Here is a 72,089-nt window from a genome sequence, read left to right on the forward strand (position 1 = left end):
GCACACCACTAACTACGGTATGCGATGGGCGCCGTGCTAGGAAACAAGTACCAAAAATAGCCTTTTATAATTAAAAAAAACTGGTATTTAATGCTAGTGGCTTGCCAAGTGCCAATGCTTAACTCAATACTTGTATGTATCAATGTTTATAGGTGTATTCAATGCCGCAGCGAGGGGGGTTTGTATGGCGAGGGTGGCTTGTTTTCAGTGAGTAAAAGCCATCCTCACCATCCAACACCGTTGCAGTATTCAACGTTTTGCCAGAATCCTGGCCTTCAGTATCCCCTTAAATGACGAGGTGCAGTGACCCCGCTGCATTTTTTAGCGTGCCCCGCTGTTTTGATGAGCACAATCGCCGTTTCCACCTAGCTTAAAAATGGTATTAACCCTTTCAGGTCCAATGCCTAGTCAAGCTCAACAGCCCTAGCGCTAGTAGCAGATCCAATGGTGAGCCACTTAAGGAACATTAACATTGTTCAACATTCAATGTAGACCATTTTTTTAATAAAAAAATTACAATTAATTTAAACATTTAAAACAAACTGAATTGCAAAAAAAAAATTGGACTGCAAAGGTTTAATGTTAGAAAGCATTAAAACTCTGCTGGTTCATCGTATTGAGATACGTCATTAGGTCTACACCAGGCATGTCCAAACTGTGGCCCTCCAGCTGTTGTGAAACTACACATCCCAGCATGCCTTGCCATAGCCGTAGTCTGGCCGTCTTCCTTTGCAAGCATTCCCTAATGAGACCCAACAGCTTTTGGACCTTGTCAGCTGGCAGGCGACAGCAGCCGGCGGCTGTGTCAATTTCTATGCCTAGGTATGAGACTCCCCTCGCGGGGCCCTCTGTCTTGTCAGCGGCAACCAGTACACCCAGGACCCCAAATATCCGGCTGGCGGAGGATAGTAAGAGGGAGCAGGTGTTGCTGTCTCCTGGCGCCACAAAGAGGACGTCATCCAGGTAGTGCGCTACACCACGGCACCCCGTGTCACCCTGGACGCACCAATGCATAAAGGTGCTAAACTTCTCAAAGTAGGAGCAGGAGACAGAGCAGCCCATTGGCAAACATTTATCCAAGAAAACACCCCCTTCTAACTGAAAACCCATAAAACAGAATGAGTCGGGTGTAACGGGAGGAGGTGCAAAGCGGACTCAATGTCCAGCTTAGCCATGAGCGCGCCCTTCCCAAAACTACGGACTAAACAGAGTACCTCATCAAATAGCTGATAATGCACGCTGCAAACATCGTCAGGAATGGCGTCAATGGAAGCCCCGTGGGGACAGGTGCTGGATTAACCGGTATTTACCCGGAGCCTTCTTAGGCACTACTCCCAAAGGAGTAAAATACATATTGGGCAAAGGCTCGGAAGGGAAAGGGCCAGCCATCCTGCACAATGCCACCTCGGCATGCACCTTCTGCCTTACCACCTCGGGGAAATCCACAGCTGACTTTAAATTCCTGCGGGGAACCACCCTAACAGACTCAGTAATGGGCAAACTAAAACCGCAACTAAAACCCTGCAACAAGAAAATGGCTTCCTCCCTGTTAGGGTAACAGCGTAAACAGCGCTCTAACTCGGATACCACAATGGGTGAGGGGGCCTTACTTAGTGCCAGTGCTGGCTTCGCCGGTGGCAGAAGACTTGCATGTTTTGGAAGGGTGACCGGCTCCACAAATCCGACATTCGTGTCGAAAACAACACTTAGCGCCCCTGTCGCACCTAGAGTCGTTGAATGCAAAACACTTGCCTTTTGCAGCAGGCTTTTCACCCTTCTTACCCGCCGGAAATGACTTTTTGGGGTGGGCAAAATAGTACAAATAGTACTTCTCATTAAACTATTATTGTTAAATGTGCCCAAAACAAGGCCAGTATAACATGTGCAGAGAGAGGTATATTTGGTGGGTTATATCTACTATGTCGGGTTATGCAGCCTGTGGTGGTGTTGCTGAAATCTTATCATTACTGTCTGAGACATTTTAAATGAGCCACAGGCGGCTCCAGTTTTGGAGGAGGGGGGCTGTCGCAATGAGGGTCCCCCCCCCCCCCCCTCCGCTGCCACAGCCACCGCCGCGTTCCCTGGCCACCGGTCCCCTGCACAGGGCCAATGCATGCGCAGTAACTTCATACAAACTGTGCATGAGCTGACCCAATCCTCCATGGGCTGCCTTTGCAGCAGCCCCCGAAGGCTTAATCAGGTTCCCGGGTCCGGCGCATGCGCAGTATGGTCCATGGTACTGTGCATGCACAGAACCCGTTTTGAGGGCTGCCACGCATTTGTGCACAGAGAGGCATCCCGGAGGGAGGAAACACCGCCCAATGGGACTGCCTTGAGTGACTGGCAGGTCGGACTTCATTAGGAAGTCACTGCCAGTCACATTGAAGCCAGAGGAGTCCCACGGACTGCATCTGGCCTTACTTTAGGCAGAGACAGTGGCAGATTTTACATGGGGGGCTGTAGCCCTGCAGCCCATAGGTACAAACCGCCAATGACGGTGGAGCTAATTATTTCACTTGATTCTGTGAGGAGACCTGCAAAACGCATACCTCCCAACTGTCCCGCTATTCGCAGGAACGTCCCTTTTTTTGTAATGTTCCCACATCCCTCTCGTGGCCAGCAGTGTCCCACGGCCGGCAGTGTCCCGCGGCCGGCAGTGTCCCGCGGCCGGCAGTGTCCCGTGGCGGGGCGGTAGGGCAGTTGGGAGTCCCTCCTGTCACCCCCTGTCAGTATCTCCCCAGCCCCACAGGCTGCAGAATAGACGCTGTGCGCATGCGCACAGTGTCTATTCTGCAGCCTGTGGGGCTGGGGGGCATAGTCAGCAGCTCAGAGTGGCGAAAATGGGGGAGTAGCCTCGTGGAAATAGGCCATGCCCCATATCACTAGGCCATGCCCCCAAAAAATCGAGCGTGCGAGGGGTCCCGCTGCCCGCACAATCAAAGTTGGGAGGTATGAAAACATGCACTTTGTGGACCAACTTTGAGAACCTGTGTTCTAGGCCATTCATTTCCTGTGGAGTCTGTATTGATCTGACAAAAGCAACTTCTACAGCATACCTCCCAACTTTGAGGACGCTGGACCCGGGACATTGCTGATGCGCGCCGTATGCGCGCCGAAATTTTCGGGGCGTGGCCTAATTTCGGGGGCGTGGATTATACTCGCAGCTCCCCGCGAGGCCAGGACCCCATTTTGCCGCTATGGGGGCATGACCCAGAGGCTCTGTGAGCCTCTAGCCATGCCCCCAGCCCCCTGGCTGCGGGAATAGACGATGTGCGCATGCGCACAGCTTCTATTCCCCGCTGCTTAGCAGCCGACAGGGGGGACTCCCAACAGCCCCTCACCGCGGGACACTGCCGCCCGCGGGTGGGACAGCGGGACAGGCCCTAATAATCTGGACTGTCCCGCTAAAATAGGGACTGTTGGGAGGTATGCTACAGTGTGTGTGTGTGTGTGTGTGTGTGTGTGTGTGTGTGTGTGTATAAATAGTAAATACACATAAAACCTAAAACAGAGGCATGCTGTAAATGCAAGAACAGCTGTTACGCCAAGTACAAATGTTAGTAAATAACATACAGTTGTTTCATTTCATCAGATTAATATTGGTCACTATTAAAAGCGGTCAATTTGATCACAATTAATACTGCTGGCCATCACACTAGTGGGGTTATTCATATTCGTTCGGTCCTCTGATGTTGTGCGTCTGTCTAGGCGCGTTTCTGCACATGTGCAGACTTAGGGTGCATGCACCCACGGCAAACTTTCTGTTCGCCGGGTGCACGCACCCATGTTGCCGTGCGGGGGGCGGAGAAGGGCAGGGGACGCCGCGCTGCCCCATTATCATACGGGAACGCCCAGCGTTCCATGGGTGTTCCCATACGAACGCTGGCCGTTCTCATGGTAATGAGGCGGTGACGCTGGTGTGGAGGGCGGGCAGCTGACATCACCGGATGTCAGCTGCCCGCCCATACCCGTGCCACCATGCCAGCATGCATGCATATGTAAGTGACTTAAAAGTCACTTTTATATGCGTGCACGCACCACATCTTTCGATGGTCGCCGACTATCGAAAAATGTGGACAGTTACCCGCGGCATACGAATGGATGTTTATGCAAAACATCCATTCGCAGCCTGTGCGGGCGAACTCGCACTTCAAGGGGGGGGGGCGGGTGGGCGTTCATTCGCCGGGCGGGGTTTGGTGGACTTGCAAGGCTGCGAATTCACAGCCTTGCGAATCAACCAGAATAACCCCCTATATGCAGTACAGTACATTACCAGGTACACAGCTACCCCATGTAACCACTGTAGTATGCAAACAGTAAAAGAGCAAAAGCATTTACCAGGCCTAAAAAGAGAAAAGCGCCATTGAAAAAAAAAAAAAAAAGGTTAAAGTCCAGCGGGTGTGGATCAAGAGGACCCTCGTTAAACAGCATACATTCACTACTTAGGGCCTTATTCGAGTTCACTCTTTCTGACAAAATCCTTCTTAGATGGACAAAACCATGTGCACTGCAGGGGGGCAGATGTAACATGTGCAGATAGAAATAGATTTGGTGATTTTTTTGGAGATTCTTTGCAGGGTAAATACTGGCTGCTTTATTTTAACACTGCAATATAGATCTCACTTTGATGTAAAACCCCACCCAAATCTAATTAGATCTGCACAAGTTACATCTGCCCCCCTGCAGTGCACATGGTTTTGTCCATCTAAGAAGGATTTTGTCTGAAAGAGTGAACTCGAATAAGGCCCTTAGTGAGCTGGTAAAAGCCGCCGAGTGAATGCCCGCCCTCTGTGCGAATGTCCCTGGTGGCATGCAAGTGAATGTGTACGCTTACACATCTATTCGCATACGGGGGAAAAATGGAATGCGTTTTTCTCCGTTCGCAAATAAGTCAGTCTTGATTGACTTTATTTACGAAGGACCTGCCCAAAGACTGGGCAGGTGCTGACGTCATGTGACATCAGCCACCTGCCCCGAGCAGGGAACACCGTGCCTGAATTCCCCTGATGCCAACCCCCCTACCCATGTGAACACTTCAGCGAGTGTAATACTCACCGAAGGTGTTCGCAAAGGGGGTCTGCTAATACACACATATGTGCATGTGCAGACCCCACACCATCGGAACGGGGCCGAATTCAGCCACCTTCCGAGTAAACAAGAATCAGGCCCTTTATGTAGTATTCTGACAACATGACCCCTTACTTGCTTTCTTTTCCACCACGTGCTCATTCAGGACCCTGTACTTTCCCTGTGTTAGTTATTGTAACATCCTTCAGAATTATTTTCTGTACTCTCCAGTCTATTTTAAACGCAGCTCAGTAAAACAAATTCCCTCATTTCAATTTCTCAATCATTTCTTGGCAAATCTTGTATAAAAAATAAACTCTACTTCTTTCCTTGTTCATCATTCTGTGAGAGGGTTGTTGTGGCGGTGCGGTGTGGTGCCTGCTGCAGTACAGGTGTAACCCGACCACTTACCTGGCGCCGCACCCTCTCACCTTCAGGCCGTGCCAAACCACGGTCCTGGAAAACTTCGGCACCCGAACACGATGGACTTCAGGTATTCTTCGCCTGTACTATCAGGAACGAAATGGGGGTTAGAAGGCTCCACAGTTCAACGCACAGAGGGTTGAGTGTGGGGGATTATGGGTGGCCGCGACCTTTACCGGCTGGGTGTATAGTCATCATCGGCCGGAGCCTCAGCCACCCAGCTTCACCTATTGGCACTCACGCGCCTAGGTGTTTGTTAAGGGACTCACACATCCGTGTGCAGTCCCCAAGCCAGCACTCAAGGGAAGGGAATACAGACAAACGTAAAGACTACTCACTCCCAAGCTCTTGTCATATTGACGGGCGCTCTCCCATACCTCTAGGGGAAACACAACCTCCCTATCCTATAACTTTCCCTAACACAAGACTAACTGACCTACGCTCACTTAACAACGTTACATTGAAGCTTCAGGTATCTAATCCCTCAAACAATTGACTAATATGCAAAACAACAGTAACATGTCAAAAACACACAAACAGTAACATTAGGGAAGAGATTACACTCAGTGGAAGTTTACTTATACCCCTTTTACACCGCCGAAAAATCCGGGTCAGCGGCGGGTCAGACCCGGATCCTCGGCGGTGTAAATGGGGGGTATCCGTGTCCATTTACACGGGTCCTCTACCCAGGTCCTGACCTGGGTAGAACCCGGATGGGACCCGTGTAAATGGCGGTGTAAATGGTCCCGCTGCGGGTCCACAGCGTGCAGCGCTGGGGAAGCTGTCCCCAGGTGCTGCGGGAGGAGGGGGGTCCCTGCGGCTACTGAGGGGAGATGGGGTACCTGTCAGCGGCCAGCCTGACACGGTGCTGCCGCTGCTGTCTCTCCCCCCGGCGGCCGGTCCTTGCGGCGGATGGACAGTCAGTGTCGGCGGTCCCTCTGGCGCAGGGGAAATAGTACTATTTCCCCTGCGCCAGAGGGACCGCCGACACTGACTGTCCATCCGCCGCAAGGACCGGCCGCCGGGGGGAGAGATAGCAGCGGCAGCGACTATTTCCCCTGCGCCAGAGGGACCGCCGACACTGACTGTCCATCCGCCGCAAGGACCGGCCGCCGGGGGGAGATACAGCAGCGGCAGCGCCGGCAATCATAGTGTCAGGCTGAGAGGTACCCCCTCTCCCCTCAGCAGCCGCAGGGACCCCCCACCTCCTCACAGCACCCGGGGACAGCTTCTACCCTCACAGCACCCGGGGACAGCTTCCCCCCTCTATCCCCACAGCACCCGGGGACAGCTTCCCCCCTCTACCCTCACAGCACCCGGGGACAGCTTCCCCCCTCTACCCCCTCCAAGCTATATAGATAGATCTATATAGATCTATATAGATCTATAGATATATAGATATATATAGATATCTATATAGATATATCTATATAGATATATATAGATAGATAGATATATATATATATATAGAGATATATATATATATATCTATATATATATCTATATATATAGATATATATATCTATATATATAGATAGATAGATATATATATATCTATATATATATATCTATAGATATAAATATGGATAGATATATATAGATATCTATAGAGATATATATATATATATATATATCAACAAGGAAAGGCAGGGCTGACCCAGGTTCAGTGTAAATGGTGCCGACCCAGGTCGAAGTGCTGTGTAAATGCAGTATAAAGCAGGGTCAGACCCTGGAAACTCCAGCGTTCAAAGACCAGGGTCGGACCAGGGTTTTTGGTGTAAAAGGGGTATTACCAACCTTCCCCTTACCTAACTCCGGCCCTGCCCATGAACAGCCGTTTGCGGTGATGTGAGGGAACAGCCGTTCCCTTTTTCCTACAGAATCCTGGTCACGGAAAGAGCTGCCGCAAAGCCCACTGTTTCTGGCAGCAGGACCTTCAGGAGGGAGTGAAAATCACCCATTACACAGGCCTACGTGGGCCTAACAGTTGCAGGTCCGAAACACTTAATAGACCTAATGCCTGGTCTACACCCTCAGGCCTACAGTGCCTGCCTATAAATTGCACCAGTGACTTTGGCCTAATACCAGTCATTTACAATACAACCAATCCTAACTGTGGCTCAGGCCTAGTGCCTGTCAGTGGCCACAGGCCTAGTGCCTGTCAGTGGCCACAGGCCTAGTGCCTGACTGGGCACAGGCCTAGAGGCCTGAATGGGGGCACAGGCCTGGGGGGCCTGACTCGATTAGCCCACAGGCCTAGCGCCTGGCTATATGGGCCTCGGGTCTTGCGCCCAGTTATGGGGGCCACGGGCCTAATGCCCGACCTATATGGGGACTCAGGGAGGAAGGGGCCTAGGGCCCAACTAAACACCACAGGCCAGAATGGCCCCACAATTATGTGCCCACGGGATAAGATGGCCCGAATATAGTGACCACAGGCCAAGGGGGCCTGAATATGCCTACAGGCCTTATGCCCGAACGCCTGGTGGTCTAGGGTAGGGGATAGGTGGCCTGGGGCCACCTACCTGCTGTTGGGAGAGGGGAGCTTTGTCAGCTATAATGCTTCCCACCCCCCACTGGCCTCTTCGTGGATGGCCGCCATCTTCTTTTTTCTGCAACTTTTTTCCTGCAGAAGGCAGCGGAGATCTTCTTTGTTGATCCCGGCGTCTTCTGGCCTCTTCAGCGGCCACCGGACCTGTTCTCTTCTCCACCGACACCTTCTTCCTCCAGCGGCGTCTTCTTCCGTTTCCTGCGATCCGCCGACGGACTGTCTTCTTCCGTCTCCTGGAAGCATCTGACATCAGACCCCGGGGGCAGGGCCGAGCACCGCGGTGAGTGCGGATTGGCTCGCCACAGCTGTCTCCCATTGACCACCGATTTGGGAGCCGTTATTGACTCCCGAATGGCGGGAGATATGAACCGCCACGAGTGGCACTTTGGATCGGCGGGTGCATTGGCGCCAATTTCAAAGCCCCGCACCATCCGCACTGCTGCCCGACGCCACTTTGCCACCTGCACCATAGGTGCGGGGATCGGACAGCTGATCACCGCGCTGTGGGGAGCTGTGTCCTGTGGCGGGCACAGCTCACTCTCGCAATGCTGCTGCTCCAGGGCTGGGAGCAGAGAAGCTATCCCAACACCGGGGCACATTGTTACAATTCCCTTAATACTTTGCATTATTCCCATAATCCTTCTGTCCCACATTTTATGCTGGGTACACGCGATGCAACGTAACATCTGGATGTCGGGATTATGCACATGTGTATCTATGCGTATACACAAGTGTGTGTGTGTAAACATGTATTTGTGAGTGTGGCTGTGTGTACAAATGTTGGTGGATGTGCATATGTGGCTGTGTGTATACATGTGTTCTATTTGTACGTGGCTGTGTCCTGGTATACGTGTGTGTGTTTCTGTGGTTCCATGAGACCACGCCCCCTTTTCGGCACGTGGCGCCGCCGCACAAGGTTCCCGCCTGCTTTAGGTGGGCCTGTGTGATCAATATGCTAGGGCCGATTTTTGGTCCCAGTCCGGCCCTGCATGCAATATATCATATGCAGTCATTTTGCATGCGATACAGTATATTGCATGGGATCCCAGCAAGGGCTGTGGGTCTGACAAATCCTTAGTGCAAGTCTTGGGATCTAGGTGCTCCGATATGTGCATGGGACTACACTCCGATTGTAGGTAAAACACGTGATTTGCCACTTATCATACCATTTATTGGCCTGCTGTATCAAAATCAGATGAAATCAGGCAAAAATCACATAATTGAATGGCAAATTTAAAAAGTAGATCAGGCTGTATGTAGACTTTGTGCTGGCGCCCTCTGGTGGTGTGCAGTATATTAACAGTTTTACAGCAGAAATTTCCTATAATTCCTTATTTTCTGTGGTCCATTGCCAATTTATTGTTTTCTCATTTAAATGTATCTATAGGATCTGACAAATCACTCTCCATTATGGGGGGAATTTACTAAAAAGACCAATTTTGACCATCCTGTGTAAAACTGGCATTGACCGTAATCGCCCAAAAATACAAATAGAGAATACGACTAATTTACAAAGCTGCCATGTCCTCTGGATTCATATTTTCCGATGGTGAAAGGATTCGTGTTTGGTTGTCTTTGGTTTCCCGGCAGCTAAATACGAACAAGCATGAAGCATGCTTCTCTGTGTAAAAAATAAAAATAAAAAATAATAATAAAAAAAATGCAATGAGACATAACCAGCACGGGCTCATTGAGCTGGTCATGGTTCCAGAAATACAGGGATAAAAATGAAATGGGAACCCCCTGTCCTGTATTTCTAAAACCAGCACCAGGCTCTTGGCCTTCTCCTGGTTCCCAAAATACGGCAGACAAAAGGAGTAGAGGTCCCCTGTATTTTGGAAACTAATACAGGGCTCAAACAGCCAGCATTGTTTAGGTTCCTTGGCCAAAGCATGAGCACCGTAGCTGGTCTGCCTGGGCCGGGTCCCTCGGGATGGCAGCACCCCTTTACAGTACGGGACGGCAGTACTCCTGTACAGCATGGGACAGCAGCACCCCTGTTTAGCACAGGATGGCAGTGCTCCTGTTTAGCACGGGATGGCAGCACCCCTGTTAGCATGGGATGGCAGTGCCACTGTTTAGCACAGGATGGCAGCAACCTTGTTTAGCACGGAGCGGGCCCGGTGCCTCGCTACGCTTGGCACACTAATTTATTCTCCCTCCAGGGGTGTCGTGGACACCCACGGAGGGAGAATGTGTCGGCATTTCGGCGGTCGGGATTCCGGCGTCGGGATTCTGAACGCCGGGATTGTAACTGCATCCCTATTAATATGATAGACTTGCCTGAAGAGGTGAGTTTTCAGGGAACACTTGAAAATTTGTAGGCTAGCGGAGAGCACTTCTTTGTGCCTTCCTGAACTCTAGTAGACATTGCGGAGCCTGACACAGCAGGTGGGCAACAGGATATTGACAGCTGTAGATTAAAGGAGGGATATACCTGATGCTTGAACCCACCAATCAGGAAGCTGGGCAAACCCCACGGATGGTGCAAGCACCGTGGGAATTTGGAAGGTATTAAAATCACTTGCACAGCCCAGCTCCTCATGTTGGTCACTGTCCTGGGCTAAGAGGTAATACTCTGCCTAGGTATCTTGTGGAAGGCATCATCTGCCCTGGGTGGGCCCAATTATACTCCTGTGTGGAGTGTCCAGTGCTGTGTGGACTTTGTACAGGTTTCCTGCACTATCACGGCTGTGTGGTATATGTGATTGGGTTGCGGTGGGGATCCCTGTGGAATTCGGAGGACTAATCTGCTATCGCTGCTGTGTGGATAAGCAATAGTGTGCTCTGTGGAATTGGTTTGGAACTGTGACGTTACAAGGACTGCCTGTTTGGACTGATACCTGGATATCGTTTCTATGCTACATTTGCCTCTTGTTCCTGTTTTTATCTATTTGTGTATGCTGTGGAAAATAAACCGTTATTTTGGTTTCATCTGCTCAGTGTCTGAGTGATTGGGGAACCCCGGTATCCTCACATTTGGCATTATGTATATAATCAGCACTACTGAGGACATTATGTTGCACTGATCTTTCCTGTTGCTTTTGAAACCTGCAGCAAACCTGGACGCACCACACAGCACTGTTCCTGGCTGTTATGACAGCTAGACCTTTGATAAAGCTGTAACTTTAGACAGCAAAAAATGTCAGTGGTTATTAAACCAGATCTCCATCTATACCACCATCGACTGCAACCAACCCAAACCAGCCAGCCTTTCTCTCATCACCCAGCTTTCCATTGCTATTCATCATCCAGCCCCCACCGCAGAATGTACAAAAGCGTTGGTCAACACATGAGTTGAGTTAACACTGTGCCACTGTAGGCTGTGTCTGGACCTGCTTCACTATAATATTAGGCGTAGCAGGTCCAGACAGTTACAGATCGTTACCCGCATGTTTGAACACGTCCCTTCCCCCTCTAATTGGTTTAGCTCATCTACTATTTAAGGCAGTGAGGTTTCTGGATATTTTTACAAAATACAGTGAATAAGGGGGAATATATGTCAAACAGATTCTATATGTCTTTTATCTGATAGAGAACTGTATAACACTGCTCATCCTATGTCAGCACTGTTATTCCATGCTAAGAAATGCCCCAGGGCACCTCAATCTGCCCTGGGTCTACCCTGGCTGCTCATATCCCCTCTCTATGCACCATCCCTTGGCCCTACTCCCTCTTCGCTTCCATACATACTGTGCTACCATCAACCCCTGAGGTCCTCACTCTGTCCCATGTTCCTAGCAGTGGGAGCTGTTGGGGAACATACCCCGGGGCTCTCACTGTGCATGCATGTAGGAGACGGTAAAAATAGCAACCAGAGAGTGCACTGTATTGATCTAATTTACTAATTTTATTTAATGTTATAAAGATGATAATCTAAATCACATATATAGTAAAAATAAATGATAATAAAACAATATTTACATTCACCTTAAAAAAGGATAAATAAATGCTATATTCATTGATTCATAAAAAGCATCATCCACCATAATTGAACAATTATATTAATATTTAGGACATTATTAATGTAATTGTTCAATTAAGGTGGATGTTGATGATTGTGATTTAGATTATCATCCTTATAATATTAAATAAAATTAGTAAATTAGACCAATACAGTGCGCTCTCTGGTTGCTATTTTTATTTTCTAAGGTTCAGATTTTTTCAGTTTTTTGGGAGCAGCATAAAAGCTGTGGTCAATACTTAATAAATTAAATTGAATCATACAAAATAGGTGCGCCTGATTATACCTTTAATAGGTATATACTATTTGATGTAGGAGACGGGACAGATCTTACAGCAGGTTATTATAAAGATCAGTGCTGCTCATCTTAGGTTAGTAATACAGAGACACCTGGTTTTATTATTTTGATTTATTAGTAGTTGCTTATATATTGCATAAATAATCTGCAGCACTGTAAAATTTGCATTACAGAACCGAATAAGAAAATAAGAAAAACAATTGTTTCCAAATGATTCTATTACAGAGTAATAAACGTTTCCCATAAGAGTCGTACCCAAAACCTGCCATGAGATACTGGGCTGGTCACCCTATAACAGGGAAACCTGTAGTTTGGAGTCTCCCTGTCATTATGTGACGCAGACACAATATGTAACATAACATAAGAAAATGCTAAAATTAAAAACACAGAAATCTTTTAATTCCACCAAATCCTTGTTCACAACATGACTAAATGAATTCCAACGGATTTTATTTCTCCAGTAACATCCACTGGGTAGAGTAGGTCAAATGCTCCTCAGTGACCCCTAATTTTCCTGAACCGACTGAGGCACCAGCAAGGTACTGGGTTAGATGATCAAGTACAAGGAGGGTACTTGTTTCCTAGCACGGCCACAATCGCGGGTCATTTTTAATGGTATGCGATGCGACCGACGCGATGCCCGCGATTTCCCATTGAAAAGCATTGAAAATTTAAAAATCGCGTCGGTCGTATCGCATGCGGCCAAAAAAAGCATGCGATGCTACCGACGCGATGACCGCGATTTTACATAGGGAACAATGTAAAATGCCTCAATTGACCCAATTAAACATAGGGAACAAGGTTAAATGGGCCACAGACCCCAAAAAAAAACCCTGAAGTGTGAAATGGCCCCCCAAAAATTGATAACGCCACCCCACGATCAACGTGAACCCGAAGCGTGGCGAGCGCAGCGGTACGCGTCCTCCGACCTTTTCATACCCCTACTATCCACGTCGGCGTGGAGTTGAGAATAGAAAGTGTGGTGAGCGCAGCGAGCCACCGAGCCCGAAGCGTGGTGAGCATAGCGAGCCCCGCGGATACCTTCACAGGTATCCGCGTCCCCTCGCGGGCTTCACAGGTATCCGCTGCGCTCACCACGCTTCGGGTTCGGTGGCTCGCTGCGCTCGCCACACTTTCTATTCTCGACTCCACGCCGACGTGGATAGTAGGGGTATGAAAAGGTCGGAGGACGCGTACCGCCGCCGCTCGCCACGCTTCGGGTTCACGTTGATCATGGGGTGGCGATATCAATTTTTTGGGGGGGCCATTTCACACTTCAGGGGGGGTTTTTGGGGTCTGTGGGCCATTTAACATTGTTCCCTATGTTTATTTGGGTAAATTGAGGCATTTTACATTGTCCCCTATGTAAAATCGCGGGCATCGCATGCGATTTTTTGCACGCATGCGATGTGACCGACGCAATTTTTTTACCTGCGATGCCCGAGATCCTAATCGTTGTGGCCGTGCTAGGAAACAAGTACCACAAGGAGTAGCCATTATTTGAAAAAGGGAACCCGCCCCCATTCCTGGACTCTATGATTTTTCTATAGTGCTGTGCGTTTTGCCTGGTGATCGAACGGATCACTGGTCAAAAAAATCTCTATGGGGGGTACATAATTGAAAGAAGGGACTCCCCTCTTCAAACAAGGGTGCTCCCTTCTCTCTAGGTGCCAGGTTTGGGGGGAGATAAAGCATAAAATAATAGATTCATTTCTGGAAATACTTTTAATGTTTAAAAAGTGAAGTAAGCACGTATTAACGTCACAACTCCGGGAGCGGCCCCAATAATCATCCAGATTCCTCACTAGGGATTTATTGTTAGTGACGAAATAGGTATTTCAGAATTTTAGAATTTTTTTTTTAAATTGCGTATTTTTATTGAGTTTTCCAAAACATGTAAACACCTTACAAAATTCCAGTATAGACATAAAACAATTGTCAAAGGGTTATAACTTATATATCACAAACATATGTTAGGAAATATGAGTGAAGACAGGATACACATTTATTGCCAAGGATATAGCGGAGTAGCCCGAAGGCGCCATACGAGCACACTCGCCCATAACGGAGACTATGTCATAAACACAAATTTATCTCATAACTGTTATTATAACCCTACAGGTAAAAAAAACACAGCGGAGTAAAAGTCTATTACCGGAAATCTAAACCCACTAACACTAACAAAATAAATCCCTCATAAGCCCAAATCAAACCACCTATAAAGCCCCCCACCCTGTACAACCCATCCCCAACTAAGGCGTACTTGGATCCCATAATTACCCTACTAGCTCCCCAACCTATACTAAACTACCCAACTCCCGTACCCCCCCCCCCCCCACAAAGATATACTAGGGATGTACTAAGGATGTACCCGGGGGCACTAAATTATGGAAACATACAAGTATAATACAGCTCGGCCAGTGTACGGAGTCCAGGATAATAAATCAATGCACCCTTCAGCCATTCCAAGGCCCTTGGCATGACCAGTAGTGCTATTAGAACAGCTATGTATCAAAGAAAATAATAAAATAATAAGAAAAGAAAAAAAGAAAAAAAAACCACATAATATAGTTTGAGGGCATTTACCCTCCCCACATTACCAGGATATGAAGCATAAAACCAGCAGGGTTATGACATATATAATTTGCACTGGACATATTGCATCAAAACTATAGTAAATTAAGGACACAGAGCACAGAGAATAGTCGGCATTGCAGTGACGATCGGAAAGACAATCCGGACATAACAATACACATAGCTTTAGTTTGGCTAGTCCCAGCAGTAATTTTGAAGGAGTTCAGAAACTCTAATCCGGCCAGGCCTCGACATCCAAAAAAGATGGGAATGAGAAGGTGGTCACAGCCCATAGCAAGCGTATATGAAAGGAGAAGCCGGGACGGTTATGCCAGTAGTGTATATAGCACATGAAGTGCATCTGGAGTGTAGCAGAGGTATATGTAGAAGTCACGGCAGAGATGAGAGAATCCGGTACATAAGGATAAAGGTCCGCCAGTTTAATCAGGACCATAGGAAAGTTCAGGACGTCGGCAGAAAGGGGCGCTGTAGATGTCTCATAGCCAACAAATGCATTCCCAGCTCCTGCAGACTCAGTATCACGTTGCATAGGTGTATCCACAAGGAATTGGACATTCCCCATGAGGGGAGTAGTGGTCAGCAGTGGAGTCACTGCAATGGGTATCGGTGCTACCGACCCAAAGTGCGGGGCCTCAGTAGGTGGGATATTAAAGGCAGCCAGGAGTCTCTGCGTAGATGCCGTGATGGCATTGAGGATGAGATGCAGGGGGTCAGACATCGTAGGAATATTGAGGTACAAGCACGCTCCAGCAACGTAGTAGAGGCAGGGTGGCAGTGGCTAGCATACCCCACTCCGCCCCAATAGCAGGAGATAATGAGAGCCAGTGAATGGAGCAGTTTATCTTATTGCAGGGCCACCAATACAACCTGCCCTCAAGAGTTCCAAGTATATTAGAGGCACCAGTGGGTCCCAGCGTGTGCAGAACAATGTGGCGCAGGTACTCCAGACCAGGGTCCAGCCGAAGAAGGCCGCGCCGGCACCCCCGGCCGACTAAGCAGCGCGCCGCAGCAAGGGCGTCTCCCACTCACCGTCGACAGTACACCGGGGGAGTCTCCAGGCACGTCCGCCCCGCCGGCACACCTGACAGGCGACTGCACCGCCGATATGTGGCCTCGCTCAACAGAGACGCCGGAGCCCCGTCCAGGCCGCCGGAGGATCCAAGATGGCGCCCGCACAAACAGGAGAGCCGAGAACGCAGCGGGTCCAGGCAGCCGTCCTGCACACCGATCACCGCCCAGGAGAGACGCGAAGGTGCAGGGAGCACAGGAGCAGACCCGGAGCCAAGGTGGGTAAGTATGCGGCGGCTAAAGGGCCTGGGGCAGGATTTTAATGCAGGATTTAGTCGGAGCTCTCACTCCGTGCAGCCGCTCGCGCCGCCAGCCAAGCCACGCCCCAGAATTTTAGAATTTTGATGATCGATAAGAACTACTTAGCCCATCTAGACCTCCCTAAACACACTAGGATATTTTTTCTGTTGGGAACCAATTAACCAGTATATTTTTGGAATTTGTGAGGAAACCGTTGTTCCCAGAGGAAAGCCAAGCAAGCATGGGGAGAATATACAAACTCCACACAGTAAGAACTGTGGTGGGTTCTGAACAGAAGACCACAGTGCTATTATGCTAACCATTATACCATCCGTACTGTCTAAAGTAAGTAAGTAACCTGGGCTCCTTGCTGCAGCTGAACAGTGGGACTCATCATCAGTTGCAGAAGGAAAATGCAGATAACCAGTCTCACTCTACAGTGACCGGGTTACACAGTATACTGTAGGCAAAGGGAGCAGATTATTTTCTTACAGAAAGTATGCTTAAAACAATAGTTTGATACTCTTACTAAGATGGGAGTTCTATTGAAGATGTTGCCTATAGCAACCAAACAGATTCTACTTTTTATTTATTAGCACCTTCTAGAGATAATAGATATAGGGCAATCTGCCACCGCTATTTCCGACGGGGGAAATAGCGGCGGCTCCCTATTCAATGCTGTCTTTAGCGACAGCACTAAAGCGGGATCACGGCAGAACAGGCCTGACTTTAGAAACTGTCAGGATCGTTCTGCGGATAACGGCCGTGAATTGTCGCGATCCCGGCCGCAGATCACCAATCCACACCCGTTTTCACGGTCATGCCCCCTTTGCGCCGAGCGGCAGGTGGGACATTGAAACGGGCCAGGATCACGGCTGTCGGCGAGGATCGACAGCCGTGATCCCGGATTGCATCCCCCATAATCTGGTTGCTATGGACAACATCCCATCTTCAATAGAACTCCCATTGTAGTAAATCTACCCCTGTGAGTACAAACAATTAGATTTTCCTGGGATATTCCAGTCCTCAGGGCCGCTGAGTGCTTGGACGTTTAGAATTCAGTCTTCTTAATTCTTTTTCTTTCTGTAACTACAGAACATAAGATATCAATACCAGGACAAGATCAAGTGAACAATTTTCAAATCAACCTTACCAATAAATCATATTTGGGTACTTGTTTCCTATCTGGGCGCCCGCTACGCTAATTGCGCACCATGCTATTCTCCGTATAAAAATCGGATCGCATCGGATACCACAAATGCACATACACGATATTGAACGATGCGATGCGATGCGATCCGATTTCGTTCCCGCTTTTATGGTTGGCCCATAGGATATATAGGAAACCCCCCCTGATGGTTTAAAATGCGCCTCCATTGTTAACGCCACCCCAGTATTGACGTCAACCCGAAGCGTGTCAAGCGCAGCGAGGCCCGCGAGGGGCGGCGGTACGCGTCCTCCGACTTTTTCATACCCCCACTATCCACGTCGGCGTGGAGTTGAGAATAGAATAGTGTGGCGAGCGCAGCGAGCCACCGAGCCCGAAGCGTGGCGAGCGCAGCGAGCCCCGCGGATACTTCACAGGTATCCGTGTCCCCTCGCGGGCTTCACAGGTATCCACGTCCGCTCGCCACGCTTCGGGCTCGGTGGCTCGCTGCGCTCGCCACACTATTCTATTCTCAACTCCACGCCGACGTGGATAGTGGGGGTATGAAAAAGTCGGAGGACGCGTACCGCCGCCGCTCGCCACGCTCCGGGTTGACGTCAATACTGGGGTGGTGTTAACAATGGAGGCGCATTTTAAACCATCAGGGGGGGGTTTCCTATACAAATCGTGGGTTTGCGGGGTTATTACATTGAAATCAATGTAAAATCGGGTCTCAGGGACCATTTAACATTGATTCCAATGTAAAAATCGGGGTTGATCGCGTCACCGCATGCGATGCGATCCGATTTAAAATGAAATCGGATCGGATCGGATAGCATCGTATGCCATCGTACATCATCGAGTACCGAATCCGATGCGATGCGATCCGATTTCATTACGGTGCCGTACGTAGAAAACCTGGGCGCCCAGATAGGAAACAAGTACCCATATTTGTATGTAGGTGGAATAGAGTTTTAGACAAACTAGTGTTCATTCTAGCACCCTGTACCTGTCACAACCTGTGCAGCTTCTCTTTCCTGCCTTCTCTGGTGCTTCAAGCACAGGTGTAGCCAACTCCAGTCCTTGAGAGCTACCAACAGTTAACATTTTCACAGAATCACAAATTAAGTAATTATCTCCACCTGTGGATCTTTTGTAATTTGTCAGTGAGTAAAGAGTGCACCTGTGCACCTGCTAGGTGGTCTGGAAAACATGAACTGTTGGTAGCTCTCGAGGACTGGAGTTGGCTACCACTGCTCTAGCATATTCTAGTCTGTATCTCACTGCTGTAAATGACAGGAGCTGAAAGGCCTGTACTTTATCTCTATCTCAGTACATAGACCCCTGATTTCCGAGATGGAGTACCCAGAATCCATTGTTCCCTGAGGTGCAAGGAAGGAAGACTGAACTGGGAGCTGTGCGGCAGTGAGAGGTGGACCCCAGGCAAAGCCTTCACCAGTGGAGGCGCGTCTGCCGAGTATACATGGCCGTGAGCTCTTATTGAAATGGTTGGTGCATTTGAAATGGCCGAGGGCCACAAGAGGCGTGGTAGCTAAAGCACAGGGGGGGGGGGGACCTCTGAAGAGTGTCACACTGGTGCAGGCCACACCTAGCTAGTCTGTGCCTCAGGAATGTCCAGTTGGCAGACGTGTCGGCGGAGGACGTAAAGGCATTACGGGGTGTGGCATAATGTATAAGAGGCATGACAGTGTGTGCAATTATGTGTAAGGAGCATGACTAGGGATGCCAATCCTGGGTTCGGGATTGGCGGGATCCCCGGATTTAGGGTAATTTTGGCCGGGATTTGAATCCCGGAATTGGAGGCTCGAATCCCGGGATTGCGTGATCGAAATGCGCATGCGGATTTGATTTCCTTCTCATGTGTGGCGCTGAGCGGGCCGGGGAGGAGGCGGTTAACTTGAAGTCCGGGCAGACCCCTGCAACAGCGCGGCAGAGGACTTCCGGTTCCTGCAGCATGGAGTAGGCTGCAGGGAGAGCGAACTCCGTTACCCCCCCCCCTCCAGAAAACAGAATAGACAATACCAGATGAAGCCTACCGTTCGTGGAGATTACTAAAATGGATGGACTGACCCCGGGAGTGCTGGAGAGTGAAGCGGAGAGGAGACGCTGACCAGAGAGGACGGCTGGGAACTAGAAGAGTTGGAGAGTTTGTCCTACCCGGGCAAGATTCCCTGCACAACCCGGAAGTGACGACGCGTGGCTCAGAGACGCGTCACGGAGAGAGGACGCGCGATACACCCGGAGAGCTCCCTGAGGCGGACCGCAGCGCTGGCCGGGCTATATACAACAGCCACGGCTAGCTGAGTGACGGGGCGCGACCCAAGGGGAGAGCCAGAGTCAGAGCCGGAGGTGATAAACACGGCGGTGGAAACGGGCCAGCCTATATGCCCTGTCCTCCCCGACGAGACACCCAGGCTAAGGGCATCGGTATTGGAAGCCCCAGAAGCGGCAGAGGGACATCAGTGAGTGAAAACTGGTCCCCCCCCCCCCGGCAGCAGAGCAGTGACGGCACTGATACAAAAATCCAGCCTGTGAAGATCGAAGGTAGCCTTTTGATAAAGGTAATAAAGGGGGTCTCCAGACAAACACGTATCCAGAGACCTACAGCTGACTGGGAGAAAATAAGAAGGAGGGTAAAACCAGATACCCTAAAGAAATATTCCAGTTCAGATTAAAAATGTGTCTCCAACCTAGCCTGCACCCATATAGCAAGGATACCTTTCTCTGAGGCAACAAAGACAGATTCCGGGACAGAAATCCTGTACTGTATTGGGATCAGAGGCTTGTTGTGACCAGGACAATACTGGACCAGGGGAATCCAGACACGCTGAAAAGAGACTCCAGCTCAGATTACCCAGCTAAATACCCATCGCTACATCTCCACATTTGGCTCCCGGGTGATATAAAACCCCTGCAAATGGAGGCAGAGGGTTAAGGGCGGAAGGCATTCCTACAAAAACGCCAGCCGATACCCCCGCTACCCGACATAGAATCGCGGTAAGACAAAAGAATATAACTATTTAAAGACTGGGGGCACTAAAGATAAGGGCTTAAAAACTATTAAGGAGATTGAGGCTCGAGAAGTAGAGATCAAGGGGAAGGGGTAAGACTTAGTAATACAAAGAGAGACTGAACCTATTTGAACTAAAAGTCTATACTCATACCCCAGAGCTAATAAAGGCGTAAAAGTGTTCCTCCCCAGAGAACGTGAGGCGGGGAAGAAAAGACTACTCACTTACCACACCGCTAAACGGTTAAAATACCCTCTACAGACTGCATAGAGAGAAAGAAAAATCCATTTACATAGAAGCAACAGAAGGGGTAGGCGATCTACTTGCTGATATATGGAGAAATTTCTCTCTCCAACCATGCCTACAAAAGCTCAAAAAGAAAAAGCAGACCGTGAACGTATACGCCAAACAGCAAATACCACCATTAATTCAAATAAATCAACTAGGAAATCCAGTGGCATAAGCAACACCAGTAGCCTTGAAGAAACCCCAACCCCAAACCAAGAAAAAAAGGGGGAAGACTACCAAATGATGATACAAGCCATCAAACAAACCCTGGAACCCCTGTTACAGGTTCAGGCGGAAGTTATGAAACAGGCGGTAGAAGAAATAAAGACCCAAGTAAAACAAATATCCGACCGGGTACAAGAGGTGGAAGAAAAGGTGGGAGACCTGTTCCAAGATACAGCACTGTTAAAAACACAGATGGCAGAAATGCAAAAAGTATACCACCAGATAAGCGCAAAACTAGAGGAATCTGAAAACAGAGCAAGAAGGAAAAACCTTCGAGTGATAGGCCTCCCGGAGTCCCTGAAAGGCCCCCCACTGTTCCACTTCTTGAAGAACACTCTTCCGGAACTGCTAAATATACAAGCAAGTTGCTCAGACCTTGTAATTGAACGGGCACATAGATTAGGTAAACCCAGAGAAGAAGAACCAGGGAAAAACCGCCCAAGACCAGTAATATTTAAATGCTTGAACTATCTTCACAAAGAGTCCATCTGGAAAGCATCAAGGAAAAAGCATGATATAAAATGGGAGGAAAATCAGATCCTCATATTTCAGGACTATTCTACCGATGTTTCAAAAGCAAGAAGGGAATTTACCCCAATTTGTACAGAGCTGATCAGAACCGGGAAAAAATTTATATTGATGTATCCAGCACGCCTACGTATCCTAGATGGCGAAAGCCATAAAGACTTTTCAAACCCGACAGAAGCAAAAGCTTACTTAAGCCAACCTCGAGGACCTGAATAATATTCTAAGACTCCATCTTCATATATAACAATGAGGGGAGGAAATAAAAAAAAAAAAAAAAAAAAAAAGGGGGGAGGCGGACTTCATCGTCGAGGAATACCATCAGGAAAAGAAGAGGGGAGGGTTAGGAGCTCTAACTCCTGGAGGAAAACGGAGAGGTAGCAAGGAAAATAGTAAAATCAAGAGTGCTGATAGCACACCTTGCGCCCTCTCCCTAACCTCAAAGGAAGTCTATTTTGAAAATTGTTTGAAATGAGAAAGGGTACCCTTAGACGTGAGAACGCCGAAAGGGATAACACTATCTCATTGAGGTTTGAATGCTTGTTTGTATGTTGTCAAGGTAGCCCCATGTTTGTTAGGTCTAATCTCCCTGAGATGTCCCCCCCTCCCCTCCCCAAGTCAGATAGGAGACAAGAAAAGAGAGTACAAGCTGTATACATAAGTTTGTTCAAAGATGACGGGTCTTAAATTTGCTACCTGGAATGTCGGGGGAATAAATTCCCCAGACAAGAGGAAAAAAGTTTTAACTTACTTGAATAAATTGCATATAGAAATTGCCTGCTTACAGGAAACGCATTTAACAGAAAAAGAAATTGGGAAATTAAATATGATGAAGAGGAAAGTGGTGGCAGCCGCCCCCTTTAACTCTAAAGCCAGAGGAGTAGCTATATTGATTGCATCTCACTTACAATATGAAATCAATACAGTGATTATGGATAAAGCAGGAAGATATGTTGTAGTTGATATATGCATAGAAAATATGAGATATATACTGTGTTCCTTATATGCGCCGAATGTATATGATAAGAAGTTTCTTCTTAAGGTAATAGCGATTCTGAGACCATATACGACATGTAATTTAATAATCAGTGGGGACTTTAACTTAGTTACATCTAACTTTATGGATAGAAACCTTCAAAGGGCAAAAAGATCTCCACTACCTAAATATGGAGTAAGATGGTTTTGTGAACAATTAAAATTAATGGACGTGTGGAGAGCAGCACACCCAGTGGAGAAAGAGTTCACGTGCCATTCAAAAGTATATGACTCCTTGTCAAGAATAGACTACGTATTATGCTCAGAATCGCTGTTCCCTAAAATGTTGGAAACAAAAATTGAACAAATAGTAGTGTCAGATCATGCACTTGTATGGGTAAAGATAATGACAACACAAGACAAGGGACCCTATAGACAGTGGAGATTTCCAGTATATTTAAGTAAGTCAACTAAATTTAGGGAAAGAATAAAAGCATGCTGGAGGGAATATAAAGGAAATAACAAAATACAGGAGGAGGAAGATATTCAGAATTTTTGGCAGGCATCTAAAGCAGTACTTAGAGGAACATTAATAGCCCATGAGGCACAAGCGAAAAAACGCTTTAGAGCAGCATATAAAATAGTACAGCAAACCCTGACAGACTCCTTTCAAAATTTTAAGTTAAATCCGAATCCATATACAAAACAGGAGCTAGCGTTAGCCAAACAACAATTTGAGAATAATCTACAGTCAATAGGAGACAAATATACATTTCAAAAAGAGGCAAGATTCCATAAATTAGGAAATAGGACAGGAAGAATATTATCAAACCTCCTCAGAACTCCACATACAACAAAAATAGTATCAGGACTAAGAGGGCGAGAAGGAATAAAAACAGAAAATAGTCAAATAGTGGAGATATTTCGAGAGTTCTATGAAGAGATATATAGAGAGGAGCCTCCCGACAATATGGCGAAAGACTTATTCTGGAGTAAAATAAATGTACCACAAGCACCCCAAGACCTCCATGAAAAACTAAGCCTTCCTATAACAAATATAGAAGTACAGACAGCTATAAAAACACTCAAATTAAATAAAGCGCCTGGCCCAGATGGGCTTACGGGAGAATTCTATAAAATTCTAGTAGATGAGATCTTAGAAGATCTGACAAACTTTCTCAATTCAATATTAAAATTACAGAAAGTCCCAAAATTTTTCAACACGGCATTGATAAGGCTACTCCCAAAAAAAGACAGGGATCCAACTTTACCGGGCTCATACCGCCCCATTTCTTTATTAAATGTGGATTATAAAATCTTCACAAAAATCCTCTCAGATAGAATAAAGATATATATGCCAAGTTTGATAAATAAAGACCAGACAGGATTCATTTGGGGGAGGCACTCAACATGCAATATAAGGAAAATAGTGGCGGCGGCTCAATGGCTAGAGCAAGGGCAGAATGACCGGGCAAACATGTTAATGGCGATAGACGCCGAGAAAGCGTTTGATATGCTTTCCTGGGACCATCTAATGGAAACTCTAAAAAGATTTGGGTTCCCAGAAAGTTTCAGTAAAATATTAAAGGAGACATATAGAGGGTCACAATCTCAAATTCTATGTAACGGATACTTGTCAGATCCAATTAACATCAAGAGAGGGACAAGGCAAGGATGCCCGTTGTCTCCTTTGCTATTTGCTCTAGCCATTGAGCCACTAGCCATAGCACTAAGAACTAATGGAGAGTTCAAGGGAATAACAATGGATAACCAAGAGATTAAAGTATCGCTATTTGCCGACGACTTATTGCTCTTCATCTCGGACCCAGATGTTTCATTGCCTAAAATCTATGAGACAATAGAACAATTTGAAGCCTTTGCAGGCTACAAGGTTAACCAGAGTAAATCTGAGATATTAAGCCTAGGAGGAAGGGCTATAGCCGCAGAGTTCCAGCAGGCCCACGCACAATTTAATTATGTTTCTAAGGCAATGAAATACCTGGGGGTGAAGATCACTCCAAGACTGGCAGATTTATATAAAAATAATTTCACACCAGTAATTAAACAAATAATAAAACAGCTAGTAGACTGGAATAATCTCCCGCTCTCCCTCTTGGGTCGGGCAGCAGTAATCAAAGCAGTGATATTCCCAAAGCTAGCATATTTGATCCAAATGCTACCGATGAGTATTTCAAAAGGAGACATACAAAGCTGCAACAAAGCCTTCTCGAAATTCCTGTGGTCAGGAAAAAAATCAAGAATAGCTTTAAAAAAACTCCAGCTAAAACGAGAAGAAGGGGGACTGGCAATCCCAAACATAGAATTGTTCTCTTTGGCTGTTTCCTTTAGATACACATCCGATTGGATCCAACGAAAATCAATATATACAAATCTTGAACTAGAAGAGACACTAGTAAAACCATTCACATTAAACGCATTGTTACATACACCAAGGAACAAAATACCGTTGATTGTAAAATCTAATATCTTGTTTACTAACGCCCATTTAGCATGGATAAAAACACACAAATACCTACAAAGCCCATTTACCAAATCCAAACACATATCATTGCAAGGAAACCCCCTCTTTACTCCTGCAATAGAGAACGCATTGTTTAATGAATGGGCAAAGAAGGGGATCATGGAAATCAAAGATGTATACGATCCAGGGGGCATTATGTACACCTATCAGGCACTAACGGAGAGATTTAACTTGGAAAAGCCACAATTCTACATGTATTTACAACTAAGACACTATGTCCAGAGTATAATGGGCTCACAATTAACAAATACAAACGATGGTGGAAAAATAGAGACTTTACTAAAAATTAACACTCCCTATAAAACTAAATTCCTATATTGGGATTTGTTCACGGGGAAGACACAAAAAATATGGGCAACACTAAATAAAGCTTGGCAAAAAGATTTTCCAGAAGAATCTAGACTGGAAGACATGTTTACACACATAGGGAAAACACTAAAAATAATGCCCTCTGCTATGTTGCAAGAGGTCCACTTTCGCACGGTACATAGAGCCTACATTGCACAAGGCCAACGTAAGCACATGACACTAGAAGAAAAAGGCACATGCCCAAAATGCAATACACCTAATGCACTTTTTAAACACAATTTTTGGGATTGTATAAAAATTAAACGATATTGGTACAAAGTGATAAATTTTATCAACCACACATTTCAAATACATGTAGAATTGGATTATAAGGCACTACTGTGGGCAGATCTCTCCGAGTGGAATATAAGCCAGGATAGGAGGAAAGTAAAACCAATACTAATAATAATTATAACAATAGCAAAAAAAATAATATTAAAGAATTGGACGATCAAAGCACCCCCCAGATTAGACGCCATGAGAAACACCTTAATGAAAACCCTATATATGGAAAAATATAATGCAGCGTTGGAAACGGAAGAGGGGGGTAGAAGATTTTATGAGACTTGGGGGATCTTTATAGAAACGCTAGATAGAGAAACCCAGAAACAAATCTTAGACCCCTTCAAGGAAACTCAATGGTATAGGAATACATTCGAATTAAGGGACGAATGATACACCTGGAATGGACAACAACAAAAGTAAGCAGAACCCAATCCAAAGAATAAACAATACCAAAAAAAAAAAAAAAAAAAAAACTCTCAAATAAGAAACAAGGATATTAATCCTATCACATCCCCTCCCCATTGTCTCTGTTATGTTTTGTGAGGTTATATGTTAGATGTTTAGGGTGAGACACTCGATATTAACAGCTAAAAGAGAGGAGGCTGCAAGTAAAGGAAGACACACGGAGTTTAGGGCAAAGGAACAGGGGAGGAATCTGCAGGGAACGTGGGAGAACAAGCCTTCCTTCCTCTGTCTAAGAACATGTTTTTTAATACCCTTGTTTTGTACGATGTATGTATGGAATTTAAATATGTGAAATACGCAATAAAAATAATTAATGAAGTCCGGGCAGACGCGGCGGTGTTTGAACACTGTGTGGTTGCGCAGCGTGACCTCTAACATCACACTGCACTGCCTGGCAACAAGGTTGTGTGGCTGCGCAGCGTGATGTTAGAGATCACATCACACTGCGCAGCCACACACTGATTCCCACACCACTGCGTCTGCCCGGACACAGTTTTACCCGCCTCCTCCCCGGCCCGCCGAGTCACCTCGCCTCATCCGCCGCATGCCGCTGCACATTTCCTCTATGGTTAGAGGTAATTTATTAATCATTGGGCATATCAGGAGGCGAATCCCGGGATTGACAGTTTTTCAATCCCGAATGCCGGGATTGAAAAAATGGCCCGGGATTGGCCTCCCTAAGAATGACAGTGTGTGGCATATGGGTTATGGGCAGGACAGTGTGTGCAATGTCTAATGGGCATTACAGTGTGTGGCATAATGTGTATTTGGCATTAGGGTATTTGGCATATGGCATGACTATGTGTATGGGGCACTGGTGGAAGTATTATTTACACGTGGCATTAAGGTGTGGGGCAAAAGGCATTACGGGGTGTGGCATAATGTGTAATGGGCATTAAGGTGTGTGCAATCATGTATAAGGGGCATGACTGTGTGCAAGAGTGTGCATTACGGTGTTTGTGGCATAATGTGTATTGGGCATTGCCGCATGTGGCGTAATGGGCCTTACGGTATGTTGAATAATAACTAATGTGCATAACGTATGTGTTAGGGGAATGATAGTGTGTGGAATAATGTATTATGGGCATGAGAGTGTATGCAATAATGTGTATTATGGGCATTACGGTGTGTGCCAAAAGGCATTACGATGTGGCATAATATGTAATGGACATTACAGCGTGTAGAATGTGTAATGGTCATTACTGTGTGTGGCATAATATGAAATGGGCATTAAAGTGTGTGGCATAAAATGTAATGGGCATTACAATGTGTGGCATAATGTATAAGGGGCATTACTGCGTATGGCATAATATGTAATGGGCATTACAGTGTGTGTGTGATGGCACGTGACCATGCCCATTTTTTTGCACGTGCCACAGAGTAAGCTCATGCGGAGGGAGGCACTTTCCTGCGTGTCACTCTCTGTTGTGGTGCTTGAAGCACATTCTGGTCTGCAGCATAACACGGATATACAGACAAGACTTAAGCGCCAAAGCAGAGAGTTCTAGAATGAAAACAACAGTGTAGCATGTAATGAAGTGATGTAGTGCAATGTATAGGGGCATTCATGTAGTGATGTAGTGCAGTGTATAGGAAGATGTAATGCAGTGTATAGGGGCATGTCGTGTAGTGCAGGGTATAGGGGGATGTAGTGAAGTGATGTAGAGAAACGTATATGGGTATGTAGTGCAGCATATAGGGGAATGTAGTGTAGTGATTAAGAGGAGGATGTACAGAATACCGACACCGACATCCCATAGGAGGGAAACCTGTCAGGTAAGTACACCAACCCTCCCACTAATGTTCTTGAATTTTTTATTTTCAGTGAAAATACATTAGTGCCAACATTTTTGCAATGGAGATGTATTTAATATTAGCATTTTAGTTTTTTATGTATTTACATACAACAGATATGCCAATAGACAAGTCCCCTAAATCTGACTTCCCATCAGTGTAATGAATTACCTACCCTTTCCTGATACCGCTTTTCAAAGAAAGCCATGTCTTCTTTTTCCGACGTTTTCAATCTGGACATTTGTTCTAAAAGAAAAAAAGTTACCTTTGATTTAGCTTCTGTCTCATCTGATCATTTCATATTATCAGAGCAATTCAGATGGTAGTGTGTGTGTGTGTGTGTGTGTGTGTGTGTGTGTGTGTGTGTGTGTGTGTGTGTGTGTGTGTGTGTGTGTGTGTGTGTGTGTGTGTGTGTTTATTTTTTCTTTTGTTGTTAACATAAATTGTATAAATTGTACGTGGAACATTTGATGAAATATTTCCAGTTCTTAAATCAAAGTTAACTAATGAATGACAAAACCAGGCCTGCTGGAGTCAGATATTACCCTGCTCAGGGATAAATATATTATGGAGAAGAAGCGCTGTTATGTGCACGTATGAAGGAGGAGAGGTGTGGTCATTATCGGCACTGGTATCTTTAACAAAGTATGTCAATAAGCAGGGGCAATGTATGAACTATCAGTAAAACTGAATGGTCCAACACCAGCAGCTATTGATTTCGACAGTTGTAGGTGGCGTTGCCCCATTGATAGCCACTGTATTGACTGCTACAACTCCTAGGAGATCTTGCTATAGTAGCGAAATCCCGCACATGCACACTGGAGCGCGTGGGGTTGGACAAACAGTGCACCAGCACTAGGCTGATACACGGTGAACACTGAAAGCTATCGCCGGAGGTGGAAGTTTTCAGCCATTCCCTCTGGCAGACAAGATGATCATACATCTTGTGGATGTGTCTTGCTGCTTTTCCTCTGTAAAGAGGTAAAGCAGGAAAAGATATAGCAGCACGATCCGTAGCACTACAATAAATGTATCCTTCAATGCTAACATCACATGACAATATTGCAGGTTGTGCCCTGATATGCAGGATAAATCGGCTTTTACTGGAAAGTGTTTACAAACGTTATTGTCAGAGCTCATACACGTTTGATTACCAGTAACAGTTGCGGATGGCGGGTCATATGCTCTTAGAAATGGATGGGATCCACCATCATCTGGAGTTTCCAAAAGACACTGACTGGGAGCACCTAAAATAACAAATGCAACATGTTCCTCAGTGTTCAGTCACAATGCAGTTACTGTCTATTGACTGTGGAGGCAGCCATTTTGTGGGTTAAGCCATGAGTCCTGTATTTTGTAGGAATCTCTGTATTGTTGGTCAGCCCGCAGGCTCCATTTACTGTAGCTTTCTGCAGTAAATGGTGAATGCTATAATATGCCTTCTCTGGAAGACTTTGCTTCCTACTGTACTATGCCTTATCTTTGATACTTTGCTTTACTGCTATACTATGCCTTTTCTGTGATGCTTTGCATTGCTGCTGTACTCTGCATTCTCTGTGATACTGTTTTCCTGCTAAACTCTGCTTTCCCTTTGATACCTTGCTTTCCTGCTATACTACAGTATGTTTTTGCATTCCTGCTATACCCTGCCTTCTCTGTGATGCTCTCTTGCTATACCATGCCTTCCCTGTGATGCGTTGCATTCCTGCTATACCATGCCTTCCCTGTGATGCGTTGCATTCCTGCTATACTATGCATTATCTGTGATACTTTGCTTAAATCCTGCTATACTGCATTTTCTCTGTCATTGCTTTCTTGCTATACCATGCCTTCTCCTACTGCACTATGGGCCTTATTCTGGTTCACTCTCAGAGGCAAATTCCTTCTTAGATGGACAAAACCATGTGCACTGCAGGGGGGCAGATGTAATTTGTGCAGAGAGAATAAAATTTGGGTGGGGGTTTACTTCAAAGTGAGATCTATAATGCAGTGTAAAAATAAAGCAGCTAGTATTTTCTCTGCACAGAAAAAAAAATAACGCACCCAAATCTAATTCTCTCTGCACATTACATCTGCCCCTCCTGCAGTGCACATGGTTTTGTGAAATTTGCCTCTGAGAGTGAACCAGAATAAGGCCCTATGCCTTTTCTGTGATGCTTTGCATTGCTGCTGTACTGTGCCTTCTCTGTGATACTTTGCTTTCCCTTTGATACCTTGCTTTCCTGCTACACTATGTTTTTGCATTCTTGCTATACTATGCCTTCTCTGTGATACTTTACTTTCCTACTGTACTATGCATTCTCTGTGATACTTAGCTTGAATCCTGCTATACATTTTTCTGTGATTGCTTTCCTGCTATACCATGGCTTCCCTGTGATACATTTCTTTCCTGCTATACCCTGCCTTCCCTGTGATACATTGCTTTCATGCTATACCATGTGTTCCCTGTGATACATTGCTTTCCTACTATACCATGCCTTCTCTGTGATACTTTGCTTTCCTACTGTACTATGCCTTCTCTGTGATACTTTGCTTTCCTACTGTACTATGCCTTCTCTGTGATACTTTGCTTTCCTACTGTACTATGCCTTCTCTGTGATACTTAGCTTGAATCCTGCTATACATTTTTTCTGTGATTGCTTTCCTGCTATACCATGCCTTCCCTGTGATACATTGCTTTCCTGCTATACCATGTCTTCCCTGTGATACATTGCTTTCATGCTATACCATGCCTTCCCTGTGATACATTGCTTTCCTGCTATACCATGCCTTCCCTGTGATACATTGCTTTCCTGCTATACCATGCCTTCCCTGTGATACATTGCTTTCCTGCTATACCATGTCTTCCCTATGATACATTGCTTTCATGCTATACCATGTGTTCCCTGTGATACATTGCTTTCCTGCTATACCATGCCTTCCCTGTGATACATTGCTTACCTGCTATACCCTGCCTTCTCTGTGATACATTGCTTACCTGCTATACCATGCGTTCCCTGTGATACATTGCTTTCCTGCTATACCATGCCTTCCCTGTGATACATTGCTTTCCTGCTATACAATGCCTTCCCTGTGATACATTGCTTTCCTGCTATACCATGTCTTCCCTGTGATACATTGCTTTCATGCTATACCATGTCTTCCCTGTGATACATTGCTTTCCTGCTATACCATGCCTTCCCTGTGATACATTGCTTTCCTGCTATACCATGCCTTCTCTGTGATACATTGCTTACCTGCTATACCATGCCTTCCCTGTGATACATTGCTTACCTGCTATACCATGCCTTCCCTGTGATACATTGCTTTCCTGCTATACCATGCCTTCCGACGTAGTTACGGCCGGGCACGCCCCCTTCAGTGATGCGCGGCCCGGGCACGCCCCCTTCAGTGATGTGCGGCCCGCGCACGCCCCCTTCAGTGACGCGCCGGCCCGGGCACTCCCCCATTTGTGACGCGCAGGCCCGGGCACGCCCCATTTGTGACGCGCCGGCCCGGGCACGCCCCATTTGTGACGCGCCGGCCCGGGCACGCCCCCATTTGTAACGTGCCACCCGGGCACGCCCCCTTTAGTAACGTTGGCGTGCCCGGTCAGCCCCTCCAGCGCCCTGCCCCGTTTGGTTCCTAGAAGGAACACTACGATACATTGCTTTCCTGCTATACCCTGCCTTCCCTGTGATACATTGCTTTCCTGCTATACCATGCCTTCATTGTGATACATTGATTTCCTGCTATACCATGCCTTCCCTGTGATACATTGCTTTCCTGCTATACCCTGCCTTCCCTGTGATACATTGCTTACCTGCTATACCCTGCCTTCCCTGTGATACATTGCTTACCTGCTATACCATGCCTTCCCTGTGACACATTGCTTTCCTGCTATACCATGCCTTCCCTGTGACACATTGCTTTCCTGCTATACCCTGCCTTTCCTGTGATACATTGCTTACCTGCTATACCCTGCCTTTCCTGTGATACATTGCTTTCCTGCTATACCCTGCCTTTCCTGTGATACATTGCTTTCCTGCTATACCACGCCTTCCCTGTGATGCATTGCTTACCTGCTATGCCACGCCTTCCCTGTGATGCATTGCTTACCTGCTATACCACGCCTTCCCTGTGATACATTGCTTACCTGCTATACCACGCCTTCCCTGTGATACATTGCTTTCCTGCTATACCACACCTTCCCTGTGATACATTGCTTTCCTGCTATACCACGCCTTCCCTGTGATACATTGCTTTCCTGCTATACCCTGCCTTCCCTGTGATACATTGCTTTCCTGCAATAACACGCCTTCCCTGTGATACATTTGCTTACCTGCTATTCCACGCCTTCCCTGTGATACATTGCTTACCTGTTATACCACGCCTTCCCTGTGATACATTGCTTACCTGCCATACCACACCTTCCCTGTGATACATTGCTTTCCTGCCATACCACGCCTTCCCTGTGATACATTGCTTTCCTGCTATACCCTGCCTTCCCTGTGATACATTGCTTTCCTGCTATACCATGCTTTCCCTGTGATACATTGCTTACCTGCCTTCCCTGTGATACATTGCTTTCCTGCTATACCATGCCTTCCTTGTGATACATTGCTTACCTGCCTTCCCTGTGATACATTGCTTTCCTGCTATACCCGGCCTTCCCTGCGATACATTGCTTTCCTGCTATACCCTGCCTTCCCTGAGATACATTGCTTTTCTGCTATACCATGCCTTCCCTGTGATACATTGCATACCTGCCTTCCCTGTGATACATTGCTTTCCTGCTATACCATGCCTTCCCTGCGATACATTGCTTTCCTGCTATACCCTGCCTTCCCTGAGATACATTGCTTTTCTGCTATACCATGCCTTCCCTGTGATACATTGCATACCTGCCTTCCCTGTGATACATTGCTTTCCTGCTATACCATGCCTTCCCTGTGATACATTGCTTTCCTGCTATACCATGCCTTTCCTGTGATACATTGCTTACCTGCCTTCCCTGTGATACATTGCTTTCCTGCTATACCATGCCTTCCCTGTGATACATTGCTTTCCTGCTATACCCTGCCTTCCCTGTGATACATTGCTTTCCTGCTATACCCTGCCTTCCCTGTGACACATTGCTTTCCTGCTATACCCTGCCTTCCCTGTGACACATTGCTTTCCTGCTATACCATGCCTTCCCTATGATACATTGCTTTCCTGCTATACCCTGCCTTCCCTGTGATACATTGCTTTCCTGCTATACCCTGCCTTCCCTGTGATACATTGCTTTCCTGCTATACCCTGCCTTCCCTGTGATACATTGCTTTCCTGCTATACCCTGCCTTCCCTGTGATACATTGCTTTCCTGCTATACCCTGCCTTCCCTGTGATACATTGCTTTCCTGCTATACCCTGCCTTCCCTGTGATACATTGCTTTCCTGCTATACCCTGCCTTCCCTGTGATACATTGCTTTCCTGCTATACCCTGCCTTCCCTGTGATACATTGCTTTCCTGCTATACCCTGCCTTCCCTGTGATACATTGCTTACCTGCTATACCATGCCTTCCCTGTGACACATTGCTTTCCTGCTATACCCTGCCTTCTCTGTGATACATTGCTTTCCTGCTATACCCTGCCTTCCCTGTGATACATTGCTTTCCTGCTATACCCTGCCTTCCCTGTGATACATTGCTTTCCTGCTATACCCTGCCTTCCCTGTGATACATTGCTTTCCTGCTATACCCTGCCTTCCCTGTGATACATTGCTTACCTGCTATACCATGCCTTCCCTGTGACACATTGCTTTCCTGCTATACCCTGCCTTCTCTGTGATACATTGCTTTCCTGCTATACCCTGCCTTCCCTGTGATACATTGCTTTCCTGCTATACCCTGCCTTCCCTGTGATACATTGCTTTCCTGCTATACCATGCCTTCCTGCTATACCATGCCTTCCCTGTGATACATTGCTTTCCTGCTATACCCTGCCTTCCCTGTGATACATTGCTTTCCTGCTATACAATACCTTCTTGTGATAAATTGTTGGACATTATAACATAATTTATTCTATAATGAATCTGTCCTAGTCACATTTAGGTTGTCACTCACCTACACCACTTTCATCAAGTCTCATATACCCTTCAGCAAGAGAGCTAAAGCCGGTCAAACCTCCCATAGCAGCATATGGGACACTGTGTCCAACAGGCTTCCCCTGAGCTAGTCGCTCTTCCTTTGTTTCTACAACGGTATCATGAGCGTAGGCCGGCTGGGAACAGCCACAGGTGAAGGAACTGTGAAATCCAGCACAATTTGAGCCTATAGAAGAGAAGCAATATGTTCATAGTGGATGGTATATACATATATAGAGAAAATGTTAAAAGAGGAATCAAGACAAGTAGGCAAGGTTAGCCCATAGGCCAATGTAACACGTAATAGTAGGCACAGTAACAACATAATGTAATACTGGCTCCATAGTAGTGACTAATACACAAAAATACATAGAAGAGCATTCCCAGTGAAAACCGTACAAAGAGCATCCTAGTGACCTCCATAAAATATTGAAAGCTTGATAGTGACCACTATACAATATGGAGCATCTTAGTGATCACCATGCAATACAGAGAGAACCTTAGTAACCAATATACAATACAGAGAGAATCTTCGTGCTGTGCCTTTCTGAGAGCATCTTAGTGATTCCTGTACAATATTTCCCCACTCCTTTTATCCCTGCCTCTTTTTATTATCCCTCTACCCGTTGTGGTGGGAAACAGGGATGCGAAAAGTTGGCTGGGGAGAGGAGAGGTTGTGTCTGTGGCCTAGCAGGCAGCCAGTGAGAGGAAGGTGCTCATATAACAGTTACATATAACACATGAAACATCTCTATCTAACTCAGTCTTTTGTTCATTTCGGTTGTTCCAATGATGTACCAAATTTCTACAAAAGTCACCAGGCAAAGCATATTGTATGTGCCAGGTAAAGTGTCCACATATACCAATCCTGAAAATGTGCCCAATAGCCCCATTTAGTGTACCACAGACTTTGTGACTTAGTCGCGCCAAAAAACTAAAACTACATTCCTAGTACATTACAGGTGACTTAAGAAAGTAAAACTGAGGAAAATGTAGCATAATTGTAAAAAGACAAAATACAGGTCCAATACGAACTGGGATGGAAAAGTATAAACAACTTTATACTTTTACCCCCCTCCCCTTAGTTAATTCACATAGGGCAGTATTCAATGAGAAAAGTTCTCCGTGTTTTGTGGAGAATTTGTGCTTTGTTCGCCTTGGATGGAGCATTTTGCTCTCCAAAAGCGAGCAACCCTATTCAATGTGAAATATTCTCCGTCTTTTTAAGTGATTTTCTCCGTCTCTCTCCGTGTAGCAATTCTCCATCTTTTGATGGAGAGCTGGAATGTGAACTTTTGAACGTAAAGGTTTTTTTTTTAAATTTTGGTGTAAAAAAATCAGGTTTTTTTTCCTGTGAAGGGGCATGTTATTTTTATTCATGTGCTTATAGCACATGAATATATATTTAATTTAAAAAAAAATATTTTTTTACATTTTTTTTTTTTTTTTTTTTTACACAGTGCAGCCAGCAGGGGGCCCGAGCGCTCGAGCCGCTCATTAGATATTCATATATTCACTGCAGCCGAACGTAACTATGCACGAACGGTGCAGTGAATACTGGGTCCCCCGCTGGCTATAGGGGGGTGCAGCCTGGGTCCTGGAGAGCCCCCCTCCCCTCCACAGTCCTCTGGAGCAGCCAGGGAGACTTTAATCTCTCTGGCTGCTTCCGGCTCCCTGAAAGCTCCCTGCTCCCTGCAGGGGTTAAGACTCGCCGCGAGTGGCGGCGAGTCTTAACCACATTGAATAGAGGGAGCAGGAGTGGCAGCGAGCCCTCCGGAACACGGAGAGTGCATGGAGAGCTAAATAAAACGCTCTCCATGCACGGAGAACTTTTTCATTGAATACTGCCCATAGTTGCCCTTCGCTGAACCTTCTCCAGTTCAATAATGCCTTTTCTGTAGTGAGGGGCCCAGAAATGTACTCCAAACTCCAGATGAGTCCTAACAAATGCCTTAAAAAGTGGTACAATAACAGACTCGTCCCTTGATTCTATTACACACTGATTATTTCTCTCATTTGTCAATATTGAAACACATTTTCCATTTATCTGCCTACTCCCCCAGTTTGTTTACGGATGGTGTAATGGTTAGCATTACTGCCTCACAGCGCTGAGGTCATGGGTTCCATTCCCACCATGGCTCTAACTGTGCAGAGTTTGTATATTCTCCCCATGCTTGCGTGGGTTTCCTCCGAGTACTCCGGTTTCCTCCCACAATCCAAAAATATACTGGTAGGCTAATTGGCTCCCAACAAATTAACCCTAAAATGTCTGTGTGTGCGTGTTCATGTGGAAGAATATAGATTGTAAGCTCCATTGGGGCAGGGACTGATGTGAATGTTAAAATATTCTCTGTAAATCGCTGCGCTGTGTGCGCTAAATAAAAAACTGTTAATAAATAAATAAATGCTTACTGACCTGTTTTAATAAATCTGCTAAATTTGGCAACATCCACATTGATGGACACTCTGCTTAATATCCTCTTTGTCATTGATAAAGATGTTAAATAGAAGTTTCCCCAACACCGAACCCTTGGGTACCCTCACTTAGTACTGGTATTTATAGCCTGTCAAGCAGCTAGTTTTAAACCCATATTCAAGTTCTATGTAGTCCCAATACCGCCATTTTGTGGATCAGCCTCTTGTTGTGTTATAATGTGTGGGTGGGTATGAATCAGGTAGCATATCCTAAATATACAGTTTAACACTCGGTTAACCCCTTCACGACATTTGACGTATATATACGTCATGGCCGGGAAGTACTTCCCGACACATGACGTATATATACGTCATGACTTTAAACTGTCACTGCGTCTAGAGACGCAGTGACAGAGGGACGATGTCTGCTGTCCCTGACAGCAGACATGTCCCTGCATGCCCAGGGGGGGCTGCGATGCCGCCCCCCCGTCGGCGATCGCTGTGATTGGCTGTTCAGTGTGAACAGCCATTCACAGCGTTTTCCTGTGTTACCAGCGAATCAGACGCTCGGTAACACAGGTGTCAATCACCGCCGGGCGTCAGGGGGCATGAGGGGGTCATCGGTGACGATGACACCTCACCCCACCTGCCCCCAAGGCTGTGATTGGTCCGTGGGACCCACGGACCAATCACAGCCAAGGCGCGACATTTAAACTAACGGTGACTGCGCTGCAGACGCCATTCCGGTCTGGAATAGCGTGCAGAGCGGTCACCGTGCCTATCTGCCGTGATACTGACCTGATCCTTGCTAATACTTACCTGATCCTTGCAAATACCTTACCTGATCACTTGATCACTGCTTGTAGCGTGCTGGACGCTTCCTGGATCTGACTTCCTGAGACTTCCTGCTGCTGCTGCAGTGTGATAGAGAGATAGAGAGAGAGATAGAGAGAGATAGAGAGATAGTGACAGAGAGAGCTATATTTTGTGTCTGCTACCCCCCCTTTTTGGGGGTGCAGGGTTTTTTTATATATAAATAACTGTCAGTGCTGCTGCTGCAGTGTCATAGAGTGATAGATAGTGAGAGATAGAGAGATTTGTGTCTGCTACCCCCCCTTTTTGGGGGTGCAGGGTTTTTTTTTATATATATAACTGTCAGTGCTGCTGCTGCAGTGTCATAGAGTGATAGATAGTGATAGATAGTGAGAGATAGAGAGAGATAGTGACAGAGAGTGATAGAGAGTGTATATTTTGTGTCTGCTACCCCCCCTTTTTGGGGGTGCAGGTTTTTTTTTATACATATAACTGTCAGTGCTGCTGCTGCAGTGTCCTAGAGTGATAGATAGTGATAGATAGTGATAGATAGTGAGAGATAGAGAGAGATAGTGACAGAGAGTGATAGAGAGTGTATATTTTGTGTCTGCTACCCCAGCCTTTTGTGCTGAACACTATATCTGAGGTGATCAGCAACTTTTTGGGGGCGCAGAGGTTTTTTTTTTTATATATATACCTGTCAGTTGCTGCCAGTTGCACTGTCAGTTGCACCAAAGGTTGTGCACCTGCTGCCCCTCACTGGTAATCAGTGTCGCATCACTGATCACCTTTTTTTTTTTTTGTGGGTGCTGTGTGGTCTTTTTTTAATTTTTTTTTTACACACACAGTGATTTTGTGGGTGTCCTGTGGCCACTGTGCGCTGATCAGTGACGTACATCACTGATCAGCTTTTTCGGCACAGGGTTGATCTATTTTTTTTTTTTTTTATCAAATTCCTGTTGCCTTTGAGCGCTGTTCAGTGACGGACGTTACTGACCAACATCTGTGCTCAATTTTTGGCGCAGGACCTTTTTTTTTGTTTTTTTAACCCCTTCAATTTTTTTTTTTTTAACCCCTTCAATTTTTTTTTTTTTTTAACCCCTTCAATTTTTTTTTTTTTTGTATAAAGTATTTTTTTTTGGTACTTGTTTCCTAGCACGGCCACACCGATTAAGATCGGGGTGATCGTGCTGAAAAAAATCGGGTCGTTCGCATCGCATGCGATTTGGTCGCATGCGATGCGATCGACGCGACCGACCGATTTTTCACCCGATTTTTTCATTAAATCCAATGTAAATTGGGTCCCTGGGACCCAATTTTACATTGGATTGAATGAAAAAAATTCCCAACCCCCCCAAATTCAAGCGCGTAAACCCCACCCCACGATAGACGGCAACCCGAAGCGTGGCGAGCGCAGCGAGCCCGCGAGGGGCGGCGGTACGCGTCCTCCGACCTTTTCATGCCCTACTATCCACTAGGGCGTGGAGTGAGAATAGAATAGTGTGGCGAGCGCAGCGAGCCACCGAGCCCGAAGCGTAGCGAGCGCAGCGAGCCCCGCGAGGGGACGCGGATACCTTCACAGGTAAACGCGTCCCTTCGCGGGCTTCACAGCTGTCCGCGTCGCCACGGACACCTGTGAAGCCCGCGAAGGGACGCGTATAACTGTGAAGATATCCGCGTCCCCTCGCGGGGCTCGCTGCGCTCGCCACGCTTCGGGCTCGGTGGCTCGCTGCGCTCGCCACACTATTCTATTCTCACTCCACGCCCTAGTGGATAGTAGGGCATAAAAAGGTCGGAGGACGCGTACCGCCGCCCCTCGCGGGCTCGCAGCGCTCGCCACGCTTCGGGTTGGCGTGTATCGTGGGGCGACGACGGGGACATTTATAATGTGAAATGGGTCATATTGACCCATTTCACATTTTTTGACATTTTTACACCATTTCAATGTTAAAAAATTTTTTAACATTGAATCCTATGCAAAAATCGGGTGCATCGCGTCGCATCGCGTCGGGACCAATGTTAATGGTCCCGACCGACGCGATGCCCCCGATATTTTAACTTCCCGACAAGATTTCAATGTTAAAAAATTTTTTAACATTGAGGTCAATGGAAATATCGGGGGCATCGCGTCGGTCGCGTCGGGACCAATGTTAATGGTCCCGACCGACGCGATGCACCCGATTTTTGTTTCCTAGCCGGCAAAATGGACCTGATTTCAAAAGAAATCGGGTCCATCGGGGTAATCGTGTCCCTTAATTAAGGGACACGATTACTTAAGATTGTGGCCGTGCTAGGAAACAAGTACCTTTTTTTTTTCTGCACTACATACACACTACACACTACATACCCCCCGGGTTGAAATAAAGTTTGTACCCCCCCCCTACACTATACACGTGTTGAAACATTTCACTACCAGTAACACAAAAATAAAAATGGCATCCCAAATGTCATCCCAAATGTCATCCCAGTCATCCAGAAGAATGTATTCAGTGGAGGAGGCATATGCCATGCTTGCCTCTGACTCTGACACAGCCAGTGATGCAAGCAGGGAATTTGAAGGATTCGTCTTAAGCTCCTCTTCCTCCTCTGGTGATGAGGGACCCCCTCAAAGACGCCCCCGTAGAGCAGCTGAGACCCCCCCCCCAATAATTGATCTCGTATGGACCCCACCACCAGACAATTTTGAGCCCAGGTTCCTGAGTTTTTGGCCATGCCAGGAATCCAATTTGATTCCACAGGTCTCAGAGAAATTGACTTTTTCAAATTATTTTTCTCTGATGATTTTATAAATTTAATGGTGGACCAAACTAATTTATATGCCCAGCAGTTTATTGCTCAAAACCCCACGTCATCATTTGCTAGGTGGACCCCTGTAGATGCAGTAGAGATGATGACGTTTTGGGGTCTGGTGTTTCATATGGGCATAGTAAAAAAGCCACAAATTAGGCAATATTGGAGTACAGATGTTCTGTACAGCACCCCATTTTACCGTATGGCCATGACTCGGACTCGTTTTGAAGCAATCCATAAATTTATACATTACACCGATAATGCACAGTGCCCACCCAGAGATGATCCCACCTTTGACAGGCTATTCAAAGTCAGGCCGGTCATTGATCATTTCAGTGCCAAATTTGCAGAGCTATACATCCCTGATAAATGTATTAGTATCGACGAGTCCCTTATACATTTTAAAGGAAGGGTTAAATTCCGCCAGTACCTTCCCAGTAAGAGGGCAAGGTATGGCATAAAAATGTATAAGCTGTGTGAAAGCACCACAGGGTACACCCACAAGTTTAGGGTATATGAAGTGAAGGATTCAAGAATTGAACCGCCAGAATACCCCCCCTCCCTCGTAGGTGTTAGTGGAAAAATTGTCTGGGATTTAATGCACCCCTTCCTGGATAAGGGTTATCACCTCTATGTGGATAACTTTTACACTAGCATCCCCCTGTTTAAGGCCCTTGGTTCAAGAGGTACAGCAGCTTGCGGTACTGTGCGCAAGAACCAAAGAGGCCTCCCCAAAACGCACATTGCCCAAGTACTAAGAAGGGGTGAAAGCAGGGGAATATGCACCGAAAATATGTTGTTGGTCAAATATAAGGACAAGAGGGATGTCCTTATACTGACAACAATTCATGGAGCCAGTACCACCTCCATCCCTGTACGAGGTACCAGTACCCACACCTCAAAACCAAATTGTATCCTAGATTACAATAAGTACATGGGCGGAGTGGATCTTTCAGATCAGGTACTGAAGCCGTACAGTGCCCTGCAGAAAACAAATATCTGGTACAAGAAGCTGGCCGTGTATATCATCCAGATGGCACTGTATAACGCTTACGTGCTATTCCGTTCTACCGGCCAGAGGGGGACATTTATGCACTTTCAAGAGGAAGTCATAAAGGGCCTAATATTTGGGATTCAGCAGGCAGAGGGCCCCAGTACTTCTAGTACTGGCCCCCGTATTGTACCAGGGCAGCATTTTCCCAACGAAATCCCCTCCACTGCAAGAAAGGGCAGGACACAAAAAAGGTGCAAAGTTTGCTATAAAAAGGGAATAAGAAAGGAAACTATTTTCCACTGTGAAACTTGCCCCGACAAACCCGGCCTATGTATAAAGGAGTGTTTCAAAATATACCACACATCTATGGATTATTAGGTTCATCATTGCACCGTGCTTCGGGGGTCTTGCTAATGCCACATAGCACCCACCATTCATTCCACCAGAATCTGAGCTGCAAAATCCAAAAATCACTCCTTCCCTTCTGAGTCCTGCCATGCGCCCAACTGGTATTTTTTGGTCACATGTGAGGCATTGCCATACTCTGGAGAAATGGGGGCACAGATTTTGGGGTGCTTTGTCTCCTTCATTCCTTGTGAAAATGAAAAATTTTGAGCCAGAAGTGCATGTTTGTGTAAAAAAATGTAATTTTTCATTTTCACAGCCCAGTTGTACCACAATTGGTGAAACCCCTGGGGGTTTGAAATGTACACTATACCCCTAGATGAATTCCCTGAGGGGTGTACTTTGCAAAATGGGGTGACTTGTGGGGGGGTTCCACTGTATTGGTGCTTTGGGAGTCTTGCTAATGCAACATAGCACCCACCATTCATTCCACCAAAATCTGTGCTGCAAAATCCAAAAATCACTCCTTCCCTTCTGAGTCCTGCCATGCGCCCAACTGGTATTTTTTGTGAGGCATTGCCGTACTCGGGAGAAATTGGGGCACAGACTTTGGGGTGCTTTGTCTCCTTCATTCCTTGTGAAAATGAAAAATTTTGAGCCAGAAGTGCATGTTTGTGTAAAAAAATGTAATTTTTCATTTTCACAGCCCAGTTGTACCACAATTGCAAAATGGGGTGACTTGTGGGGGAGGTTCCTAACTTTTAGCACTTATGGTGCCTAGAAACCTACATGGTGCCTAAAAAAAAATCTCATAAAAAGGAGGCTCCAAAATCAAGTAGGTGCTCCTTCTATTATGAAGCCTGTGGTTTGGTCAACGTGCACACTAGGGCCACATATAGGATATTTTTGAAAACAAAAGAATTGGGGGAATCAATTTTTAGTCACATTTCTCTAGTAAAATCTACTGTATTCGTTAGAAAAATGTAGTAAAATTGAAACTCTGCAAAAAAAAAGAAATTTTGAAATTTCACCTACACTTTGTTTTAATTCCTGTGAAACACCTAAAGGGTTAACAAACTTCCAAAATGCTGTTTTGAATACTGTGAGGGGTGCAGTTTTTGAAATGGCATCATTTATGGGGGTGTCTCACATACAAGTCCCTCAAAGTCACATCAGAACTGAACTGGTCCCTAAAAAAATCAGTGTTTGAAATTTTCTTGAAAATTTGAGAATTTGCTATTCATATTGTAAGCCTCCTAGTGTCCCAAAAAATTAAAAGGAAGTTGAAATAATGATGGAAACATAAAGTAGACATATGGTCTATGTTAGTTATTAACTATTTTGAGTGCTATGATTATTTGTCTCACAAGCAGAAAATTTAACATTTTGCAAATTGCTAAATTTTCCATTTTTTCACGATATTTTGGTATTTTTCACAAAAAAACACAGACTGTATCGACCCAAATTTACCACTAACTTGAAGTACAATGTGTCACGAGAAAACAATCTCAAAATCACTGGGATAAGTAAAAGCAAAAAAAAGTTATCACCACTTAAGTGAGACATGTCAGATTTGAAAAAAAGGGCTCTGTCATGAAGGCACAAACTGGCTCTGTCATGAAGGGGTTAATGTTCCAATCTCTATATATGAGCCTAGTGTAATAAAGCTGAGAAACTGTCAGTATGTAACAGTTTCTGTGACCCCTTGGCAATGAGCACTGACCCCTGGCAACAAGCCCTGACCACTTGGTTGTATGCAGCAGCTGGATTGTACGATGGATTGTGTGCAGACTGTGAGTACATTGTGGGTCCAAAAACCACCAATTTTAAGAGAAATCCGGACACAATCATGATTGTGAGCAGGTCTTTCTGATGTATGGCCAGCTTTATCCTTTAATCTTTTACTATTGATGTATTCATAAAAAATTAGGATTGGCTGCTCTCTAATGCTATATTCAACTATCGACCTAATGACCGCATACCAATGGAACATATCTAAGACAATAAACAAGGAGGGGAATAACTCTTACATTTGGTACAGTGGTAGGATCCTGCGACTGTGTGGTCATCAGCAAAGTGCTTACACCTGCAACGGATTGGCTGGGATCCATTCAGCGGGACATAGTGATACGACTTGCATTGGCATTTGCGGACTTTACAAGGCAAGTGAATGGGGCGATCCTTAGGAAGCTCTGTAAAATCCGTTTTATGCTGCTTATACCTAAAAAATAAAGATTTTTTTTTAATAGGACGATCATTTAAAGCAGTGGTGGCCAAACCAGTCCACGAGATCTACCAATGGCCCACCTTTTCCAAATCACCTAGCTGGTGCACAGCTGTAGTCATTACTAACGGTCCACACTGCCTCTGAGGAAGTGCCTACAGGGCTCGAAACGCATCAGTCCTGTTGACTGATACCTGCAAACACCTTGTGATAGTGCAAGCAATTGGAGCCTGGCGGGTAGCACATCCGGGACTGCTACCCTGCCACCTATAACATCCTGCAGGCTTCAATTGCCCCTTTGGGGTAAGACAGCTATCTATGTATGTACTTTTTTCTATTTGTTTTTATACCTTTTTCTACATTTTCTACATGTTTATTATACAAGTAAAATGGCTGTGTCTGCAGCTGCAGAGCAAGTCTAAAGTGCTCATTGTGCAGTTGTTCTCTGCACAATACCATATTTAGTAGCAATAAAGCTTTTCCGGAGCCATATATAAAAGGTGAGAAACGAAGGCTACTAAAACGAATGGGATATTGTGAGCAGTGTAGGGATGCTTTTGGCACAGATGTCACCAATATTACTTTTTACCTGTGAGTACAAAAGCAAAGTGTCTCTGGGCCCACAAGCTTACAGTCCATTCCAGTTGGTGATCTCCAGCTGACAAAGAGACGATTTTGGATTCTCATATTCTTCTGGGCTAAACAGCTTCCCTCCATCGTCCTCTCCAACAATCCTGCCAAATGTATAATATACAGTGATGACTTACTGCATGTATATCGCTGGTGCTAGTTCACTGCAACCAAATATCTGACTCTAGAAATATTTTGGTCAAAAACAAAATAAATACCAAGGGGGATTGGCTGCCCCTTCCCTAATAGTACAGGTATATTCTACTACAACCTGTAGTCGAAGTGGGAATTTAGAAGTGGGGGCTGGTGGACATTTTTAAAGAATGGCTAGGGGTTTGGGTAAAGCTAGAACCCCAGACATTTTAGGTATTTTGATAACGTAAAATCCCCTTGCTTCCTCCTTCCCTTACTTACCTCAAGCACCTCTTGTATACCCTCCCACTCCTTAGCCATGTACTTTTGTCCCCCTCTTTCTATCACTCATCTCTGCACCACTCAATGTTTACTACCACCTCTCAACCAGCACATCAGTCCCTGCTTCCCAATCTGACCCCAGAACATTCGTCCCTGCTTAATCCTCTCACTCTAGCACATCAGTCCCTACATCTCCCTCTCACCCAGTACATCAGTCCCTACGTTCCTCTCTCACCACAGCACATCAGTCCCTACGTCTCGCTTAACCCAGCACATCAGTCCCTACGTCTCGTTATCCCAGCACATCAGTCCCTACGTCTCGCTTATCCCAGCACATCAGTCCCTACGTCTCGCTTATCCCAGCACATCAGTCCCTACGTCCCTCTTATCCCAGCACATCAGTCCCTACATCTCCCTCTCACCCTGCACATCAGTCTCTACGTCCCCCTCACCCTAGCAAATGAGTCTCTACGTCCCCCTCTCCCCCTAGCACCTCAGTCCCTACGTCCCTCTCTCACCCAGCACATCAGTCCCTACATCCCTCTCTCACCCAGCACATCAGTCCCTACGTCCCTCTCTCACCCGGGATGCAGTCAAAATCCCGACGGTCAAAATCCAGACAGGGTCAAAATCCCGAATGGGTCATAATACCGACAAGGACAAAATCCCGACAAGGACAAAATCCCGACATTTAAAATCCCGACATTTAAAATCCCGACATTTAAAATCCCGACAGGGTCAAAATGCCGACAGGGTCAAAATGCCGACAGGGTCAAAATGCCGACATATAGAATGTACAGGTGAAACAGTCAACATGACTTTCCGTCGACAGGTCACACGGTCGACATGGGTTTTTTCACTGTTTTTTGACCCGACATGTGCCGACAGGCGGTATTTCATGCGCTACCATCCACTACGGCATGGTGGGAGAATAAAATAGTGTGCCTAACGCAGCGAGGCACTGTGCCCGAAGCATTGCGAGAGGCTGCGGTTCACTTCCAACTGTGTCCATGTTGACTGTGTCGACATTCGGGTAAAAAAAAAGTGAAAAAACCCATGTCGACCTCGCAACCTGTCGACGGAAAGTCATGTTGACTGTTTCACCTGTACATTCTATATGTCGGTATTTTGACCCTGTCGGGATTTTAAATGTCAGGATTTTGTCCTTGTCGGGATTTTAAATGTTGGGATTTTGTACTTGTCGGTATTATGACCCATTCGGGATTTTGACCCTGTCGGGATTTTAACCGTCGGGATTTCATACCGAATCCTCTCACCCAGAACATCAGTCCCTACGTCCCTCTCTCACCCCAGCACATCAGTCCCTACATCCCTCTCTCACCCCAGCACATCAGTCCCTTCGTCCCTCTCTCACCCCGGCACAACAGTCCTACGTCCCCCTCTCACCCTAGCACATCAGTCCCTACATCCCTCTCTCACCCTAGCACATCAGTCCCTACGTCCCTCTCTCACCCTAGCACATCAGTCCCTACTGTATGCCCCCCTCTCACCCAGCACATCAGTCCCTACTGTATGCCCCCCTCTCACCCAGCACATCAGTCCCTACACCCCCCTCTCACCCAGCACATCAGTCCCTATATCTCTCTCTCACCAGTCTCCACAACCATCACTTTCTACCTGCACCTCACCTCCCTTACCTAACCTGAAGTTCTCCAGGCAGCAGAGTGTAGTAACTACAGCTGCTGGCTTCTACTCTAGTTGTAACATTTCTGAGCAGCAGACGGGATGGAAGTCGGAGGCATATTTATGGCAATGGAGCCCCTGTCCTGTCCACTTCCCCCTGCTGCCTGTTGCAGAGAGAAGCCGAGACATGAATAAGGAGCCACGCTATCCCACCTTGCTGCCCTACTGGGTTCCAGACAACTGGGAAAGTGGGTGACGGGGCAGGTGTGGATTCATTGTCCTCTCACTGCCCTCACCACCTACCAGCAAATCTGGGAACCCTGAGGGGCACATTCTCAGTGCCCTTACCACATCGCAGTGGTCCCATTATGGTGTGCAATGCATCCCATCACTCCCCATATGTATACTGACAGTGATAGAGCTTCCGGGTTTAGGACCCAGAGTCCGAACTGCACATGCACCGAGTGCTGGGATAAATGCGTCTCAGAGGGGTGGTGGGATAGGTGATGGTATGCTAGGTGGCCCATGTCTAGGTTGACATCCATTAGTTCGATACCCTATGGTCAACAGTCAGTAGGTCAACACCAGCGAATGGTCGACATACTCATGGTTACCAGGGTCTAAAGGTCGACACAAGCTTTCAAATGGAGAACAAAGGATTGACAGGAGATTCACCTTTTTTGTCCCAATTGGCAACACAGTCGACATGAAAACAAAAAAACCTTGCATGGCTCGCTATGCTCGGCACAATCTAGTGGATTGTAGGGCATGAAATACCACCTGTCGGCACATGTCACCTAAAAAAAAAAGTGAAAAACTTGTGACCTTTTGGCTGTCGACCATCCCATTTAGACCCTGTCGACCATGAGTATGTAAACCTACTGACTGTCGACCATAGGGTGTCGACATAATGAATGTCAACCTAGGGATTGACCTAGGGTCCGGATACCATGGGATAGAAGCCCTTGGGCATATGCAGATAGAGTTGCCCATGGCATTCTGGTGAAGTTTGGTGCTTTCACAGTGCGCCTCCACCTGGGATGACCCGTCAAAACCCAGGTTATATTTATATGTGCAATGTGAAAGGGGTATAACATGAGTCTTCCCTCTGGTACACCATGCTCTGCTGCTGGACGTCCCTCTTCATTTATAATTGCGGTAACATGTGTTGGAACTAGTTCATCGATGAGAAAGGGGTTTAACCACAGGGGAGGACCACAGGTGAGGCAACCATAAACTGAAATGGGAAGTCCAGGAGGGAGCATGTTTGAAGGTCTATGTTACACTGACCACACTGACAAGGTATCCTAGCAACAGGTGAAGTACAGGTAAGTGTAAGTGCACACTGTATGGGACGGTGCTATGCAGCACTAGGTGTAATGGACCCTGATATGCAGCAGTATAACTGACCTCCTGTACTCCAGGTATTCATCTATGGACCCGGCAGCAGCAGCCCCCTGGATTTGCAGCCTCTCCGTGGCCCTTATTCTGGTTGGTGCGGTCGAGCCGCATATGCGGCTCCGACCGCACCAGACGAATCCCCGCCCACCCTACGGATCGCCACGGCCGCCCGTACACGGACGGCTGGCGATCCGCATAAAAATGGTGGAGGCTACGCCTCCACCATGGTGGGAGCTGCCCCCTGCATTCGATGGTCGTCGACCATCGAAGGCAGGTCCGCACGCCGCGGCAGCTCCCGCAAGCTGAGACCACACGGACAATCGTCCGTGTGGTAGCTTGTATGGGGGCTGAAAGCTGACATCCGGCGACGTCAGCTTTCCGCCCCCATGAGTTGCGTCATGCCCTCATTAGCATGCGTACGCCCCGCGTTTGCATGGGAACGCCCATGAAACGCGGGGCGTATACATAGGGAAATGAGGGCATGAAGCCCCTCACTCCCCTATACGCCCCCTTTGCGGCGTAGTAAATTTCTGTGCGGCGAATTCGCCTGCACATGCGCAGATTGACCTCTGCGCATGTGCAGACGGAAAACATCGGCGGTACGGCCGCACGCGGGCCGTACCGCGCGAATCTGAATAAGGGCCATCATGTCTCCCATGTAGCTGTGAGTGTGAGGCTGAGGGAGGAGGTACGCGGAAGGGATGGGCGGCTCTGGCTGCACATAGGGGCGGCTTCCTGGAACCACAACCTGCCGCTGCTAGGTGTGGAGCGGACGACATTGCCTGCCGCCAGGCGGCCACAAGGTGGCGCTGATGCGACTGGGTCTCGCCACTTTGTGTGTGAGCCTACAAGTCCCAGAAATCCTGACGTGCTGGAATGACAGCTGCAGACAGTTGTTAAGACTGTCACTGACTGAGCATGTCTTTATCAGCATGGTGTCTGTATGGAGTGACACGTTGAGCATGGGAACGTCAATGTGTAGGCATCCATAGTAAATCCAGAACTGTTATATGATTCAACTACATATTTATAACTTGTACCTAAAGATAATAAGTGCACGCTATAGCATGGATTATTACCTAAGGGTGTAGTTACAAAGTGTTGCCACAAGATGGCGAAAGAGACTATCGTAATATGAAAAGTAAAGAAATTATTTACACTTTCAAGGCCAATTTCATCCACTTCTCCACTGGAATCACAAAACAGAACTGGCCATCGATGAGTTAACCATCAACAGTCAATGCTTTTTTAACCCTAGGCTGGGAACTACAGTTGGACCATGAATTGTGCTCATTGGGGCAGATGTATTAAGCCTTAATAAGAGATAAATCCAAGGGTGATAAAGAGATAAACTTCCAGCCAATCACCTTCTAACTGCCATGTTACAGCCTGTGTTTGAAAAAAGTCAGTAAGGAGCTGATTGGCTGGGCGTTTATCTCTCTTTATCACCCTTGCATTTATCTCTTGTTAAGGCTTAATACATTTGCCTCATTGATCGCCCTTGCGCATGATAATGATATCCAGTGCCGTGTTTACAGGTACTGTATGTGCATTCGCATTGGGGGCAAGATGTACTAAGCTTCAAAAGTGATAAAATGGAGAGTGATAAACCACCAGCCAATCCGCTCCTTCCTGCCATTTTTCAAACGCAGCCTGTGACATGGTAGTTAGTTGATGATTGGCTGGTGGTTTATCATTCTCCATTTTATCACTTTTTATTAAAGCTTAGTACATCTGCCCCTGGGTGATGCGCCTGCCTGCCACAACACTGGCTGCCTACTCCTGCCAGACTGGCAGCTGCCCTCTTTGTAGTACGTGCTGCGAACAACCATGCCGGGTGCTTCCGAGCAGAGATGGCATCGCATCACGATGTTTCACTGCCATTAGTGTTTTTGTTTCGATGGTAGTGGTTTTACCATTCAATGGCTGCATTCCGATGTTTACCACCTTCAAATTGTAAATATTTAATGGCGTTCCAATGGTCCCGCACACTAGCCAGCCACACTGCAGTGCTTCTGTGCGTGCATTGCCAGGCTGAAGATGTTTGCCCATGTGCCAGTCAGATTTTTTTTTTTTCATATTGAATTCTGTTGATGCCATGGTCAGTGCCCATTGCTTCAAAAGATTCGATGCTGGATGCCCAGCCATTATTTGATGGTGGGTTTCCGATGTCCATCCCTACTTTTGGGTCCCACCCCTATTACTCCATTGCCCCAAGCTGTACTCCCACACCCACTCTCCTTGCCCTCTACCGTCTTGGTCCGCATCTCTCCCATCTCCTCTTCGTACTAACGTATCTACTGTATCCGCCCCTTATCTAAATCACCACGCCCCCTATTCATACCGCCGTGACGCTGAGGCCCCCACTTTCCCGCCTATTCATGCTGCCGGACACACCCAAATGCACATGGACACGATCACGTGGGATGTCATACAGCTATACACAGGGACTGGACACAGAGAACATGGAGCTATAAACAGGGACTGAATACAGAGCACATGGAGCTGTAAACAGGGACTTGAGGCAGAGAACTTGGAGCTATACCAGGGCTGGGCAACACCGGCCCTCCAGATGTTGATGAACTACACATCCCAGCATGCCTTGCATCAGTTTCAGCATGACCACATAGCAAAACTAATGCAAAGCATCCTGGGATGTGTAGTTCATCAACATCTGGAGGGCCGGTGTTGCCCAGCCCTGAGCTATACCATACTTGCCCACCTGACCCTCTCCATGCGGGAGAAAATGCTCTGTTCTTGGACATCCCTGGTAATGTATGATTACCAGCACCTGTGGGGAGCTAGGTAAAGGGGTTTCACCACAGGTGATGGCAATCCTACATTACCAGGGAAGCACAGAAACAGAGCATTTTCTCCCACATGGAGAGGGTCAGGTAGGCAAGTATGAGCTATACATAGGACCTGGACACAGAGAACATGGAGCTATAAACAGGGACTGAATACAGAGCACGTGGAGCTGTAAACAGGGACTGGAGGCAGAGGACATGGAGCTATAAACAGGGACTGGAGGCAGAGAACATGGAGCTATCAGTGCCATTTTTACAGGCGGTCGAACTGTGCATTGGCATTGGGGTGCTGCGTCTGACACTGGCTGCCTGCTGCTGCTGGCCATCCGCCGCCTGCTTTGTAGTCTGAGCTGCGAGCGGCTGCGCCATGCCCCCGGGCTCTGAGTCCCACCCAAGAACTCTGCTCGGATAAACGCCCAGCCAATCACCTCCTTACTGACTTTTTTCAAACACAGGCTGTAACATGGCAGTTAGCAGGTGATTGGCTGGATGTTTATCTCTCTTTATCACCCTTGCATTTATCTCCTCTTAAAGCTTAATACATCTGCCCCTGTGTTAGGATCAGGGACGGCAAAAGAAATCATGGGGCCCCATACACTGATATCTCTGGGGCCCCCCTCCCCATCAAGCATAGTAGTGGTGTGGAGCAGAGAGGGAGTAATAGTGCGGAGTAGGAAGGGAGTGATAGTGCAGAGGAGGGTGGAAGTGATCGTGCAGAGCAGGGAGGGAGGGTGGGATTGATCGTGGGGAGCAGGGAGGGTGGGAGTAGTAGTGTGGAGCAGGGAGGGAGGGTGGGAGTAGTAGTGTGAAGCAGGGAGGGTGGGAGTAGTAGTGTGGAGCAGGGAGGATGGGAGTAGTAGTGTGGAGCAGGGAGGGAGGGTCAGAGTAATGGTGTCCACCTGTAGAGCACTCAGTAGTGCCCCATATGCAGACTGCCCCTGTAGTGCCTAATGCACAATGCCCCCTGTAGTGTGTAATGCCTCCATCAATACTCACTGCTGCAACTGCTTCTGCTGCTCCTGCTGCCCTTGCTGGTTCCTTCCCTCTGTGAGGAGAGCACACCTCAGGCTCCTCCTACTCCTTATTTAGCCAGCCGCCGGGGAGCCGCATACCCCTCCCCCTCCCGAGCCGACAGGGGCAATGTACGGTCTGCACCCACACCGGCTGGCAAAGCACCCCTCCCCTTCTCCGTCTGTCCGAGCCGACAGAGGCAGTGTGCGGTCTGGGCATCTAAGTGACAGGAGGGTCAGGCAGCTGAGCAGAGCCCGGGCCCAGCTGTCCCCCTTGACCCTTCCCCCCTGTCGCTGGGCCTGCGCACAGCGTCTATTCACGGGTGACAGGGGGGGACTCTCAACTGCCCCCGCTGCAGGACACTGCCAGCCCTGGGCGGGACGTGGGAACGTCCTGAAAAAAAACTGGACATTCCCACGAAAAGCAGTACAGTTGGGAGGTATGCATTTACTGCACAGAAATGTTTTTAGAGAGCTTTGTTTGCCTCCCAGGTCCCAGCAAGGAAATGGGAAATAAAGCATACCTCCCAACTTCTTTAGCTGTAGAAGGGGGACGCTTGCGCGAAAAACGAGATGGTTGGGAGGTATGAATAAAGGACTAACAGCAAATTTACATTACATATTCATTTTCATGATAGTTTCTGATGATTTCAGGGTATACTTTACATTATGGTCCTAGGAGCTGGGCTTTGGTTATACAGCACAAAAGACATACCCTCCATACTTGTGCTTTCCAATAATATAGTAGTGGGATTTATTGTACAAACAGGAATCAGTTACTGGTGCTACGTACTAACTGTAATAAAAGCAACATTAATCTACTGACTGACTGCACCCAAATATGGACTACAAATAGGTCTGTAGTATTATAATTATCCTCTGTTGTTCTGCAAGATTCTATGCACCACAGGTGTCTGTAATGATATGAAAGAGAACACTGACATTTTAAACACTTGCCTTCAATATGTTTCTTTTTGAGAATGTTTTGGAATGAAGCACTCGTTTGTCTAAAGGTATCTATGTTGGCAGGGTATGAGATTGGCACAGGGCCTACACCATTAGCTGGGCAAGAATATAAATGATTGTGTATTAGAACATCAAACACAGTTTGGCTACTGCCTATTTCATATTGCAGATGTAATTAAATATGCATTACATCCATTTAATTATTTTGAAGAGTAACATATCCTGTTGCTGTAAAATCCCTTGTAATTATAATACCTGGAATAAAGATTTGTTCAATAGGGTCATACTTGCCTACCTTTTAGAGCGTGCTTGTGCAAGTCAGTCAAATCGGACGTGTCCTGCTCCTCAAAAGGGGTGTGTCTAGTCCCATCCACGGGTATAAATATCAATAATCTGGGATGGTATCAGGATGCCAACAGTCAGAAGACCAATAGCGGCATCACGATGTGCAGAATACTGACACCCAGGGGTTAAATCTGCTAACCCTACACCTAACCTGTTCCTGGAGCCTAACCTCAAACAACATCCCCCCCCCTAGAGCCTAGCCATACCCCCTTTGTGCCCCCCCCCCCCCCCCCCCCATCGGAGCGTATCCCTAATTATACCCCCTTTGTGGGTTACTTATACCCCTTTTCCACTTGCAGTCCCGGGTTATACCCGGGAATGTGTTCCAGGATGCTTCCCGGGACACTACCCGGGAATGTATCCTTTCACATTGCATTCAGACCCGGGATCGACCCGGGACAGCCCCATTCACACATTCCCGGGTATGACCCGGTAATGCAAGTGGATCCAATAGACACCGGGGGGCTGCACTCTGCCTGTGCCCTGGACGCACTTCCCCTATGCTGGCCTTGTCCGAGTCCCTGTAGTGGGAGTGGGGGGAGAACTCTCCCGTCACTTCTGTGCGATCTCGGGGAAGTTTTGCTCTCATCCCCCCCCGGGGGAGGAAGAGGCGGAGGCCGCCTTCTGTGAGCCATCCGCCGGGTAGGGGTGGTAGGCGAGCGGCTCCAGCGAGTAGTCCCCGGGGAACCTGCTCCTGGCCTCCTGGCCGGGGTGCAGCGGGTACGCGGGGCAGGGCTGCGGGTGCTCGGGGGAGCCCGCAGCAGGTCGGCAGCTTCTTGCTGGAAGCGGCTTCCCCGATAGCGGTAGCGTAAAGTCCCGTGTAGCCGATCGGGACCATTCACACTGACGGCATCCCGCGTCGATTCCGGGTCCTACCCAGGTCAGGACCTGGGTAGAGATCCCGGAATGCTGAACACGGGAAGACCCTTTCACACTGCACTAAATCCCGGGATGATGCGCGTTCACGTGCAAAAACCCGGGATATTTTTGCAAGTGGAAAAGGGGTATAAGAGATACTATACTTGGTAAAGTGCTGGGAAATTGGGCTAATGATTTCATGTAAATGTATCTATCTCTCATTCCTTTTTACCCCAAAAATGTAACAGTGTAATGTGGGCTAGGTGACATGAGGGAGATTTCTAGAGTGATGAGGGAGAGAGGGAGATTGCTGTTATTTCAAGGAGTCTCCTGCAGAATGCAGGAGGATAGGCAACTATGTTCAGTGGATCTTGAGTAACGTTTGAGCCTGATTTTAGTCAATGATTTAGTTATAACTTTGCAGTATAATGATACTGTAATGGATTTTACTGAAGATAGTTTCTCTTGAATATGTTGTATACCTTTCACTATGTGTTTAGTAATCTAGGTATCAAACAAGTGCAACACAAATGCTATTTCCTTCACAGCAGGTCATTTATTTTCTGCAAAACATCAATTCAAGAATACAATTTTTTTATTTATTAAAATTGTTATTTTAAAGAATACAATAAATCGCTAGAAAAATACAACCTGCCTGATACAAGTAAGTAGTAGTAGTACAGTACTAGTCTACTGCAAACAATGAAGCTGTAAGTACAATATGTAATATATTTAGCTAAGGGTAACTAACCAGCTAGCTACATAAACTGACTGAGTTATTCTCATGACAAAGGGCAGTATTCAATGAAAAAAATTTGCCGTGCATGGCGAGAGATTTTTTCTCTCGCCATGCACTCGCCCTGTTCCGGAGGGCTCGCTGCCACTCCTGCTCCCTCTATTCAATGTGGTTAAGACTCGCCGCCACTCGCGGCGAGTCTTAACCCCTGCAGCGGACGAGCGTCCGCGGCAGGGAGCTGGCAGGGAGCCGGGGGACGATGGCAGCCAGGGAGATTAAAGTCTCCCTGGCTGCTCCAGAACATATGTGGAGGGGAGGTGGGCTCCCCGGGACACAGGCAGCACAAGCTGCCCCCCCCCTATAGCCCGCGGGGGACCCAGTATTCACTGCACCCGATCGTGCATATGTAATGATCGGATGCAGTGAATATATGAATATCTAATGAGCGACTCGAGAGCTCCGGCCCCCCCTGGCTGCTCTGTGTAAAAAAAAAAAAAAAAATGTAAAAAATATATATTTTTTAAATTAAATATATATTCATGTGCTATAAGCACATGAATAAAAATAACATGCCCCTTCACAGAAAAAAAATCCTGATTTTTTTGACACCAAAATTAAAAAAAAAAAACCTTTTAGTTTAAAAGTTCACATTCCAGCTCTCCATGAAAAGATGGAGAATTGCTACACAGAGAGACACGAAAATCACTTAGAAAGACGGCGAATATTTCACATTGAATAGGGTTGCTCGCTTTTGGAGAGCAAAATGCTCCGTCCAAGGCGAAAAAAGCACAAATTCGCCATAAAACAGGGCAAATTTTTCTCATTGAATACTGCCCAAAGAGTTGTTGTGCTGCTGCAGCGCAAGTAAGTAAATCTAGGGCCAGAGAGGATGGGTAACACTGTATAAAATACAATATTATTAATTAAAGAATCCTATAAATTAATCACTTGGGAAATACAACCTAGAGGTGTGCAGATGAAAATTATACAGCATTTTTGTCTATTCAATTTTTGTCACGAAGACACTAATATTTAGTCAACATTTTCGTTATCGTTACATTTTAGTCACAAAAAAAACCTCCGTCAATGAATAGTTTTAGTCTAAATTTTCGCAGACAAAAGTAACTCTGCCACACCGTTCTGGATATGTCCCTATCTACTTTCAAAAGTTCAAAGGGCCCGCCTGCTATCTATGAGGGTATTTTCTAATAATATAAAATTTTAAAAATGCTGTTTATTATGCCATAATAAAAAATAAAGCAGGCAATAAAAATTTAATCATCGAACTGTATACATCTCTATGTGCAATTTGTGCATGTGACATAGAATCTCACAAAGAACATAAAATGTATGCTTTTAATAGGATCTCGTGGGACAATACGACCACTGTGCAATGATGGTGGCAGCTGTTTCCAAAGTTTGGAACTGGAAACTTTACTAAGTGAATATAATTCACAGCCACTGCGTGTAGTCTATCCACTTGCACCTGGCAGCTTGATCACTGTAATCCTCTTTATTAGCAAGTGGTGAGAAGTGTTTTATAAGCAATAACTCAGGTACCCGGCGTTGCTTGGATTTGGTTGTGCAATTAGCATTACTTGAACTTTATCTTTCTTTTGTTTTAAGCTTAACCGCTTGCCATGCCCATGGTGTGACCGGCGTACGCCTGTCTGTGGTGGGCTTCCAGAAATGAACACCGTGTTTTTTTTTCTTAAACCCCGTGTCCACTACCCCCTTTAAGTTATGCAACTCTGACATATCCAGGCGAGTCGGGGTGGGGGCGCCCCGGTGCCGGGGGTGGGGGCGCCCCGGTGCCGGGGGTGGAGGCGAGGGGTACCTGTTGCACCGTCTGGGGAGCGGGCAGGGGGGTCCATGCTGGCGTCTGACAGGAGCCTGCAGTGGTGTCCTTGCCGCGCGGGTACCTGCGGCGCTGTGTATAAAGCTGGCGGGGGTCCCTGCAGTGAATAAGAAATAACTAGCGATATGCAGCGGCGCAGGAAGCGCTTCTGTTTTGAAAACACTGGTCGCACACTGATTGGCTGAATCTCAGCCAATCAGCGTGCGGCCAGTGTTTTCAAACCCGGCAGCGCTTCCCGCGGGCCGCATTGCCTGGCAGATAGCGCTAGTTATTTCTTATTCACTGCAGGGACCCCCCACCGCCACCAGCTTTACATACAGCGCCACAGGTACCCGCGCGGCAAGGACACCACTGCAGGCTCCGGTCAGAAGCCGGCATGGACCCCCCTACTCGCTCCACAGATGGCGCAGCAGGTACCCCCTTTGCATGGGGGCGAGGGGCGAACTGCCGCCCTCCAGTGGCCGGCACCCTAGGCAAATGCCTAGACCTGCCTAGTGGTGGCACCGGCCCTGGACATATCTTGCATCCTTGACCAACTTTGTAGTGGCCGGACCCCTTTTTGGGACTCCGGCGGCATTGAAATTGAGTGTTAGTGGCTGTGGACCTAATCTGGACTTTTTTTTCCAGATTATGAGGAGTATTCAATGTGGGATCCTGACTGTCGGAACGTCCCAACAGTCGGAATCCCGGGCAGTTTTCGCCCATCTCGAAAGTATATTGACAGGCATTATAAAATGTTGTACCTGTCCAATGTTGAAAATGGAGGTGTTGGCGAAACCGGCCGTGGATTGTCGAGATCCGCCCCTTTTTTAGACAAAACAGATGCAACTGGTTTTAAAGTCGGATCCGTTTTGATGAATTCCACCTTCAATGCTGTCGGAAACAATAACATTGAAAAGGTGGCCGCCGCTATTTCCCTGGTTCGAGAGGGCGGCGGGGATTGAATACTGCCCTATAAGTCATATGTGTACCAAGTTTGGTCTAAATTGCTCCAGGCATTCCAGAGTTATGCTGGAACTTACACACACATATATACATACATACATACAGTATAGATAGATAAAGTCACATAATACAGGTTGAGTATCCCTTATACAGATATCCGTTGTCCAAATTATTCCGAAAACCATAGTATCCAGAATGTACTTTTTGTTTTCTTTTTTGATAAAAGCACTACTACACGTAGTGAGCCAAATTCAGTCCCTGCCCAAATGGTCAGGGTTTGCGCCTGCGCATTTATGTGCAGGCACAAACCCTGACTGCGAACGGCCATGACGGTTTACAATGTCGCGGTGTGCGCGGGGGGCCTGTGGTGGCGGACTCGGGTGTCGGCCATGGGAACACCCATCAATAGATGGGCGTCCCCATGAAAATGCTTGTCGTTCCCATGCGATTGTGGGTGGGACGAGTTGTGCTGGGGGTGGGCGGCTGACTTCATGTTAGTGGCCCACCCCAAGCACAACTCGTCCCATCCGGCTGCCCACAAATATAAGTCAGTCTCCACTGAGTTATATTTGCAAAGGCAGGAGAAATCATTCGATGGTAGGTGACAATCAATTGATTTCTCCTGCTGCGGGCACATGCCTTCGTGACACATCCCCACGCATGGTTGTGAGGAGAAATGGAGGCGGGGGACACGCATTCCACCGGGGCGGTGTCGCAAGGACTCGGTAAGCCGTGAGCTTCGCAGTTTAACCTGAGTCAAGGAGAATCACCCCCTATATACATGAAAGAAAATGCTTGGCATTCAAATCCAGTGTCTGAGATAGAACACAAATTTTGTTTCATGTTTTGAAACCTTGTTTCGTGCACATATAAAATATATTTGTGTGTATTTCATGTGTTAGATGTGTTTGTATAACATAGATGGAAGCTACCTCAAGATACATCCCCTCCCCGTGCACACGCCTATGCTTGAGTTTGTGACGGCTATTATGGTAATGTGGCTCCTAGGTTCTCCTGCCTGGGCAGAAGATTAAGCTCCTGAAGGTCTGTGAACCATTTATCCTGTTGAAGACTTTGGCTGGCCGGCAGGGGTGGGGTGGGCTGGGCTGGGGGGCAGGGTGCCACATGCCCCCCGGGCCGGAATGTAGTGGCTGGGCCTGGGCTGGCTGTCTGCATTGCCCTGCTGCCGCAGCCGTCTCCGGGTCCTGCTGCCGCACGCAGGCCTCCATGTATGGCGACGGCCTCTCCAAAAATGGCAGCCGCCTTGGAGGAGACAGACAATAGAGGTACTGGATGAAGTGCGGCTTCGGGTAGCGCTGGCGCGCTGTTTAAAAGTAACCCCTTGGCAACAAGCATTTACCCAGGGCTGCCGAAAGGGGGGGGCGGGTACAGTTTACCTGCGGAGGCCACTGGCAGCAGCGCGGGTGGCCCTGCACCAGGTCTGCAGTTCCTGACAGGGGAAGCCTGATCATGGATGCTGCATGTAGTGAGGGGGCCCTGGAGGAGCTTATGGAGGCTGAGCTCGAGCTGACCCTGCTAGAAAAAACTGCCTGTACTGTAAGTACATTGTTCTACCTAGACTTCTACATTTAGATATTCTGATGTGGATGTGTGTGTGTATGTATGTATGTATATGTGTGTATATATATTGTTAATGACGATTAAATATGACCAGAGAGACAATAAGTGAAAAGCGCTGGTTACGTAATAAGTCCGCAACCAACGTACCCTTTATACCTAACTACGTGCGAACAAAGCGTAGCGCAGCGTAGCGTACCTTTTATTGTATTATGTACACCAAGAACCAATACCTTAATCAGAGATTCCTTCGCAGTACTTTGTCTCTAAACTGCGAATATACCTTATCGGACTGTGTCCGCAATATACCTTATCGCTATTATGCGAATAAACAGACACGACCACTGTATAGAAATAAGGAGATAAGAACTCCGTAAAAAGGTTGTATTTAAGTCCCTAATGGACAAAAGGGGGTTACAGAAATAAGAATAAACAGGTATAACAAGTAATACAATATACTAACAATGAATACTAAACAGACTCTGCTAAGGGGAAAGAAAACAGATACAAGACACAATCAGCCAACCAATACAATAAGGAAAAATACCGTTAATGCAACCGTTACCGTTCTCATCAAATATGCGAAGTGTAGTCCGGTCAGAGCTCACTATCGTTCAGGGATGTACTATAGTCCGGTGGTAAGTCAGGGAAAGGTAGATGTAGATCTTATAGGGTCAGAAAGGGGAGGTCAAAGGCCGTTCTCATTGGTCAGGGGTCGAATGTCAGGTCAGCTGTGATTGGGGGGTAAGCTGATACACCTGGTTTGGCTAGGTCCAGGGGAGTGAACTTTAAGAGTCCTTTGTTCGGTGGTTTCGGCGTCAGCAGTGATAAGAACTGGTTTCATCTGGATTTCTTTGTTACATTCTTTCAACAGAAACTGTCCCTGGATTATGGATTATGTCCATAACTATCGGGCAGTGTATATTGCGAAATATTCGCAATGACCGGAATACTTCGCATAATGAACTGAACGGAACGGTACTAAACACGATACAGATAGATGTATGCAGGGCTAACTAAGCTATGTGTGGCGTTCTAAACCTTTAACTATATTTTACTTAGTGTCAGTATGTATTTATGAATTTATGTGTGATAGTATGGCTACTCTTTTGGTCCACTTTGTCACACATACTCGGGTATGGAAACTTTATTTGCGCAACTCTGCGAACCAAAATGGCGGCCATACTATCCTAAAATGGCGTGTGTGTAACTCGACTTCCATAGTCCACCCTTTAACAGTAAATATAAAACTGTTACAATACAAAACATTTCACACGATAATACAGAAATTCATAATCCTAACAGAGAAATTGGGATACATGAATTAAACATATAAGGGGAGTAAACCATCTGCTCTCGGCCGATCCAGGATCATGGATAAACGATGGGCCGCATTTATCGAACAACCTACTCAGGGTCACGAAGGATAATGTACAATTTTGGGATAAAAATAAAAACAGGGGTGGTTACAACATATACACGTTCACAAATATGGTTTCTTTAAAGGGAGGTGGTTTCGATTTTAGGGTCATATACCAAACCCTGGTCTTCCTCTGTATCTCTCGTTCTTACACTCATGATTTCGGTACGTTTTGTCTTTCCCCGGGTCACCACCTTTAAACATTTGAACAATAGCACAAAGACTATGATGGCACCACCGATACAGAGAAGGAGTTTTCCTATGCTAGCTATGATCCCTTGCGCCCATTCTCCTAAACCAGAGAACCAGTGCATTGGATTCAACCAGGAGGTCCATTCACTAACTTTGTTACCTATTTCTGCCAGGCTGATATTATGTTCCCTTCTAAATTCCCATTTAAGCTGAAGAATCTCATCCATCCGATGATCGATGATTTCTTCTGGGTCTTCAGTATTGTTGGTGATATATGTACAACACTTCACCCCAAACTGTGTAGAGAGGGTGACACAATATCCTCCTGTCATAGCTGTCAGATAGTTCAGCACCATCCGATGTTGGACTAGCTCTCTTTTATATGCTTGCAACTCCTTCCCAGTGTATCTAAAGGTGTCATCATAAATCTCAGTGATGTTGTCTACCAAGCTGGCTAATGCTTGTATATATTTAAAATTTATGACTCCTCTGGCTGTATGGGTGATATCTAACGCAATGAGGAGTTGGATACCGAACGACTCGTGTATCATTTCAGAAGCTAGGGGTTCTTTCTTGATTGTTAAATCCCTTTTATGGATTTGGTCATAATGGGTATGAGTGTAAGGAGGAGGTATACCTCTGTGTATGCTCACCATCTCATCATGTGTGAGGGTCATCACTTCAGGTAACACTCTGCCTAGGTAACAAATTCCAACGTAGTTCATGGAGAGCCATTTGTACGCCCTCCTACCACAAATATAATAAACATCGTCAGGGAGAAAATAAGGGACAGAGTATTTCATGATCTTGTCACACATTATCCATAAGAACATCCCCGTCCCCTGTTCCCTGACTTGTTCCTCACAGATTTCTGGCTGTAGGGTTACATTACAGTAGCCGGCTGATACTTTGCCGGCCATCATTTTACTTCTCTTCACCGTGTAGACATATTTATAGTGTCTCCCACTGGTTCGGATTTTTAACAACAATTCTTTATCAATAGGCTCTCCATCTGGACGCTGGGAGTAAGTCATTGTCTGGTTATGCCATGTCACTTCCCAAGTACCAATCGCTCTGGAACTCGAGAAGTTCATACATACCAGGGATTTATCCACTTGGTATGGGTGTAATCTAAGACTAGGGGACCTGGTATACAGGTATCTCTTATCCAATGGCCTCCCCTTATTTAATACGCTTATCTCTGAAATATTAAGCGGGTATGGGACTAGGCCTACACTACTCCTTTTATGTAGCACTTGTGAACACACCCAGCATTCTGTTTGGTTTAAAACCTTACCCACTAGTGAGTGGTAATCACTCAAGGGATGTTGGCCGGTAGTTGCCTTACTTGTCGACTGACATCGCTGGATGCATTCTTCTTCCATTTTAGGTTGACAATATCTACAGACACAGTACTCACCAGACAATAACTCATCACATAGCCCTTGAACTACGTTTCCCTCATACCTTTTACCTTCTCCTGTCATGGGCAAAGTGTCAAGCTGGTTTAGGGATTCTACCTCACCCATATCTGGGTCCATTATTACACTGTCAGAACTCCGCTCCGATCGCTCTAGAAAGTGGCAGCCACCGAGTATCTTTGGGTGAATAAAAGAACACAGAAAGAAAACAAAGACATATATGCATAACTGTGAACCTTTTGCTTGGAGTCCTTCCATCATCTCTACCAGGGGACTTTTATTTTGCTCTGCTCTTAGACCTTTGTTCGCTCAGGTTGCTCGACCATGGCTGCTTCTCAGTGTTCCCGAAACAATGCTTCTAGCGACACTTCTTCTCTCTCGCTCTCTGCACACTGGGACTCTGGGTTACTGGCTTTCTTGCAGTGGGACGAATGTATCCAAGTCTCTCTCTCTGCGACTTTAATTGATGTAGTGCTGGTCAACAAAACTTGGTACGGTCCTTCCCAACGGTCTATCAAACAACCTGAGCGTAAAAAATTTCGGATCATAACAAAGTCTCCTGGTTTAAGATTATGACAATTCTCTGTAGGCATATCAGGGTTCAGTAACTTCAGCTGCTTTTGTTGCTCCCTTAGCTGTTTGTTTAGCTTTAGGATATACTGTACAGTTAGCTCATTGTTACATTTGAGATCATCCTGTGGGTCTATCATGATGTGTGGCTGCCGACCAAACAATATCTCGAAGGGGGACAAGTTGAGCGGAGTCCTGGGAGTGGTCCTAATGCTATACAGCACAATAGGCAATGCCTCTGGCCATAACAACCCTGTTTCAGCCATAACTTTACCCAATTTGTTCTTAATAGTACCATTCATTCTCTCAACTTTGGCGCTCGCCTGGGGACGATATGGAGTATGAAGTTTACTATTAATCCCCAGGAGTTTACACATGATTTGGAAGACCTCTCCTGTGAAATGAGTGCCTCTGTCACTCTCAATGACCTTTGGGATACCATACCTACAGACAAACTCCTGACATATTTTCTTTGCTGTAAAGGTAGCAGTGTTGGAGGCAGCGGGGAAAGCCTCCACCCAGCTGGAAAACATGTCAACACAAACTAATACATATTTCAAATTTCTACAGGGTGGTAACTGTATGAAGTCGATTTGTATTACCTGGAAAGGGCCTTCTGTAGGAGGGATGTGGGATGGCTCTGTTGGGATGGCTTTTCCAACGTTCTTCCTCAAACAGGTGAGGCATGACATTGCCACTCTACCTGCTTGAGAAGCGAACCCTGGTGCACACCAGTAGGCCTTTACCAGCTTGCACATACCTTCCTTCCCAAGATGTGTCAGCCCATGGGCCGCCTCGGCTAGACTAGGAAGGTATGCCCTGGGGGCCACTGGTTTCCCGTGTCCATCTCTCCAAAGTCCGGTAGACTCTTGGCCACATCCCTTCGACTTCCATACTGCTCTTTCCTGTGAGGAACACAAATTCTGCATGTCTATCAGTTTGGATGTGGATACCATGTTCAGTGTACAAAGGTTGGTGGGATGGGTGAAAATATTTACAGGGCATGCGGCCCTTTTCGCTGCCTCATCAGCGCGGCTGTTACCAAGTGACACCGGGTCCTTCTCTGATGTGTGAGCTTTGCACTTGATAACAGCCACTCTGTCTGGAAGCTGAATAGCTCCCAGAAGTCTCCTAATATATGTCGCATGCGCCACTGGTGTGCCAGCCGCCGTCATGAAATTTCGGAGGCGCCATAGGGCTCCAAAATCATGGACTACTCCGAAAGCATATCTGGAGTCGGTATATATGTTGACTGATTTTCCTTGGGCCAGTTCACATGCTCTGGTCAGTGCCACCAGTTCCGCTACTTGTGCTGAGTGAGGTGGTCCCAAGGGTTCAGCTTCCACAATACCTTCTCCATCTACTACTGCGTAGCCTGTGCACAGCTCTCCCGTGTCTGTCTGTCTATGACAGCTACCATCTGTGAATAAGGTTATGTCTACCTCACTTAATGGGCTGTCGCTTATGTCAGGACGTGCTGTGAAGGTCTGATTCAGGTAGGTCATGCAATCATGTTTGTCCTCACCCTCACTAAACTCTGCTTTACCATATTCAGCAACATTCCCATCACCCTCCACCCTTTGTGCCTTGGAGGGCACATGAGGAAGGAATGTGGCTGGGTTTAGTGTGTTGCATCTTTTGATGGTAATATTTACTGGGGCCATCAGCGCCAGTTCCCACTTAGTGAACCGTGCTGAGGACACATGACGTGTTTGGGCAGAATTTAGGAGGGCAGAGACAGCATGGGGAGCATGAACAGTTAAATCGTGTCCCAACACTACGTCCTCACTCTTACTTACTAGTTGTGCTATTGCAGCCACACTTCGTAAGCAAGTTGGGAGTGAGCGTGCTACTGTGTCCAGCTGGCCACTGTAGTACGCTATTGGTCGGTTGGCATCACCATGTTTTTGTACAAGTACTCCTGCCGCACACCCACTGGATTCAGTTCCGTACAGTTCAAAGGGTTTCCCATAATCTGGCATTCCCAGTGCTGGGGCCTTTGTTAGGCTCACCTTTAGTTCCTCGAAAGCCAGCTCAGATTCCTCAGTATGAGAGACCCGATCTGGCTTAGTTGAGGAAACCATCTCTTGTAGTGGTAATGCCAGAATAGAGAATCCTGGGATCCAATTGCGACAGTATCCACACATGCCTAGGAACGTACGGATCTGATGCTGGGTCTGTGGCAGTACCATGTTCTGAATTGCTTGGATTCTGTCATCGGTGAGGTGTCTTAGCCCTTGGGTAAGGCAGTGGCCCAGATACTTAACCCTGGTCTGGCATAATTGCAGCTTATCCTTTGATACTTTATGTCCTGTCCCTGAGAGATGCATCAGTAGCTGTCTAGTGTCATCCACTGATGACTCCAGTGACTCAGAACACAACAATAAGTCATCGACATATTGTATCAGTATCGAACCACTCATGGGTTGAAATGATTGTAAACAATCATGCAAGGCCTGGGAGAAGATGCTGGGGCTGTCTATGAATCCTTGGGGGAGTCGTGTCCAGGTATACTGTACTCCTCTGTAAGTAAAGGCGAACAGATACTGGCTGTCAGGGTGCAAAGGGACGGAGAAGAACGCTGAACACAAATCAATGACTGTGAAATGAGTACAGTGAGGTGGGATTTGCATTAGGATGAAAGCTGGGTTTGGCACTACGGGGAATTGGCTCTCAACTACTTTGTTTACCCCTCTTAAATCCTGCACTAGTCTGTAGCCCCTCCCCCCGCTCTTTTTCACAGGAAAGATGGGACTATTGGCCGTGCTGGAAGTTCTAACTAGGATTTCCTGTTGGAGCAATCGTTGGATCACTGGGAATACTCCTAGCTCAACTTCAGGTTTTAAAGGGTACTGCGGTATTTTTGGGGCTATCCTGCCTTCTTTTAAGCGGATTTCTACTGGAGCTACATTTGCCATTAGCCCAGCGTCCTGTCCATCTTTAGTCCAAAGGGAACCCGGTATTTGTGCTGTAATTTCAGCTACCCTAGATGGATTTGATTCTACAACAGTGGGGAATACAACATTAGCCTCTGAGGACTGTCCAGCATATCTTGCACTTCTTGTGTAAGATTTTTAGGAGTGTCTAGGAATACCCCATCGGGAGTGCAATAGATGACACATCCCATTTTACATAGTAAATCTCTACCTAGGAGGTTAGTCGGGGCCGCTGCAGCCAACAGAAAAGAGTGTTTGGTATGCAGAGGCCCGATTGTAACCTCCGCTGGTTTCGTCAGTGGGTAATGTTGTATTTTTCCTGTTACCCCAATTGCCGCTACTGATTGGTTAGTGAAACCCAAGTGAAGAGGAGTGTTGAGAACAGATCTGGCCGCCCCTGTATCAACCAAAAAGGTTTGCCTTACTCCAGCTATATCAACCTTCACCTGAGGTTCCTCTCTAAGGTGTTGAGTTAGTCTAACTGGCTGTAGGATACAGGTATGACCTGTTTCCTATGGTCTGACCTGGGTTGCCCTTAGCACAGTGTCAGCCATCAGATGGGGAGGAGGCATGTTGCGTGACCTGTCTGTCTCCTCCCATTGTCTAGGGGCTGGGTATCTCCGTGTCTCACCTTTGTGAGATTCCCATTCTCGCTTATGTGTCTGATAATTCCTGTGGTTTCCTAACCTACAATGAGCTGCAATGTGTCCCTCCTTATTGCAGTTGTAACAGATAACTGGCTTTCTACCTGTGTCCCTGGTGTTTCGTTGGTATGCAGCTTTGTTTGGGGCATTAGTAAGGGCTTGGATGCTAACCATCATCAGTTTGTCAGTTTGCAGTTCTCTGCGTTTCTTGATGTTACGGTCGTGGTCTACAGCAGATTCCCGTAGGGCATCCACTGTCATTCCACGCCAATTTGGAAAAGAAGTTTGGACTCTGGCTCTCAGGTTTTCGCTAAGCCCTTCCACCAGCACAGAGACAATCAGCTCCCTCAGGTGGGGGTCGTCCTTAGGCTCGGAGACACCAGTGTACTTTGATACCGCCATTAGACCCCGGCTGAAATATTCGCTAGCTACTTCACCATCTTTTTGTTTGATAGTGAATATCTTGCTATATTCCACTGCTGCAGGAAAATACACTCCCAACTGTAAGTTAATCAGGCGTATATTCTCCTGGTTGATCTCATCATTTATCTCCTTGTCCACTTTCAATCCACTATCCTGAATGAATTTCAGGATGTCAATGTGAGTGGGGAGACAGGCCCTCAACATGATTCTCCAATCCTTGTTGGTGGGCTCATCAGAGTTTCCCAGATCCCTTACAAATTTCCGGCACGATGCTAGATCTTTCCTTGGGTCAGGGAAATCTGTAATGATGGACCGCAGCTCTAACCGTGTCCATGGGTTTAGCATGGTCATCTTTCTGGTAGGTATCACACCCTCTCTGTCTGCCTTACCATAGGGAACCTCCAGTGTGCGCATAGGATATGTTTGTACCACATTCGCATTACTGGGACCTGCTTGGGAGTCATTTGTGTCTGTGCTGTGTGGTGCATCATTACCTGAGTCCAATACTATGCTGTTGGCATCAGCCGTCTCCTCCTCCTGTGCTGGGGCCTCAACAGCGGGTTGAGCTTTTCCCTCAATCATATTAATTGCATGAGAGACGGCCAGTGCCAACAGCTGCTCGTTTTCCTCTCGGGTTTCCTTGTAAGGGGATAAGACAGGGTACAGGTTAGCAACGGATACATTATTACTTATACCTTTCTTATGAGTCATTATCCCCTTCGGCACATATGGGGGTGGGGGAGCTGATTCTATTGTGGCAGCGGTTGCATTTATATTTTGGCTGATTGTGTCAGGTATTGCCAGACCTCTGCTTCCCCATTGTTCCTGTCCTTCCTTCTGCCACAATTTAAGAATATCTATATGCTTCACTCTCTCCTTACGACTGGAGAGTAGGCATATTTCATCTTTTACTGCCGATAAGATTTCCGGATCGAAGCTACCAACACTGGGAAATTCTAACTTGCTGCCTTGTGTCATTTTTCTCCATTTATTTTGGTAAACAACTGCGAGTTCACCGTGCTTCCTGCACATAATAAAAGCAGCCGATCCTTTTGGCCGGCTTGCTTCCTCCCTAACATGCACGTTATCACAGCGTGACCCGTTATTACCCATAATTACAGGAATAAACGTTCACAGCTTAATAGATATCGGTGGGTTATTACTTATCTGAGAGCTCCCCAACCACTCACTTCTCCACACAGCGACACTATTCCGCAATCAAGCGTGAAGCCCACAATGGGAGGGAGGGATCACCCACCTCTTTGTACATGCCTCTACTTTACAAATCAATGCAGCTATGATTTGTCTATTTAATGGATCATTTAGCATCTATCTACCTATCCACCCATCTATCTGCCTATCCAATAATTGACTAACACTGGGGCAGATGTATTAAACCTTAACAAGAGATAAATGCAAGGGTGATAACGAGAGATAAATGTCCAGCCAATCAGCTCTTACTGACTTTTTTTCAAACACAGCCTGTAATATGACAGTTAGCAGGTGATTGGCTGGATGTTTATCTCTATCATCCTTGCAATTATCTCTTCTAATACATCTGCCCCTATGTACCTATCCAACCATCTAATCTATCTAATGAATTATCATCTATCTACCTACACAGCCATTCATCTATATGTCTATCTAATGATATACTATCTATCGGCCTGCCCACCTATTTATCTGTATCTCTATTTATTTAATCACAGGTATTGCGCTCAGTGAAAAAAATATGTGGGTCCCAAAGGATAACAACTCCCTGCTGGCCAAGCTGCACTATTACACAAGAAGTGAGGGATCACCCACATATTTTTTTTACATGTATTGCACTTCACCCACCTATCTATCTAATAATTTATCATTTATCTACCCTCCCGCCCACTTATCTGTCTATCTAATGATTCACTATCTATCCACATACAAAACCACACACCTACCCATTTATATACCTAACCATCTATCTATCTTTCTGTCTATCAACAGTTAATGAGCTCAGTTAAAAAAATATGTGGGTCCCAAAGGATAACAACTCCCTGCTGGCCAAGCTGCACTATTACACAAGGAGTGAGGGATCACCCACATATTTTTTTACAGGTATTGCACTTCACCCATCCACCTATCTAACTAATAATTTACAATTTATCTACCCTCCAACCAACTTATCTGTCTATCTAATGAGTCACTATCTATCCACCTACCCAACCACACACCTACCCATTTATATACCTAACCATCTATCTATCTATCTACAGTTAATGCGCTCAGTGAAAAAAATATGTGGGTCCCGAAGGATAACAACTCCCTGCTGGCCAAGCTGCACTATTACACAAGGAGTGAGGGATCACCCACATATTTTTTTTTACAGGGATTGCACTTCACCCACCCACCTATCTAATAATTTACCGTTTATCTACCCTCCCACCCACTTATCTGTCTATCTAATGATTCACTATCTATCCACCTACCCAACCACACACCCAACCATTTATATACCTAACCATCTATCTATCTATCTATCTACATTTAATGCGCTCAGTGAAAAAAATATGTGGGTCCCAAAGGATAACAACTCCCTGCTGGCCAAGCTGCACTATTACACAAGAAGTGAGGGATCACCCACATATTTTTTTACATGTATTGCACTTCACCCACCTATCTATCTAATAATTTATCATTTATCTACCCTCCCGCCCACTTATCTGTCTATCTAATGAGTCACTATCTATCCACCTACCCAACCACACACCTGCCCATTTATATACCTAACCATCTATCTATCTATCTATCTATCTATCTTTCTGTCTATCTACAGTTAATGTGCTCAGTGAAAACAATATGTGGGTCCCGAAGGATAACAACTCCCTGCTGGCCAAGCTGCACTATTACACAAGGAGTGAGGGATCACCCACATATTTTTTTTACAGGTATTGCACTTCACCCACCCACATATCTAATAATTTACCGTTTATCTACCCTCCCACCCACTTATCTGTCTATCTAATGATTAACTATCTATCCACCTAACCAACCACACACCTACCCATTTATATACCTAACCATCTATCTATCTTTCTGTCTATCATTAGTTAATGCGCTCAGTGCAAAAAAATATGTGGATCCCAAAGGATTACAACTCCCTGCTGGCCAAGCTGCACTATTACACAAGGAGTGAGGGATCACCCACATATTTTTTTTACAGGTATTGCACTTCACCCACCCACCCACCTATCTATCTTATAATTTACCATTTATCTACCCTCCCACCCACTTATCTGTCTATCTAATGATTCACTATCTATCCACCTACCCAGCCACACACCTACCTATTTATATACCTAAACATCTATCTATCTTTCTGTCTATCTACAGTTATTGCGCTCAGTGAAAAAAATTTGTGGGTCCCAAAGGATAACAACTCCCTGCTGGCCAAGCTGCACTATTACACAAGGAGTGAGGGATCACCCACATATTTTTTTACAGGTATTGCGCTTCACCCCCACCCGCCTACCTATCTAATAGTTTAACATTTATCTACCCACCCACTTATTTATCTAATGATTCACTATCTACCTACCCACGCACCCACCCATTTATCTACCTATCTATCTACAGTTAATGAGCTCAGTTAAAAAAATATGTGGGTCCCAAAGGATAACAACTCCCTGCTGGCTAAGCTGCACTATTACACAAGGAGTGAGGGATCACCCACATATTTTTTTACAGGTTTTGCACTTCACCCACCCACCTATCTATCTAATAATTTACCGTTTATCTACCCTCCCACCCACTTATCTGTCTATCTAATGATTAACTATCTATCCACCTAACCAACCACACACCTACCCATTTATATACCTAACCATCTATCTATCTTTCTGTCTATCAACAGTTAATGCGCTCAGTGAAAAAAATATGTGGGTCCCGAAGGATAACAGCTCCCTGCTGGCCAAGCTGCACTATTACACAAGGAGTGAGGGATCACCCACATATTTTTTTACAGGTATTGCACTTCACCCACCCACCTATCTATATAATAATGTACCATTTATCTACCCTCCCACCCACTTATCTGTCTATCTTATGATTCACTATCTATCCACCTACCCAACCACGCACCTACCCATTTATATACCTAACAATCTATCTATCTATCTATCTATCTACAGTTAATGCGCTCAGTCAAAAAAATATGTGGGTCCCAAAGGATAACAACTCCCTGCTGGCCAAGCTGCACTATTACACAAGGAGTGAGGGATCACCCACATATTTTTTTTACAGGTATTGCACTTCACCCACCCACCTATCTAATAATTTATCATTTATCTACCCTCCCGCCCACTTATCTGTCTATCTTATGATTCACTATCTATCCACATACCCAACCACACACCTACCCATTTATATACCTAACAATCTATCTATCTTTCTATCTATCTATAGTTAATGCGCTCAGTGAAAATAATATGTGGGTCCCAAAGGATAACAACTCCCTGCTGGCCAAGCTGCACTATTACACAAGGAGTGAGGGATCACCCACATATTTTTTTTACAGGTATTGTGCTTCACCCCCACCCCCCTACCTATCTAATAGTTTAACATTTATCTACCCACCCACTCATTTATATATCTAATGATTCACTATCTACCTACCCACGCACTCACCCACCCATTTATCTACCTACAGTTAATACACTCAGTGAAAAAAAAATGTGGGTCCCAAAGGATAACAACGCCCTGCTGGCCAAGCTGCACTATTACACAAGGAGTGAGGGATCACCAACATATTTTTTTTTACAGGTATTGCACTTCACCCAACCACCCACCTATCTATCTTATAATTTACCATTTATCTACCCTCCCCACCCACTTATCTGTCTATCTAATGATTCACTATCTATCCACCTACCCAACCACACACCTACCCATTTATATACCTAACCATCTATCTATCTTTCTGTCTATCTACAGTTAATGCGCTCAGTGAAAACAATATGTGGGTCCCGAAGGATAACAACTCCCTGCTGGCCAAGCTGCACTATTACACAAGGAGTGAGGGATCACCCACATATGTTTTTACAGGTATTGCGCTCCCCCCCACCCACCTATCTAATAGTTTAACATTTATCTACCCACCCATTTATCTATCTATCCAATCTATCTAATGATTTACAAAATACCTACCTACCCACCTAAGGATCCCACCCTTCCTGTTGGTCAAGATGCCCTATTATACAAGGAGTGAGGGATCACCCACATATTTTTTGTGGGAGGTAGGGCACTGACTGAAATAAAAAGTGTGTTACTCTTCCTTCACCTCCATGTCCGCCAAGCTGCCCTAGTAGACAGTGAAGGGGGAAGGTATGTTTATTTTTTACTCTTTTGATTTCTCTCTAGCTATCTCTATTTATTTAACGGTACACTTAGTTATCACAATATACAATAATAGAAGAGTCCCTAGCGAGAACTCCTATTTGTGAATTTCAAATGTATACCAAAACATATTATCAGTAATTAATTTTCATTAATTACCTGACTTCGTTTTTGTTCGTTGACGTGAGGACAATTCTGCAGTCCAGGTCACCTCGCAGTAGTCAGCTGGTATGACCTCATCATCTGTTTTATGGAGAATTCTCACTTAAAAAAATGAAAAGAGGCATGATAATATGTTCGCAGTATACAATGACCCTTAAGCCCTTTACACACTGGGAGTATAGGGGCCCCATCTATATAGTTAACTATATTAGTGGTTCCCCTATTCACACTGAATGAA

At 46.3% G+C, this 72,089-nt stretch overlaps 1 protein-coding gene across 1 annotated transcript; it reads right to left on the reverse strand.

Moving 5' to 3' along the window:
- Nucleotides 1-17,156: 17,156 nt before the first annotated feature.
- Nucleotides 17,157-44,208, reverse strand: LOC146079725 (protein FAM221A-like). The gene is made up of 6 exons (XM_083186384.1): nucleotides 44,111-44,208; nucleotides 43,328-43,518; nucleotides 33,921-34,127; nucleotides 28,987-29,079; nucleotides 28,008-28,078; nucleotides 17,157-17,295 (listed from the first exon to the last, which is right to left on the reverse strand). The coding sequence occupies exons 1-6, from the start codon at nucleotides 44,206-44,208 to the stop codon at nucleotides 17,233-17,235; spliced, it is 723 nt and encodes a 240-aa protein (XP_083042510.1). The 3' UTR covers nucleotides 17,157-17,232.
- Nucleotides 44,209-72,089: the final 27,881 nt, after the last annotated feature.

Source organism: Crinia signifera, chromosome 5, assembly GCF_055691185.1.
Source record: "Crinia signifera chromosome 5, ASM5569118v1, whole genome shotgun sequence".
NCBI classification, from domain to species: Eukaryota; Metazoa; Chordata; class Amphibia; order Anura; family Myobatrachidae; genus Crinia; species Crinia signifera.

What these genes read in the sequence shown, in the direction of transcription:
- LOC146079725 (XM_083186384.1), bottom strand. Translation starts at nt 44,208, where the DNA reads ATGAGAATCCAAAATCGTCTCTTTGTCAGCTGGAGATCACCAACTGGA. An exon ending in CTTTGCTTTTGTACTCACAG is followed by an intron (nt 43,519 to 44,110) that starts GTAAAAAGTAAT and finishes TTTATTTTTTAG; the next exon opens with GTATAAGCAGCATAAAACGG. An exon ending in GCCATCCGCAACTGTTACTG is followed by an intron (nt 28,079 to 28,986) that starts GTAATCAAACGT and finishes TTTTTCTTTTAG; the next exon opens with AACAAATGTCCAGATTGAAA.